We start from the raw sequence: 68,875 nt of genomic DNA, 5'->3' as shown, positions 1-68,875 counted from the left end.
GCTGGACGTGGCTTACGTGCAGTAAGGAGAAGGTGAACCTAGGCACTGCCTCTTCAATCTGGCCGCCTCTGCTCTGGTAGCAACTTTTGCAAGTCGGCAAAGGGAGCCGCGAGTATGTAGAACGGAGGGCAGCGAGACGCCGTGTGTTATGCGCCCTTTCAGGGCTGCTGCCAGGGGGCTACTTTAAGAACGCTTTTTTCTTCCTCGCGTCCTTCTCGCTTCGCTCTAGCTGCATGGAGTACAGCACAGCGAAGGAGTGAGGACGGGCACTGTCCCAGCTTTTGCCCTGGCGTGCAACGGCTGTGTGCTGCTTTTCCAAGCAGCAAGAGCACTGAGAAGTGAAAGCGATTGTGAAGGAGCTCTTTGGCTGCTCGTGTGCTCTTCGATGCACTGCGCCGCTCGCAAGCGGCTTCGTTCTTCGCCTTCTGCCGTCCGGAGAGAGCTGAACTCCGGCGGTCAGTTTCAGCTCTGCCCAACAGCGTGTTCTCAGTTCTGCGGGCAAGCACGCCCTCTTGCCTTGGCTCCGAGTGCAAAGTCCCGAGCGAGCACTCGACTCAGTGCAATGCACCCAGAAAGACGCTCTCGCTCGTCTTTCAAGGAGCGATTCCTAACAGCAGAAGCAGCAGAGGCACAAACTGCATGACGAGAAGGGACAATGTAGAACACGTCTCTGTCCTGGCACATTATCGTGTGCGATACTTCCCTACGGGTCTTCGGTCCTTGCGAAGCTCTATGTACTGCGAGCGCTGCTACTTGCAGCTGAGAAGGACCGTGGAGCTAGAGGCGAATTCGGAGAGCTCTTCGCTGCACTGCGCCGCTCGCAAGCGGCTTCGTTCTTCGCCTTCTGCCGTCCGGAGAAAGCTGAACTCCGGCGGTCAGTTTCAGCTCTGCCCAACAGCGTGTTCTCAGTTCTGCGGGCAAGCACGCCCTCTTGCCTTGGCTCCGAGTGCAAAGTCCCGAGCGAGCACTCGACTCAGTGCAATGCACCCAGAAAGACGCTCTCGCTCGTCTTTCAAGGAGCGATTCCTAACAGCAGAAGCAGCAGAGGCACAAACTGCATGACGAGAAGGGACAATGTAGAACACGTCTCTGTCCTGGCACATTATCGTGTGCGATACTTCCCTACGGGTCTTCGGGCCTTGCGAAGCTCTATGTACTGCGAGCGCTGCTACTTGCAGCTGAGAAGAACCGTGGAGCTAGAGGCGAATTCGGAGAGCTCTTCGCTGCACTGCGCCGCTCGCAAGCGGCTTCGTTCTTCGCCTTCTGCCGTCCGGAGAGAGCTGAACTCCGGCGGTCAGTTTCAGCTCTGCCCAACAGCGTGTTCTCAGTTCTGCGGGCAAGCACGCCCTCTTGCCTTGGCTCCGAGTGCAAAGTCCCGAGCGAGCACTCGACTCAGTGCAATGCACCCAGAAAGACGCTCTCGATCGTCTTTCAAGGAGCGATTCCTAACAGCAGAAGCAGCAGAGGCACAAACTGGATGACGAGAAGGGACAATGTAGAACACGTCTCTGTCCTGGCACATTTTCGTGTGCGATACTTCCCTACGGGTATTCGGTCCTTGCGAAGCTCTATGTACTGCGAGCGCTGCTACTCGCAGCTGAGAAGGACCGTGGAGCTAGCGGCGAATTCGGAGAGCTCTTCGCTGCACTGCGCCGCTCGCAAGCGGCTTTGTTCTTCGCCTTCTGCCGTCCGGAGAGAGCTGAACTCCGGCGGTCAGTTGCAGCTCTGCCCAACAGCGTGTTCTCAGTTCTGCGGGCAAGCACGCCCTCTTGCCTTGGCTCCGAGTGCAAAGTCCCGAGCGAGCACTCGACTCAGTGCAATGCACCCAGAAAGACGCTCTCGCTCGTCTTTCAAGGAGCGATTCCTACCAGCAGAAGCAGCAGAGGCACAAACTGCATGACGAGAAGGGACAATGTAGAACACGTCTCTGTCCTGGCACATTATCGTGTGCGATACTTCCCTACGGGTCTTCGGTCCTTGCGAAGCTCTATGTACTGCGAGCGCTGCTACTTGCAGCTGAGAAGGACCGTGGAGCTAGAGGCGAATTCGGAGAGCTCTTCGCTGCACTGCGCCGCTCGCAAGCGGCTTCGTTCTTCGCCTTCTGCCGTCCGGAGAGAGCTGAACTCCGGCGGCCAGTTTCAGCTCTGCCCAACAGCGTGTTCTCAGTTCTGCGGGCAAGCACGCCCTCTTGCCTTGGCTCCGAGTGCAAAGTCCCGAGCGAGCACTCGACTCAGTGCAATGCACCCAGAAAGACGCTCTCGCTCGTCTTTCAAGGAGCGATTCCTAACAGCAGAAGCAGCAGAGGCACAAACTGCATGACGAGAAGGGACAATGTAGAACACGTCTCTGTCCTGGCACATTATCGTGTGCGATACTTCCCTACGGGTCTTCGGGCCTTGCGAAGCTCTATGTACTGCGAGCGCTGCTACTTGCAGCTGAGAAGAACCGTGGAGCTAGAGGCGAATTCGGAGAGCTCTTCGCTGCACTGCGCCGCTCGCAAGCGGCTTCGTTCTTCGCCTTCTGCCGTCCGGAGAGAGCTGAACTCCGGCGGTCAGTTTCAGCTCTGCCCAACAGCGTGTTCTCAGTTCTGCGGGCAAGCACGCCCTCTTGCCTTGGCTCCGAGTGCAAAGTCCCGAGCGAGCACTCGACTCAGTGCAATGCACCCAGAAAGACGCTCTCGATCGTCTTTCAAGGAGCGATTCCTAACAGCAGAAGCAGCAGAGGCACAAACTGGATGACGAGAAGGGACAATGTAGAACACGTCTCTGTCCTGGCACATTTTCGTGTGCGATACTTCCCTACGGGTATTCGGTCCTTGCGAAGCTCTATGTACTGCGAGCGCTGCTACTCGCAGCTGAGAAGGACCGTGGAGCTAGCGGCGAATTCGGAGAGCTCTTCGCTGCACTGCGCCGCTCGCAAGCGGCTTTGTTCTTCGCCTTCTGCCGTCCGGAGAGAGCTGAACTCCGGCGGTCAGTTTCAGCTCTGCCCAACAGCGTGTTCTCAGTTCTGCGGGCAAGCACGCCCTCTTGCCTTGGCTCCGAGTGCAAAGTCCCGAGCGAGCACTCGACTCAGTGCAATGCACCCAGAAAGACGCTCTCGCTCGTCTTTCAAGGAGCGATTCCTACCAGCAGAAGCAGCAGAGGCACAAACTGCATGACGAGAAGGGACAATGTAGAACACGTCTCTGTCCTGGCACATTATCGTGTGCGATACTTCCCTACGGGTCTTCGGTCCTTGCGAAGCTCTATGTACTGCGAGCGCTGCTACTTGCAGCTGAGAAGGACCGTGGAGCTAGAGGCGAATTCGGAGAGCTCTTCGCTGCACTGCGCCGCTCGCAAGCGGCTTCGTTCTTCGCCTTCTGCCGTCCGGAGAAAGCTGAACTCCGGCGGTCAGTTTCAGCTCTGCCCAACAGCGTGTTCTCAGTTCTGCGGGCAAGCACGCCCTCTTGCCTTGGCTCCGAGTGCAAAGTCCCGAGCGAGCACTCGACTCAGTGCAATGCACCCAGAAAGACGCTCTCGCTCGTCTTTCAAGGAGCGATTCCTACCAGCAGAAGCAGCAGAGGCACAAACTGCATGACGAGAAGGGACAATGTAGAACACGTCTCTGTCCTGGCACATTATCGTGTGCGATACTTCCCTACGGGTCTTCGGTCCTTGCGAAGCTCTATGTACTGCGAGCGCTGCTACTTGCAGCTGAGAAGGACCGTGGAGCTAGAGGCGAATTCGGAGAGCGCTAAGCACGAAGTCAAGGAGCGAGACGTGTTCCTGCAATGCGGTGCTAATAGCAGCTTCCTCGCGGCGGGCGCGAGCTCCGGCCACAAAGCATTCTCGTCCTGGCAACGGATCTCTGTGACGGGCGTAGGCGAAAAGCTTTCGTTTTCCATTCGAACTGCGAGAGAGGCAGACTGTTGCACGGAGCTCTGAGAACAAGGGTGCACGCCCTAGGCGGGCTTGGGCAGAAGCAGCGTTCTCTAGCTCTTGGCTGCCGGCGCACTTGTGGTTGTGTGGCGCCCTTGCAGCGGCTTCTGGCCGCCGGCAAGTGAAAGCGACTCCACGCTTAGGCGAGGGCGGTGAACGAAGCGGCACTAGTCCCGTGCTTGTGTGCACCACGTTACAGGCTACTAGGAGAGGAAGGTGGTTGACTCTCGCTTGCCTTCCCAAGTGCCCTTAGCAGTCGGAAGGAGCAAGCTGAAGCACTGCTGCTTGTGCTGCTCCGTGCTTCCCTTGCAGCCCGCTGGGAAAGCTTTGGCGGTCGCTTCTAGGCGCCGAGTTGCACACAGCACCACGGTAAGTGCCTCGGAGAAGGGAAATCCAGAGTGCAGCGAGGAGCTGGACGTGGCTTACGTGCAGTAAGGAGAAGGTGAACCTAGGCACTGCCTCTTCAATCTGGCCGCCTCTGCTCTGGTAGCAACTTTTGCAAGTCGGCAAAGGGAGCCGCGAGTATGTAGAACGGAGGGCAGCGAGACGCCGTGTGTTATGCGCCCTTTCAGGGCTGCTGCCAGGGGGCTACTTTAAGAACGCTTTTTTCTTCCTCGCGTCCTTCTCGCTTCGCTCTAGCTGCATGGAGTACAGCACAGCGAAGGAGTGAGGACGGGCACTGTCCCAGCTTTTGCCCTGGCGTGCAACGGCTGTGTGCTGCTTTTCCAAGCAGCAAGAGCACTGAGAAGTGAAAGCGATTGTGAAGGAGCTCTTTGGCTGCTCGTGTGCTCTTCGATGCACTGCGCCGCTCGCAAGCGGCTTCGTTCTTCGCCTTCTGCCGTCCGGAGAGAGCTGAACTCCGGCGGTCAGTTTCAGCTCTGCCCAACAGCGTGTTCTCAGTTCTGCGGGCAAGCACGCCCTCTTGCCTTGGCTCCGAGTGCAAAGTCCCGAGCGAGCACTCGACTCAGTGCAATGCACCCAGAAAGACGCTCTCGCTCGTCTTTCAAGGAGCGATTCCTAACAGCAGAAGCAGCAGAGGCACAAACTGGATGACGAGAAGGGACAATGTAGAACACGTCTCTGTCCTGGCACATTTTCGTGTGCGATACTTCCCTACGGGTATTCGGTCCTTGCGAAGCTCTATGTACTGCGAGCGCTGCTACTCGCAGCTGAGAAGGACCGTGGAGCTAGCGGCGAATTCGGAGAGCTCTTCGCTGCACTGCGCCGCTCGCAAGCGGCTTTGTTCTTCGCCTTCTGCCGTCCGGAGAGAGCTGAACTCCGGCGGTCAGTTGCAGCTCTGCCCAACAGCGTGTTCTCAGTTCTGCGGGCAAGCACGCCCTCTTGCCTTGGCTCCGAGTGCAAAGTCCCGAGCGAGCACTCGACTCAGTGCAATGCACCCAGAAAGACGCTCTCGCTCGTCTTTCAAGGAGCGATTCCTAACAGCAGAAGCAGCAGAGGCACAAACTGCATGACGAGAAGGGACAATGTAGAACACGTCTCTGTCCTGGCACATTATCGTGTGCGATACTTCCCTACGGGTCTTCGGTCCTTGCGAAGCTCTATGTACTGCGAGCGCTGCTAGTTGCAGCTGAGAAGGACCGTGGAGCTAGAGGCGAATTCGGAGAGCTCTTCGCTGCACTGCGCCGCTCGCAAGCGGCTTCGTTCTTCGCCTTCTGCCGTCCGGAGAAAGCTGAACTCCGGCGGTCAGTTTCAGCTCTGCCCAACAGCGTGTTCTCAGTTCTGCGGGCAAGCACGCCCTCTTGCCTTGGCTCCGAGTGCAAAGTCCCGAGCGAGCACTCGACTCAGTGCAATGCACCCAGAAAGACGCTCTCGCTCGTCTTTCAAGGAGCGATTCCTACCAGCAGAAGCAGCAGAGGCACAAACTGCATGACGAGAAGGGACAATGTAGAACACGTCTCTGTCCTGGCACATTATCGTGTGCGATACTTCCCTACGGGTCTTCGGTCCTTGCGAAGCTCTATGTACTGCGAGCGCTGCTACTTGCAGCTGAGAAGGACCGTGGAGCTAGAGGCGAATTCGGAGAGCTCTTCGCTGCACTGCGCCGCTCGCAAGCGGCTTCGTTCTTCGCCTTCTGCCGTCCGGAGAAAGCTGAACTCCGGCGGTCAGTTTCAGCTCTGCCCAACAGCGTGTTCTCAGTTCTGCGGGCAAGCACGCCCTCTTGCCTTGGCTCCGAGTGCAAAGTCCCGAGCGAGCACTCGACTCAGTGCAATGCACCCAGAAAGACGCTCTCGCTCGTCTTTCAAGGAGCGATTCCTACCAGCAGAAGCAGCAGAGGCACAAACTGCATGACGAGAAGGGACAATGTAGAACACGTCTCTGTCCTGGCACATTATCGTGTGCGATACTTCCCTACGGGTCTTCGGTCCTTGCGAAGCTCTATGTACTGCGAGCGCTGCTACTTGCAGCTGAGAAGGACCGTGGAGCTAGAGGCGAATTCGGAGAGCGCTAAGCACGAAGTCAAGGAGCGAGACGTGTTCCTGCAATGCGGTGCTAATAGCAGCTTCCTCGCGGCGGGCGCGAGCTCCGGCCACAAAGCATTCTCGTCCTGGCAACGGATCTCTGTGACGGGCGTAGGCGAAAAGCTTTCGTTTTCCATTCGAACTGCGAGAGAGGCAGACTGTTGCACGGAGCTCTGAGAACAAGGGTGCACGCCCTAGGCGGGCTTGGGCAGAAGCAGCGTTCTCTAGCTCTTGGCTGCCGGCGCACTTGTGGTTGTGTGGCGCCCTTGCAGCGGCTTCTGGCCGCCGGCAAGTGAAAGCGACTCCACGCTTAGGCGAGGGCGGTGAACGAAGCGGCACTAGTCCCGTGCTTGTGTGCACCACGTTACAGGCTACTAGGAGAGGAAGGTGGTTGACTCTCGCTTGCCTTCCCAAGTGCCCTTAGCAGTCGGAAGGAGCAAGCTGAAGCACTGCTGCTTGTGCTGCTCCGTGCTTCCCTTGCAGCCCGCTGGGAAAGCTTTGGCGGTCGCTTCTAGGCGCCGAGTTGCACACAGCACCACGGTAAGTGCCTCGGAGAAGGGAAATCCAGAGTGCAGCGAGGAGCTGGACGTGGCTTACGTGCAGTAAGGAGAAGGTGAACCTAGGCACTGCCTCTTCAATCTGGCCGCCTCTGCTCTGGTAGCAACTTTTGCAAGTCGGCAAAGGGAGCCGCGAGTATGTAGAACGGAGGGCAGCGAGACGCCGTGTGTTATGCGCCCTTTCAGGGCTGCTGCCAGGGGGCTACTTTAAGAACGCTTTTTTCTTCCTCGCGTCCTTCTCGCTTCGCTCTAGCTGCATGGAGTACAGCACAGCGAAGGAGTGAGGACGGGCACTGTCCCAGCTTTTGCCCTGGCGTGCAACGGCTGTGTGCTGCTTTTCCAAGCAGCAAGAGCACTGAGAAGTGAAAGCGATTGTGAAGGAGCTCTTTGGCTGCTCGTGTGCTCTTCGATGCACTGCGCCGCTCGCAAGCGGCTTCGTTCTTCGCCTTCTGCCGTCCGGAGAGAGCTGAACTCCGGCGGTCAGTTTCAGCTCTGCCCAACAGCGTGTTCTCAGTTCTGCGGGCAAGCACGCCCTCTTGCCTTGGCTCCGAGTGCAAAGTCCCGAGCGAGCACTCGACTCAGTGCAATGCACCCAGAAAGACGCTCTCGCTCGTCTTTCAAGGAGCGATTCCTACCAGCAGAAGCAGCAGAGGCACAAACTGGATGACGAGAAGGGACAATGTAGAACACGTCTCTGTCCTGGCACATTTTCGTGTGCGATACTTCCCTCCGGGTCTTCGGGCCTTGCGAAGCTCTATGTACTGCGAGCTCTGCTACTCGCAGCTGAGAAGGACCGTGGAGCTAGCGGCGAATTCGGAGAGCTCTTCGCTGCACTGCGCCGCTCGCAAGCGGCTTTGTTCTTCGCCTTCTGCCGTCCGGAGAGAGCTGAACTCCGGCGGTCAGTTTCAGCTCTGCCCAACAGCGTGTTCTCAGTTCTGCGGGCAAGCACGCCCTCTTGCCTTGGCTCCGAGTGCAAAGTCCCGAGCGAGCACTCGACTCAGTGCAATGCACCCAGAAAGACGCTCTCGCTCGTCTTTCAAGGAGCGATTCCTACCAGCAGAAGCAGCAGAGGCACAAACTGCATGACGAGAAGGGACAATGTAGAACACGTCTCTGTCCTGGCACATTATCGTGTGCGATACTTCCCTACGGGTCTTCGGTCCTTGCGAAGCTCTATGTACTGCGAGCGCTGCTACTCGCAGCTGAGAAGGACCGTGGAGCTAGCGGCGAATTCGGAGAGCTCTTCGCTGCACTGCGCCGCTCGCAAGCGGCTTCGTTCTTCGCCTTCTGCCGTCCGGAGAGAGCTGAACTCCGGCGGCCAGTTTCAGCTCTGCCCAACAGCGTGTTCTCAGTTCTGCGGGCAAGCACGCCCTCTTGCCTTGGCTCCGAGTGCAAAGTCCCGAGCGAGCACTCGACTCAGTGCAATGCACCCAGAAAGACGCTCTCGCTCGTCTTTCAAGGAGCGATTCCTAACAGCAGAAGCAGCAGAGGCACAAACTGCATGACGAGAAGGGACAATGTAGAACACGTCTCTGTCCTGGCACATTTTCGTGTGCGATACTTCCCTACGGGTATTCGGTCCTTGCGAAGCTCTATGTACTGCGAGCGCTGCTACTCGCAGCTGAGAAGGACCGTGGAGCTAGCGGCGAATTCGGAGAGCTCTTCGCTGCACTGCGCCGCTCGCAAGCGGCTTCGTTCTTCGCCTTCTGCCGTCCGGAGAGAGCTGAACTCCGGCGGCCAGTTTCAGCTCTGCCCAACAGCGTGTTCTCAGTTCTGCGGGCAAGCACGCCCTCTTGCCTTGGCTCCGAGTGCAAAGTCCCGAGCGAGCACTCGACTCAGTGCAATGCACCCAGAAAGACGCTCTCGCTCGTCTTTCAAGGAGCGATTCCTAACAGCAGAAGCAGCAGAGGCACAAACTGCATGACGAGAAGGGACAATGTAGAACACGTCTCTGTCCTGGCACATTATCGTGTGCGATACTTCCCTACGGGTCTTCGGTCCTTGCGAAGCTCTATGTACTGCGAGCGCTGCTACTTGCAGCTGAGAAGGACCGTGGAGCTAGAGGCGAATTCGGAGAGCTCTTCGCTGCACTGCGCCGCTCGCAAGCGGCTTCGTTCTTCGCCTTCTGCCGTCCGGAGAAAGCTGAACTCCGGCGGTCAGTTTCAGCTCTGCCCAACAGCGTGTTCTCAGTTCTGCGGGCAAGCACGCCCTCTTGCCTTGGCTCCGAGTGCAAAGTCCCGAGCGAGCACTCGACTCAGTGCAATGCACCCAGAAAGACGCTCTCGCTCGTCTTTCAAGGAGCGATTCCTAACAGCAGAAGCAGCAGAGGCACAAACTGCATGACGAGAAGGGACAATGTAGAACACGTCTCTGTCCTGGCACATTATCGTGTGCGATACTTCCCTACGGGTCTTCGGGCCTTGCGAAGCTCTATGTACTGCGAGCGCTGCTACTTGCAGCTGAGAAGAACCGTGGAGCTAGAGGCGAATTCGGAGAGCTCTTCGCTGCACTGCGCCGCTCGCAAGCGGCTTCGTTCTTCGCCTTCTGCCGTCCGGAGAGAGCTGAACTCCGGCGGTCAGTTTCAGCTCTGCCCAACAGCGTGTTCTCAGTTCTGCGGGCAAGCACGCCCTCTTGCCTTGGCTCCGAGTGCAAAGTCCCGAGCGAGCACTCGACTCAGTGCAATGCACCCAGAAAGACGCTCTCGATCGTCTTTCAAGGAGCGATTCCTAACAGCAGAAGCAGCAGAGGCACAAACTGGATGACGAGAAGGGACAATGTAGAACACGTCTCTGTCCTGGCACATTTTCGTGTGCGATACTTCCCTACGGGTATTCGGTCCTTGCGAAGCTCTATGTACTGCGAGCGCTGCTACTCGCAGCTGAGAAGGACCGTGGAGCTAGCGGCGAATTCGGAGAGCTCTTCGCTGCACTGCGCCGCTCGCAAGCGGCTTTGTTCTTCGCCTTCTGCCGTCCGGAGAGAGCTGAACTCCGGCGGTCAGTTGCAGCTCTGCCCAACAGCGTGTTCTCAGTTCTGCGGGCAAGCACGCCCTCTTGCCTTGGCTCCGAGTGCAAAGTCCCGAGCGAGCACTCGACTCAGTGCAATGCACCCAGAAAGACGCTCTCGCTCGTCTTTCAAGGAGCGATTCCTACCAGCAGAAGCAGCAGAGGCACAAACTGCATGACGAGAAGGGACAATGTAGAACACGTCTCTGTCCTGGCACATTATCGTGTGCGATACTTCCCTACGGGTCTTCGGTCCTTGCGAAGCTCTATGTACTGCGAGCGCTGCTACTTGCAGCTGAGAAGGACCGTGGAGCTAGAGGCGAATTCGGAGAGCTCTTCGCTGCACTGCGCCGCTCGCAAGCGGCTTCGTTCTTCGCCTTCTGCCGTCCGGAGAGAGCTGAACTCCGGCGGCCAGTTTCAGCTCTGCCCAACAGCGTGTTCTCAGTTCTGCGGGCAAGCACGCCCTCTTGCCTTGGCTCCGAGTGCAAAGTCCCGAGCGAGCACTCGACTCAGTGCAATGCACCCAGAAAGACGCTCTCGCTCGTCTTTCAAGGAGCGATTCCTAACAGCAGAAGCAGCAGAGGCACAAACTGCATGACGAGAAGGGACAATGTAGAACACGTCTCTGTCCTGGCACATTATCGTGTGCGATACTTCCCTACGGGTCTTCGGGCCTTGCGAAGCTCTATGTACTGCGAGCGCTGCTACTTGCAGCTGAGAAGAACCGTGGAGCTAGAGGCGAATTCGGAGAGCTCTTCGCTGCACTGCGCCGCTCGCAAGCGGCTTCGTTCTTCGCCTTCTGCCGTCCGGAGAGAGCTGAACTCCGGCGGTCAGTTTCAGCTCTGCCCAACAGCGTGTTCTCAGTTCTGCGGGCAAGCACGCCCTCTTGCCTTGGCTCCGAGTGCAAAGTCCCGAGCGAGCACTCGACTCAGTGCAATGCACCCAGAAAGACGCTCTCGATCGTCTTTCAAGGAGCGATTCCTAACAGCAGAAGCAGCAGAGGCACAAACTGGATGACGAGAAGGGACAATGTAGAACACGTCTCTGTCCTGGCACATTTTCGTGTGCGATACTTCCCTACGGGTATTCGGTCCTTGCGAAGCTCTATGTACTGCGAGCGCTGCTACTCGCAGCTGAGAAGGACCGTGGAGCTAGCGGCGAATTCGGAGAGCTCTTCGCTGCACTGCGCCGCTCGCAAGCGGCTTTGTTCTTCGCCTTCTGCCGTCCGGAGAGAGCTGAACTCCGGCGGTCAGTTTCAGCTCTGCCCAACAGCGTGTTCTCAGTTCTGCGGGCAAGCACGCCCTCTTGCCTTGGCTCCGAGTGCAAAGTCCCGAGCGAGCACTCGACTCAGTGCAATGCACCCAGAAAGACGCTCTCGCTCGTCTTTCAAGGAGCGATTCCTACCAGCAGAAGCAGCAGAGGCACAAACTGCATGACGAGAAGGGACAATGTAGAACACGTCTCTGTCCTGGCACATTATCGTGTGCGATACTTCCCTACGGGTCTTCGGTCCTTGCGAAGCTCTATGTACTGCGAGCGCTGCTACTTGCAGCTGAGAAGGACCGTGGAGCTAGAGGCGAATTCGGAGAGCTCTTCGCTGCACTGCGCCGCTCGCAAGCGGCTTCGTTCTTCGCCTTCTGCCGTCCGGAGAAAGCTGAACTCCGGCGGTCAGTTTCAGCTCTGCCCAACAGCGTGTTCTCAGTTCTGCGGGCAAGCACGCCCTCTTGCCTTGGCTCCGAGTGCAAAGTCCCGAGCGAGCACTCGACTCAGTGCAATGCACCCAGAAAGACGCTCTCGCTCGTCTTTCAAGGAGCGATTCCTACCAGCAGAAGCAGCAGAGGCACAAACTGCATGACGAGAAGGGACAATGTAGAACACGTCTCTGTCCTGGCACATTATCGTGTGCGATACTTCCCTACGGGTCTTCGGTCCTTGCGAAGCTCTATGTACTGCGAGCGCTGCTACTTGCAGCTGAGAAGGACCGTGGAGCTAGAGGCGAATTCGGAGAGCGCTAAGCACGAAGTCAAGGAGCGAGACGTGTTCCTGCAATGCGGTGCTAATAGCAGCTTCCTCGCGGCGGGCGCGAGCTCCGGCCACAAAGCATTCTCGTCCTGGCAACGGATCTCTGTGACGGGCGTAGGCGAAAAGCTTTCGTTTTCCATTCGAACTGCGAGAGAGGCAGACTGTTGCACGGAGCTCTGAGAACAAGGGTGCACGCCCTAGGCGGGCTTGGGCAGAAGCAGCGTTCTCTAGCTCTTGGCTGCCGGCGCACTTGTGGTTGTGTGGCGCCCTTGCAGCGGCTTCTGGCCGCCGGCAAGTGAAAGCGACTCCACGCTTAGGCGAGGGCGGTGAACGAAGCGGCACTAGTCCCGTGCTTGTGTGCACCACGTTACAGGCTACTAGGAGAGGAAGGTGGTTGACTCTCGCTTGCCTTCCCAAGTGCCCTTAGCAGTCGGAAGGAGCAAGCTGAAGCACTGCTGCTTGTGCTGCTCCGTGCTTCCCTTGCAGCCCGCTGGGAAAGCTTTGGCGGTCGCTTCTAGGCGCCGAGTTGCACACAGCACCACGGTAAGTGCCTCGGAGAAGGGAAATCCAGAGTGCAGCGAGGAGCTGGACGTGGCTTACGTGCAGTAAGGAGAAGGTGAACCTAGGCACTGCCTCTTCAATCTGGCCGCCTCTGCTCTGGTAGCAACTTTTGCAAGTCGGCAAAGGGAGCCGCGAGTATGTAGAACGGAGGGCAGCGAGACGCCGTGTGTTATGCGCCCTTTCAGGGCTGCTGCCAGGGGGCTACTTTAAGAACGCTTTTTTCTTCCTCGCGTCCTTCTCGCTTCGCTCTAGCTGCATGGAGTACAGCACAGCGAAGGAGTGAGGACGGGCACTGTCCCAGCTTTTGCCCTGGCGTGCAACGGCTGTGTGCTGCTTTTCCAAGCAGCAAGAGCACTGAGAAGTGAAAGCGATTGTGAAGGAGCTCTTTGGCTGCTCGTGTGCTCTTCGATGCACTGCGCCGCTCGCAAGCGGCTTCGTTCTTCGCCTTCTGCCGTCCGGAGAGAGCTGAACTCCGGCGGTCAGTTTCAGCTCTGCCCAACAGCGTGTTCTCAGTTCTGCGGGCAAGCACGCCCTCTTGCCTTGGCTCCGAGTGCAAAGTCCCGAGCGAGCACTCGACTCAGTGCAATGCACCCAGAAAGACGCTCTCGCTCGTCTTTCAAGGAGCGATTCCTAACAGCAGAAGCAGCAGAGGCACAAACTGGATGACGAGAAGGGACAATGTAGAACACGTCTCTGTCCTGGCACATTTTCGTGTGCGATACTTCCCTACGGGTATTCGGTCCTTGCGAAGCTCTATGTACTGCGAGCGCTGCTACTCGCAGCTGAGAAGGACCGTGGAGCTAGCGGCGAATTCGGAGAGCTCTTCGCTGCACTGCGCCGCTCGCAAGCGGCTTTGTTCTTCGCCTTCTGCCGTCCGGAGAGAGCTGAACTCCGGCGGTCAGTTGCAGCTCTGCCCAACAGCGTGTTCTCAGTTCTGCGGGCAAGCACGCCCTCTTGCCTTGGCTCCGAGTGCAAAGTCCCGAGCGAGCACTCGACTCAGTGCAATGCACCCAGAAAGACGCTCTCGCTCGTCTTTCAAGGAGCGATTCCTAACAGCAGAAGCAGCAGAGGCACAAACTGCATGACGAGAAGGGACAATGTAGAACACGTCTCTGTCCTGGCACATTATCGTGTGCGATACTTCCCTACGGGTCTTCGGTCCTTGCGAAGCTCTATGTACTGCGAGCGCTGCTAGTTGCAGCTGAGAAGGACCGTGGAGCTAGAGGCGAATTCGGAGAGCTCTTCGCTGCACTGCGCCGCTCGCAAGCGGCTTCGTTCTTCGCCTTCTGCCGTCCGGAGAAAGCTGAACTCCGGCGGTCAGTTTCAGCTCTGCCCAACAGCGTGTTCTCAGTTCTGCGGGCAAGCACGCCCTCTTGCCTTGGCTCCGAGTGCAAAGTCCCGAGCGAGCACTCGACTCAGTGCAATGCACCCAGAAAGACGCTCTCGCTCGTCTTTCAAGGAGCGATTCCTACCAGCAGAAGCAGCAGAGGCACAAACTGCATGACGAGAAGGGACAATGTAGAACACGTCTCTGTCCTGGCACATTATCGTGTGCGATACTTCCCTACGGGTCTTCGGTCCTTGCGAAGCTCTATGTACTGCGAGCGCTGCTACTTGCAGCTGAGAAGGACCGTGGAGCTAGAGGCGAATTCGGAGAGCTCTTCGCTGCACTGCGCCGCTCGCAAGCGGCTTCGTTCTTCGCCTTCTGCCGTCCGGAGAAAGCTGAACTCCGGCGGTCAGTTTCAGCTCTGCCCAACAGCGTGTTCTCAGTTCTGCGGGCAAGCACGCCCTCTTGCCTTGGCTCCGAGTGCAAAGTCCCGAGCGAGCACTCGACTCAGTGCAATGCACCCAGAAAGACGCTCTCGCTCGTCTTTCAAGGAGCGATTCCTACCAGCAGAAGCAGCAGAGGCACAAACTGCATGACGAGAAGGGACAATGTAGAACACGTCTCTGTCCTGGCACATTATCGTGTGCGATACTTCCCTACGGGTCTTCGGTCCTTGCGAAGCTCTATGTACTGCGAGCGCTGCTACTTGCAGCTGAGAAGGACCGTGGAGCTAGAGGCGAATTCGGAGAGCGCTAAGCACGAAGTCAAGGAGCGAGACGTGTTCCTGCAATGCGGTGCTAATAGCAGCTTCCTCGCGGCGGGCGCGAGCTCCGGCCACAAAGCATTCTCGTCCTGGCAACGGATCTCTGTGACGGGCGTAGGCGAAAAGCTTTCGTTTTCCATTCGAACTGCGAGAGAGGCAGACTGTTGCACGGAGCTCTGAGAACAAGGGTGCACGCCCTAGGCGGGCTTGGGCAGAAGCAGCGTTCTCTAGCTCTTGGCTGCCGGCGCACTTGTGGTTGTGTGGCGCCCTTGCAGCGGCTTCTGGCCGCCGGCAAGTGAAAGCGACTCCACGCTTAGGCGAGGGCGGTGAACGAAGCGGCACTAGTCCCGTGCTTGTGTGCACCACGTTACAGGCTACTAGGAGAGGAAGGTGGTTGACTCTCGCTTGCCTTCCCAAGTGCCCTTAGCAGTCGGAAGGAGCAAGCTGAAGCACTGCTGCTTGTGCTGCTCCGTGCTTCCCTTGCAGCCCGCTGGGAAAGCTTTGGCGGTCGCTTCTAGGCGCCGAGTTGCACACAGCACCACGGTAAGTGCCTCGGAGAAGGGAAATCCAGAGTGCAGCGAGGAGCTGGACGTGGCTTACGTGCAGTAAGGAGAAGGTGAACCTAGGCACTGCCTCTTCAATCTGGCCGCCTCTGCTCTGGTAGCAACTTTTGCAAGTCGGCAAAGGGAGCCGCGAGTATGTAGAACGGAGGGCAGCGAGACGCCGTGTGTTATGCGCCCTTTCAGGGCTGCTGCCAGGGGGCTACTTTAAGAACGCTTTTTTCTTCCTCGCGTCCTTCTCGCTTCGCTCTAGCTGCATGGAGTACAGCACAGCGAAGGAGTGAGGACGGGCACTGTCCCAGCTTTTGCCCTGGCGTGCAACGGCTGTGTGCTGCTTTTCCAAGCAGCAAGAGCACTGAGAAGTGAAAGCGATTGTGAAGGAGCTCTTTGGCTGCTCGTGTGCTCTTCGCTGCACTGCGCCGCTCGCAAGCGGCTTCGTTCTTCGCCTTCTGCCGTCCGGAGAGAGCTGAACTCCGGCGGTCAGTTTCAGCTCTGCCCAACAGCGTGTTCTCAGTTCTGCGGGCAAGCACGCCCTCTTGCCTTGGCTCCGAGTGCAAAGTCCCGAGCGAGCACTCGACTCAGTGCAATGCACCCAGAAAGACGCTCTCGCTCGTCTTTCAAGGAGCGATTCCTAACAGCAGAAGCAGCAGAGGCACAAACTGCATGACGAGAAGGGACAATGTAGAACACGTCTCTGTCCTGGCACATTATCGTGTGCGATACTTCCCTACGGGTCTTCGGTCCTTGCGAAGCTCTATGTACTGCGAGCGCTGCTACTCGCAGCTGAGAAGGACCGTGGAGCTAGAGGCGAATTCGGAGAGCTCTTCGCTGCACTGCGCCGCTCGCAAGCGGCTTCGTTCTTCGCCTTCTGCCGTCCGGAGAAAGCTGAACTCCGGCGGTCAGTTTCAGCTCTGCCCAACAGCGTGTTCTCAGTTCTGCGGGCAAGCACGCCCTCTTGCCTTGGCTCCGAGTGCAAAGTCCCGAGCGAGCACTCGACTCAGTGCAATGCACCCAGAAAGACGCTCTCGCTCGTCTTTCAAGGAGCGATTCCTACCAGCAGAAGCAGCAGAGGCACAAACTGCATGACGAGAAGGGACAATGTAGAACACGTCTCTGTCCTGGCACATTATCGTGTGCGATACTTCCCTACGGGTCTTCGGGCCTTGCGAAGCTCTATGTACTGCGAGCGCTGCTACTTGCAGCTGAGAAGAACCGTGGAGCTAGAGGCGAATTCGGAGAGCTCTTCGCTGCACTGCGCCGCTCGCAAGCGGCTTCGTTCTTCGCCTTCTGCCGTCCGGAGAGAGCTGAACTCCGGCGGTCAGTTTCAGCTCTGCCCAACAGCGTGTTCTCAGTTCTGCGGGCAAGCACGCCCTCTTGCCTTGGCTCCGAGTGCAAAGTCCCGAGCGAGCACTCGACTCAGTGCAATGCACCCAGAAAGACGCTCTCGATCGTCTTTCAAGGAGCGATTCCTAACAGCAGAAGCAGCAGAGGCACAAACTGGATGACGAGAAGGGACAATGTAGAACACGTCTCTGTCCTGGCACATTTTCGTGTGCGATACTTCCCTACGGGTATTCGGTCCTTGCGAAGCTCTATGTACTGCGAGCGCTGCTACTCGCAGCTGAGAAGGACCGTGGAGCTAGCGGCGAATTCGGAGAGCTCTTCGCTGCACTGCGCCGCTCGCAAGCGGCTTTGTTCTTCGCCTTCTGCCGTCCGGAGAGAGCTGAACTCCGGCGGTCAGTTGCAGCTCTGCCCAACAGCGTGTTCTCAGTTCTGCGGGCAAGCACGCCCTCTTGCCTTGGCTCCGAGTGCAAAGTCCCGAGCGAGCACTCGACTCAGTGCAATGCACCCAGAAAGACGCTCTCGCTCGTCTTTCAAGGAGCGATTCCTACCAGCAGAAGCAGCAGAGGCACAAACTGCATGACGAGAAGGGACAATGTAGAACACGTCTCTGTCCTGGCACATTATCGTGTGCGATACTTCCCTACGGGTCTTCGGTCCTTGCGAAGCTCTATGTACTGCGAGCGCTGCTACTTGCAGCTGAGAAGGACCGTGGAGCTAGAGGCGAATTCGGAGAGCTCTTCGCTGCACTGCGCCGCTCGCAAGCGGCTTCGTTCTTCGCCTTCTGCCGTCCGGAGAGAGCTGAACTCCGGCGGCCAGTTTCAGCTCTGCCCAACAGCGTGTTCTCAGTTCTGCGGGCAAGCACGCCCTCTTGCCTTGGCTCCGAGTGCAAAGTCCCGAGCGAGCACTCGACTCAGTGCAATGCACCCAGAAAGACGCTCTCGCTCGTCTTTCAAGGAGCGATTCCTAACAGCAGAAGCAGCAGAGGCACAAACTGCATGACGAGAAGGGACAATGTAGAACACGTCTCTGTCCTGGCACATTATCGTGTGCGATACTTCCCTACGGGTCTTCGGGCCTTGCGAAGCTCTATGTACTGCGAGCGCTGCTACTTGCAGCTGAGAAGAACCGTGGAGCTAGAGGCGAATTCGGAGAGCTCTTCGCTGCACTGCGCCGCTCGCAAGCGGCTTCGTTCTTCGCCTTCTGCCGTCCGGAGAGAGCTGAACTCCGGCGGTCAGTTTCAGCTCTGCCCAACAGCGTGTTCTCAGTTCTGCGGGCAAGCACGCCCTCTTGCCTTGGCTCCGAGTGCAAAGTCCCGAGCGAGCACTCGACTCAGTGCAATGCACCCAGAAAGACGCTCTCGATCGTCTTTCAAGGAGCGATTCCTAACAGCAGAAGCAGCAGAGGCACAAACTGGATGACGAGAAGGGACAATGTAGAACACGTCTCTGTCCTGGCACATTTTCGTGTGCGATACTTCCCTACGGGTATTCGGTCCTTGCGAAGCTCTATGTACTGCGAGCGCTGCTACTCGCAGCTGAGAAGGACCGTGGAGCTAGCGGCGAATTCGGAGAGCTCTTCGCTGCACTGCGCCGCTCGCAAGCGGCTTTGTTCTTCGCCTTCTGCCGTCCGGAGAGAGCTGAACTCCGGCGGTCAGTTGCAGCTCTGCCCAACAGCGTGTTCTCAGTTCTGCGGGCAAGCACGCCCTCTTGCCTTGGCTCCGAGTGCAAAGTCCCGAGCGAGCACTCGACTCAGTGCAATGCACCCAGAAAGACGCTCTCGCTCGTCTTTCAAGGAGCGATTCCTAACAGCAGAAGCAGCAGAGGCACAAACTGCATGACGAGAAGGGACAATGTAGAACACGTCTCTGTCCTGGCACATTATCGTGTGCGATACTTCCCTACGGGTCTTCGGTCCTTGCGAAGCTCTATGTACTGCGAGCGCTGCTACTCGCAGCTGAGAAGGACCGTGGAGCTAGAGGCGAATTCGGAGAGCTCTTCGCTGCACTGCGCCGCTCGCAAGCGGCTTCGTTCTTCGCCTTCTGCCGTCCGGAGAGAGCTGAACTCCGGCGGTCAGTTTCAGCTCTGCCCAACAGCGTGTTCTCAGTTCTGCGGGCAAGCACGCCCTCTTGCCTTGGCTCCGAGTGCAAAGTCCCGAGCGAGCACTCGACTCAGTGCAATGCACCCAGAAAGACGCTCTCGCTCGTCTTTCAAGGAGCGATTCCTACCAGCAGAAGCAGCAGAGGCACAAACTGCATGACGAGAAGGGACAATGTAGAACACGTCTCTGTCCTGGCACATTATCGTGTGCGATACTTCCCTACGGGTCTTCGGTCCTTGCGAAGCTCTATGTACTGCGAGCGCTGCTACTTGCAGCTGAGAAGGACCGTGGAGCTAGAGGCGAATTCGGAGAGCGCTAAGCACGAAGTCAAGGAGCGAGACGTGTTCCTGCAATGCGGTGCTAATAGCAGCTTCCTCGCGGCGGGCGCGAGCTCCGGCCACAAAGCATTCTCGTCCTGGCAACGGATCTCTGTGACGGGCGTAGGCGAAAAGCTTTCGTTTTCCATTCGAACTGCGAGAGAGGCAGACTGTTGCACGGAGCTCTGAGAACAAGGGTGCACGCCCTAGGCGGGCTTGGGCAGAAGCAGCGTTCTCTAGCTCTTGGCTGCCGGCGCACTTGTGGTTGTGTGGCGCCCTTGCAGCGGCTTCTGGCCGCCGGCAAGTGAAAGCGACTCCACGCTTAGGCGAGGGCGGTGAACGAAGCGGCACTAGTCCCGTGCTTGTGTGCACCACGTTACAGGCTACTAGGAGAGGAAGGTGGTTGACTCTGGCTTGCCTTCCCAAGTGCCCTTAGCAGTCGGAAGGAGCAAGCTGAAGCACTGCTGCTTGTGCTGCTCCGTGCTTCCCTTGCAGCCCGCTGGGAAAGCTTTGGCGGTCGCTTCTAGGCGCCGAGTTGCACACAGCACCACGGTAAGTGCCTCGGAGAAGGGAAATCCAGAGTGCAGCGAGGAGCTGGACGTGGCTTACGTGCAGTAAGGAGAAGGTGAACCTAGGCACTGCCTCTTCAATCTGGCCGCCTCTGCTCTGGTAGCAACTTTTGCAAGTCGGCAAAGGGAGCCGCGAGTATGTAGAACGGAGGGCAGCGAGACGCCGTGTGTTATGCGCCCTTTCAGGGCTGCTGCCAGGGGGCTACTTTAAGAACGCTTTTTTCTTCCTCGCGTCCTTCTCGCTTCGCTCTAGCTGCATGGAGTACAGCACAGCGAAGGAGTGAGGACGGGCACTGTCCCAGCTTTTGCCCTGGCGTGCAACGGCTGTGTGCTGCTTTTCCAAGCAGCAAGAGCACTGAGAAGTGAAAGCGATTGTGAAGGAGCTCTTTGGCTGCTCGTGTGCTCTTCGATGCACTGCGCCGCTCGCAAGCGGCTTCGTTCTTCGCCTTCTGCCGTCCGGAGAGAGCTGAACTCCGGCGGTCAGTTTCAGCTCTGCCCAACAGCGTGTTCTCAGTTCTGCGGGCAAGCACGCCCTCTTGCCTTGGCTCCGAGTGCAAAGTCCCGAGCGAGCACTCGACTCAGTGCAATGCACCCAGAAAGACGCTCTCGATCGTCTTTCAAGGAGCGATTCCTAACAGCAGAAGCAGCAGAGGCACAAACTGGATGACGAGAAGGGACAATGTAGAACACGTCTCTGTCCTGGCACATTTTCGTGTGCGATACTTCCCTACGGGTATTCGGTCCTTGCGAAGCTCTATGTACTGCGAGCGCTGCTACTCGCAGCTGAGAAGGACCGTGGAGCTAGCGGCGAATTCGGAGAGCTCTTCGCTGCACTGCGCCGCTCGCAAGCGGCTTTGTTCTTCGCCTTCTGCCGTCCGGAGAGAGCTGAACTCCGGCGGTCAGTTGCAGCTCTGCCCAACAGCGTGTTCTCAGTTCTGCGGGCAAGCACGCCCTCTTGCCTTGGCTCCGAGTGCAAAGTCCCGAGCGAGCACTCGACTCAGTGCAATGCACCCAGAAAGACGCTCTCGCTCGTCTTTCAAGGAGCGATTCCTACCAGCAGAAGCAGCAGAGGCACAAACTGCATGACGAGAAGGGACAATGTAGAACACGTCTCTGTCCTGGCACATTATCGTGTGCGATACTTCCCTACGGGTCTTCGGTCCTTGCGAAGCTCTATGTACTGCGAGCGCTGCTACTTGCAGCTGAGAAGGACCGTGGAGCTAGAGGCGAATTCGGAGAGCTCTTCGCTGCACTGCGCCGCTCGCAAGCGGCTTCGTTCTTCGCCTTCTGCCGTCCGGAGAAAGCTGAACTCCGGCGGTCAGTTTCAGCTCTGCCCAACAGCGTGTTCTCAGTTCTGCGGGCAAGCACGCCCTCTTGCCTTGGCTCCGAGTGCAAAGTCCCGAGCGAGCACTCGACTCAGTGCAATGCACCCAGAAAGACGCTCTCGCTCGTCTTTCAAGGAGCGATTCCTAACAGCAGAAGCAGCAGAGGCACAAACTGCATGACGAGAAGGGACAATGTAGAACACGTCTCTGTCCTGGCACATTATCGTGTGCGATACTTCCCTACGGGTCTTCGGTCCTTGCGAAGCTCTATGTACTGCGAGCGCTGCTACTTGCAGCTGAGAAGGACCGTGGAGCTAGAGGCGAATTCGGAGAGCTCTTCGCTGCACTGCGCCGCTCGCAAGCGGCTTCGTTCTTCGCCTTCTGCCGTCCGGAGAGAGCTGAACTCCGGCGGTCAGTTGCAGCTCTGCCCAACAGCGTGTTCTCAGTTCTGCGGGCAAGCACGCCCTCTTGCCTTGGCTCCGAGTGCAAAGTCCCGAGCGAGCACTCGACTCAGTGCAATGCACCCAGAAAGACGCTCTCGCTCGTCTTTCAAGGAGCGATTCCTACCAGCAGAAGCAGCAGAGGCACAAACTGCATGACGAGAAGGGACAATGTAGAACACGTCTCTGTCCTGGCACATTATCGTGTGCGATACTTCCCTACGGGTCTTCGGTCCTTGCGAAGCTCTATGTACTGCGAGCGCTGCTACTTGCAGCTGAGAAGGACCGTGGAGCTAGAGGCGAATTCGGAGAGCGCTAAGCACGAAGTCAAGGAGCGAGACGTGTTCCTGCAATGCGGTGCTAATAGCAGCTTCCTCGCGGCGGGCGCGAGCTCCGGCCACAAAGCATTCTCGTCCTGGCAACGGATCTCTGTGACGGGCGTAGGCGAAAAGCTTTCGTTTTCCATTCGAACTGCGAGAGAGGCAGACTGTTGCACGGAGCTCTGAGAACAAGGGTGCACGCCCTAGGCGGGCTTGGGCAGAAGCAGCGTTCTCTAGCTCTTGGCTGCCGGCGCACTTGTGGTTGTGTGGCGCCCTTGCAGCGGCTTCTGGCCGCCGGCAAGTGAAAGCGACTCCACGCTTAGGCGAGGGCGGTGAACGAAGCGGCACTAGTCCCGTGCTTGTGTGCACCACGTTACAGGCTACTAGGAGAGGAAGGTGGTTGACTCTCGCTTGCCTTCCCAAGTGCCCTTAGCAGTCGGAAGGAGCAAGCTGAAGCACTGCTGCTTGTGCTGCTCCGTGCTTCCCTTGCAGCCCGCTGGGAAAGCTTTGGCGGTCGCTTCTAGGCGCCGAGTTGCACACAGCACCACGGTAAGTGCCTCGGAGAAGGGAAATCCAGAGTGCAGCGAGGAGCTGGACGTGGCTTACGTGCAGTAAGGAGAAGGTGAACCTAGGCACTGCCTCTTCAATCTGGCCGCCTCTGCTCTGGTAGCAACTTTTGCAAGTCGGCAAAGGGAGCCGCGAGTATGTAGAACGGAGGGCAGCGAGACGCCGTGTGTTATGCGCCCTTTCAGGGCTGCTGCCAGGGGGCTACTTTAAGAACGCTTTTTTCTTCCTCGCGTCCTTCTCGCTTCGCTCTAGCTGCATGGAGTACAGCACAGCGAAGGAGTGAGGACGGGCACTGTCCCAGCTTTTGCCCTGGCGTGCAACGGCTGTGTGCTGCTTTTCCAAGCAGCAAGAGCACTGAGAAGTGAAAGCGATTGTGAAGGAGCTCTTTGGCTGCTCGTGTGCTCTTCGATGCACTGCGCCGCTCGCAAGCGGCTTCGTTCTTCGCCTTCTGCCGTCCGGAGAGAGCTGAACTCCGGCGGTCAGTTTCAGCTCTGCCCAACAGCGTGTTCTCAGTTCTGCGGGCAAGCACGCCCTCTTGCCTTGGCTCCGAGTGCAAAGTCCCGAGCGAGCACTCGACTCAGTGCAATGCACCCAGAAAGACGCTCTCGCTCGTCTTTCAAGGAGCGATTCCTACCAGCAGAAGCAGCAGAGGCACAAACTGGATGACGAGAAGGGACAATGTAGAACACGTCTCTGTCCTGGCACATTTTCGTGTGCGATACTTCCCTCCGGGTCTTCGGTCCTTGCGAAGCTCTATGTACTGCGAGCTCTGCTACTCGCAGCTGAGAAGGACCGTGGAGCTAGCGGCGAATTCGGAGAGCTCTTCGCTGCACTGCGCCGCTCGCAAGCGGCTTTGTTCTTCGCCTTCTGCCGTCCGGAGAGAGCTGAACTCCGGCGGTCAGTTTCAGCTCTGCCCAACAGCGTGTTCTCAGTTCTGCGGGCAAGCACGCCCTCTTGCCTTGGCTCCGAGTGCAAAGTCCCGAGCGAGCACTCGACTCAGTGCAATGCACCCAGAAAGACGCTCTCGCTCGTCTTTCAAGGAGCGATTCCTAACAGCAGAAGCAGCAGAGGCACAAACTGGATGACGAGAAGGGACAATGTAGAACACGTCTCTGTCCTGGCACATTATCGTGTGCGATACTTCCCTACGGGTCTTCGGTCCTTGCGAAGCTCTATGTACTGCGAGCGCTGCTACTCGCTGCTGAGAAGGACCGTGGAGCTAGCGGCGAATTCGGAGAGCTCTTCGCTGCACTGCGCCGCTCGCAAGCGGCTTCGTTCTTCGCCTTCTGCCGTCCGGAGAGAGCTGAACTCCGGCGGCCAGTTTCAGCTCTGCCCAACAGCGTGTTCTCAGTTCTGCGGGCAAGCACGCCCTCTTGCCTTGGCTCCGAGTGCAAAGTCCCGAGCGAGCACTCGACTCAGTGCAATGCACCCAGAAAGACGCTCTCGCTCGTCTTTCAAGGAGCGATTCCTACCAGCAGAAGCAGCAGAGGCACAAACTGCATGACGAGAAGGGACAATGTAGAACACGTCTCTGTCCTGGCACATTTTCGTGTGCGATACTTCCCTACGGGTCTTCGGTCCTTGCGAAGCTCTATGTACTGCGAGCGCTGCTACTCGCAGCTGAGAAGGACCGTGGAGCTAGCGGCGAATTCGGAGAGCTCTTCGCTGCACTGCGCCGCTCGCAAGCGGCTTCGTTCTTCGCCTTCTGCCGTCCGGAGAGAGCTGAACTCCGGCGGCCAGTTTCAGCTCTGCCCAACAGCGTGTTCTCAGTTCTGCGGGCAAGCACGCCCTCTTGCCTTGGCTCCGAGTGCAAAGTCCCGAGCGAGCACTCGACTCAGTGCAATGCACCCAGAAAGACGCTCTCGCTCGTCTTTCAAGGAGCGATTCCTACCAGCAGAAGCAGCAGAGGCACAAACTGCATGACGAGAAGGGACAATGTAGAACACGTCTCTGTCCTGGCACATTATCGTGTGCGATACTTCCCTACGGGTATTCGGTCCTTGCGAAGCTCTATGTACTGCGAGCGCTGCTACTTGCAGCTGAGAAGGACCGTGGAGCTAGAGGCGAATTCGGAGAGCTCTTCGCTGCACTGCGCCGCTCGCAAGCGGCTTCGTTCTTCGCCTTCTGCCGTCCGGAGAAAGCTGAACTCCGGCGGTCAGTTTCAGCTCTGCCCAACAGCGTGTTCTCAGTTCTGCGGGCAAGCACGCCCTCTTGCCTTGGCTCCGAGTGCAAAGTCCCGAGCGAGCACTCGACTCAGTGCAATGCACCCAGAAAGACGCTCTCGCTCGTCTTTCAAGGAGCGATTCCTAACAGCAGAAGCAGCAGAGGCACAAACTGGATGACGAGAAGGGACAATGTAGAACACGTCTCTGTCCTGGCACATTTTCGTGTGCGATACTTCCCTACGGGTATTCGGTCCTTGCGAAGCTCTATGTACTGCGAGCGCTGCTACTCGCAGCTGAGAAGGACCGTGGAGCTAGCGGCGAATTCGGAGAGCTCTTCGCTGCACTGCGCCGCTCGCAAGCGGCTTTGTTCTTCGCCTTCTGCCGTCCGGCGAGAGCTGAACTCCGGCGGTCAGTTGCAGCTCTGCCCAACAGCGTGTTCTCAGTTCTGCGGGCAAGCACGCCCTCTTGCCTTGGCTCCGAGTGCAAAGTCCCGAGCGAGCACTCGACTCAGTGCAATGCACCCAGAAAGACGCTCTCGCTCGTCTTTCAAGGAGCGATTCCTACCAGCAGAAGCAGCAGAGGCACAAACTGCATGACGAGAAGGGACAATGTAGAACACGTCTCTGTCCTGGCACATTTTCGTGTGCGATACTTCCCTCCGGGTCTTCGGTCCTTGCGAAGCTCTATGTACTGCGAGCGCTGCTACTTGCAGCTGAGAAGAACCGTGGAGCTAGAGGCGAATTCGGAGAGCTCTTCGCTGCACTGCGCCGCTCGCAAGCGGCTTCGTTCTTCGCCTTCTGCCGTCCGGAGAGAGCTGAACTCCGGCGGTCAGTTTCAGCTCTGCCCAACAGCGTGTTCTCAGTTCTGCGGGCAAGCACGCCCTCTTGCCTTGGCTCCGAGTGCAAAGTCCCGAGCGAGCACTCGACTCAGTGCAATGCACCCAGAAAGACGCTCTCGCTCGTCTTTCAAGGAGCGATTCCTACCAGCAGAAGCAGCAGAGGCACAAACTGCATGACGAGAAGGGACAATGTAGAACACGTCTCTGTCCTGGCACATTATCGTGTGCGATACTTCCCTACGGGTCTTCGGTCCTTGCGAAGCTCTATGTACTGCGAGCGCTGCTACTTGCAGCTGAGAAGGACCGTGGAGCTAGAGGCGAATTCGGAGAGCTCTTCGCTGCACTGCGCCGCTCGCAAGCGGCTTCGTTCTTCGCCTTCTGCCGTCCGGAGAGAGCTGAACTCCGGCGGTCAGTTTCAGCTCTGCCCAACAGCGTGTTCTCAGTTCTGCGGGCAAGCACGCCCTCTTGCCTTGGCTCCGAGTGCAAAGTCCCGAGCGAGCACTCGACTCAGTGCAATGCACCCAGAAAGACGCTCTCGCTCGTCTTTCAAGGAGCGATTCCTACCAGCAGAAGCAGCAGAGGCACAAACTGCATGACGAGAAGGGACAATGTAGAACACGTCTCTGTCCTGGCACATTATCGTGTGCGATACTTCCCTACGGGTCTTCGGTCCTTGCGAAGCTCTATGTACTGCGAGCGCTGCTACTTGCAGCTGAGAAGGACCGTGGAGCTAGAGGCGAATTCGGAGAGCGCTAAGCACGAAGTCAAGGAGCGAGACGTGTTCCTGCAATGCGGTGCTAATAGCAGCTTCCTCGCGGCGGGCGCGAGCTCCGGCCACAAAGCATTCTCGTCCTGGCAACGGATCTCTGTGACGGGCGTAGGCGAAAAGCTTTCGTTTTCCATTCGAACTGCGAGAGAGGCAGACTGTTGCACGGAGCTCTGAGAACAAGGGTGCACGCCCTAGGCGGGCTTGGGCAGAAGCAGCGTTCTCTAGCTCTTGGCTGCCGGCGCACTTGTGGTTGTGTGGCGCCCTTGCAGCGGCTTCTGGCCGCCGGCAAGTGAAAGCGACTCCACGCTTAGGCGAGGGCGGTGAACGAAGCGGCACTAGTCCCGTGCTTGTGTGCACCACGTTACAGGCTACTAGGAGAGGAAGGTGGTTGACTCTCGCTTGCCTTCCCAAGTGCCCTTAGCAGTCGGAAGGAGCAAGCTGAAGCACTGCTGCTTGTGCTGCTCCGTGCTTCCCTTGCAGCCCGCTGGGAAAGCTTTGGCGGTCGCTTCTAGGCGCCGAGTTGCACACAGCACCACGGTAAGTGCCTCGGAGAAGGGAAATCCAGAGTGCAGCGAGGAGCTGGACGTGGCTTACGTGCAGTAAGGAGAAGGTGAACCTAGGCACTGCCTCTTCAATCTGGCCGCCTCTGCTCTGGTAGCAACTTTTGCAAGTCGGCAAAGGGAGCCGCGAGTATGTAGAACGGAGGGCAGCGAGACGCCGTGTGTTATGCGCCCTTTCAGGGCTGCTGCCAGGGGGCTACTTTAAGAACGCTCTTTTCTTCCTCGCGTCCTTCTCGCTTCGCTCTAGCTGCATGGAGTACAGCACAGCGAAGGAGTGAGGACGGGCACTGTCCCAGCTTTTGCCCTGGCGTGCAACGGCTGTGTGCTGCTTTTCCAAGCAGCAAGAGCACTGAGAAGTGAAAGCGATTGTGAAGGAGCTCTTTGGCTGCTCGTGTGCTCTTCGCTGCACTGCGCCGCTCGCAAGCGGCTTCGTTCTTCGCCTTCTGCCGTCCGGAGAGAGCTGAACTCCGGCGGTCAGTTTCAGCTCTGCCCAACAGCGTGTTCTCAGTTCTGCGGGCAAGCACGCCCTCTTGCCTTGGCTCCGAGTGCAAAGTCCCGAGCGAGCACTCGACCAAGTGCAATGCACCCAGAAAGACGCTCTCGCTCGTCTTTCAAGGAGCGATTCCTAACAGCAGAAGCAGCAGAGGCACAAACTGGATGACGAGAAGGGACAATGTAGAACACGTCTCTGTCCTGGCACATTATCGTGTGCGATACTTCCCTACGGGTCTTCGGTCCTTGCGAAGCTCTATGTACTGCGAGCGCTGCTACTTGCAGCTGAGAAGAACCGTGGAGCTAGAGGCGAATTCGGAGAGCTCTTCGCTGCACTGCGCCGCTCGCAAGCGGCTTCGTTCTTCGCCTTCTGCCGTCCGGAGAGAGCTGAACTCCGGCGGTCAGTTTCAGCTCTGCCCAACAGCGTGTTCTCAGTTCTGCGGGCAAGCACGCCCTCTTGCCTTGGCTCCGAGTGCAAAGTCCCGAGCGAGCACTCGACTCAGTGCAATGCACCCAGAAAGACGCTCTCGCTCGTCTTTCAAGGAGCGATTCCTACCAGCAGAAGCAGCAGAGGCACAAACTGCATGACGAGAAGGGACAATGTAGAACACGTCTCTGTCCTGGCACATTATCGTGTGCGATACTTCCCTACGGGTCTTCGGTCCTTGCGAAGCTCTATGTACTGCGAGCGCTGCTACTTGCAGCTGAGAAGGACCGTGGAGCTAGAGGCGAATTCGGAGAGCTCTTCGCTGCACTGCGCCGCTCGCAAGCGGCTTCGTTCTTCGCCTTCTGCCGTCCGGAGAAAGCTGAACTCCGGCGGTCAGTTTCAGCTCTGCCCAACAGCGTGTTCTCAGTTCTGCGGGCAAGCACGCCCTCTTGCCTTGGCTCCGAGTGCAAAGTCCCGAGCGAGCACTCGACTCAGTGCAATGCACCCAGAAAGACGCTCTCGCTCGTCTTTCAAGGAGCGATTCCTACCAGCAGAAGCAGCAGAGGCACAAACTGCATGACGAGAAGGGACAATGTAGAACACGTCTCTGTCCTGGCACATTATCGTGTGCGATACTTCCCTACGGGTCTTCGGTCCTTGCGAAGCTCTATGTACTGCGAGCGCTGCTACTTGCAGCTGAGAAGGACCGTGGAGCTAGAGGCGAATTCGGAGAGCGCTAAGCACGAAGTCAAGGAGCGAGACGTGTTCCTGCAATGCGGTGCTAATAGCAGCTTCCTCGCGGCGGGCGCGAGCTCCGGGCACAAAGCATTCTCGTCCTGGCAACGGATCTCTGTGACGGGCGTAGGCGAAAAGCTTTCGTTTTCCATTCGAACTGCGAGAGAGGCAGACTGTTGCACGGAGCTCTGAGAACAAAGGTGCACGCCCTAGGCGGGCTTGGGCAGAAGCAGCGTTCTCTAGCTCTTGGCTGCCGGCGCACTTGTGGTTGTGTGGCGCCCTTGCAGCGGCTTCTGGCCGCCGGCAAGTGAAAGCGACTCCACGCTTAGGCGAGGGCGGTGAACGAAGCGGCACTAGTCCCGTGCTTGTGTGCACCGCGCTAGAGGCTACTAGGAGAGGAAGGTGGTTGACTCTCGCTTGCCTTCCCAAGTGCCCTTAGCAGTCGGAAGGAGCAAGCTGAAGCACTGCTGCTTGTGCTGCTCCGTGCTTCCCTTGCAGCCCGCTGGGAAAGCTTTGGCGGTCGCTTCTAGGCGCCGAGTTGCACACAGCACCACGGTAAGTGCCTCGGAGAAGGGAAATCCAGAGTGCAGCGAGGAGCTGGACGTGGCTTACGTGCAGTAAGGAGAAGGTGAACCTAGGCACTGCCTCTTCAATCTGGCCGCCTCTGCTCCGGTAGCAACTTTTGCAACTCGGCAAAGGGAGCCGCGAGTACGTAGAACGGAGGGCAGCGAGACGCCGTGTGTTATGCGCCCTTTCAGGGCTGCTGCCAGGGGGCTACTTTAAGAACGCTTTTTTCTTCCTCGCGTCCTTCTCGCTTCGCTCTAGCTGCATGGAGTACAGCACAGCGAAGGAGTGAGGACGGGCACTGTCCCAGCTTTTGCCCTGGCGTGCAACGGCTGTGTGCTGCTTTTCCAAGCAGCAAGAGCACTGAGAAGTGAAAGCGATTGTGAAGGAGCTCTTTGGCTGCTCGTGTGCTCTTCGCTGCACTGCGCCGCTCGCAAGCGGCTTCGTTCTTCGCCTTCTGCCGTCCGGAGAGAGCTGAACTCCGGCGGTCAGTTGCAGCTCTGCCCAACAGCGTGTTCTCAGTTCTGCGGGCAAGCACGCCCTCTTGCCTTGGCTCCGAGTGCAAAGTCCCGAAGCGAGCACTCGACTCAGTGCAATGCACCCAGAAAGACGCTCTCGCTCGTCTTTCAAGGAGCGATTCCTACCAGCAGAAGCAGCAGAGGCACAAACTGGATGACGAGAAGGGACAATGTAGAACACATCTCTGTCCTGGCACATTATCGTGTGCGATACTTCCCTACGGGTCTTCGGTCCTTGCGAAGCTCTATGTACTGCGAGCGCTGCTACTTGCAGCTGAGAAGGACCGTGGAGCTAGAGGCGAATTCGGAGAGCTCTTCGCTGCACTGCGCCGCTCGCAAGCGGCTTCGTTCTTCGCCTTCTGCCGTCCGGAGAGAGCTGAACTCCGGCGGTCAGTTTCAGCTCTGCCCAACAGCGTGTTCTCAGTTCTGCGGGCAAGCACGCCCTCTTGCCTTGGCTCCGAGTGCAAAGTCCCGAGCGAGCACTCGACTCAGTGCAATGCACCCAGAAAGACGCTCTCGCTCGTCTTTCAAGGAGCGATTCCTAACAGCAGAAGCAGCAGAGGCACAAACTGCATGACGAGAAGGGACAATGTAGAACACGTCTCTGTCCTGGCACATTATCGTGTGCGATACTTCCCTACGGGTCTTCGGTCCTTGCGAAGCTCTATGTACTGCGAGCGCTGCTACTCGCAGCTGAGAAGGACCGTGGAGCTAGCGGCGAATTCGGAGAGCTCTTCGCTGCACTGCGCCGCTCGCAAGCGGCTTTGTTCTTCGCCTTCTGCCGTCCGGAGAGAGCTGAACTCCGGCGGTCAGTTGCAGCTCTGCCCAACAGCGTGTTCTCAGTTCTGCGGGCAAGCACGCCCTCTTGCCTTGGCTCCGAGTGCAAAGTCCCGAGCGAGCACTCGACTCAGTGCAATGCACCCAGAAAGACGCTCTCGCTCGTCTTTCAAGGAGCGATTCCTAACAGCAGAAGCAGCAGAGGCACAAACTGCATGACGAGAAGGGACAATGTAGAACACGTCTCTGTCCTGGCACATTATCGTGTGCGATACTTCCCTACGGGTCTTCGGTCCTTGCGAAGCTCTATGTACTGCGAGCGCTGCTACTTGCAGCTGAGAAGGACCGTGGAGCTAGAGGCGAATTCGGAGAGCTCTTCGCTGCACTGCGCCGCTCGCAAGCGGCTTCGTTCTTCGCCTTCTGCCGTCCGGAGAAAGCTGAACTCCGGCGGTCAGTTTCAGCTCTGCCCAACAGCGTGTTCTCAGTTCTGCGGGCAAGCACGCCCTCTTGCCTTGGCTCCGAGTGCAAAGTCCCGAGCGAGCACTCGACTCAGTGCAATGCACCCAGAAAGACGCTCTCGCTCGTCTTTCAAGGAGCGATTCCTACCAGCAGAAGCAGCAGAGGCACAAACTGCATGACGAGAAGGGACAATGTAGAACACGTCTCTGTCCTGGCACATTATCGTGTGCGATACTTCCCTACGGGTCTTCGGTCCTTGCGAAGCTCTATGTACTGCGAGCGCTGCTACTTGCAGCTGAGAAGGACCGTGGAGCTAGAGGCGAATTCGGAGAGCTCTTCGCTGCACTGCGCCGCTCGCAAGCGGCTTCGTTCTTCGCCTTCTGCCGTCCGGAGAAAGCTGAACTCCGGCGGTCAGTTTCAGCTCTGCCCAACAGCGTGTTCTCAGTTCTGCGGGCAAGCACGCCCTCTTGCCTTGGCTCCGAGTGCAAAGTCCCGAGCGAGCACTCGACTCAGTGCAATGCACCCAGAAAGACGCTCTCGCTCGTCTTTCAAGGAGCGATTCCTACCAGCAGAAGCAGCAGAGGCACAAACTGCATGACGAGAAGGGACAATGTAGAACACGTCTCTGTCCTGGCACATTATCGTGTGCGATACTTCCCTACGGGTCTTCGGTCCTTGCGAAGCTCTATGTACTGCGAGCGCTGCTACTTGCAGCTGAGAAGGACCGTGGAGCTAGAGGCGAATTCGGAGAGCTCTTCGCTGCACTGCGCCGCTCGCAAGCGGCTTCGTTCTTCGCCTTCTGCCGTCCGGAGAGAGCTGAACTCCGGCGGTCAGTTGCAGCTCTGCCCAACAGCGTGTTCTCAGTTCTGCGGGCAAGCACGCCCTCTTGCCTTGGCTCCGAGTGCAAAGTCCCGAGCGAGCACTCGACTCAGTGCAATGCACCCAGAAAGACGCTCTCGCTCGTCTTTCAAGGAGCGATTCCTACCAGCAGAAGCAGCAGAGGCACAAACTGCATGACGAGAAGGGACAATGTAGAACACGTCTCTGTCCTGGCACATTATCGTGTGCGATACTTCCCTACGGGTCTTCGGTCCTTGCGAAGCTCTATGTACTGCGAGCGCTGCTACTTGCAGCTGAGAAGGACCGTGGAGCTAGAGGCGAATTCGGAGAGCGCTAAGCACGAAGTCAAGGAGCGAGACGTGTTCCTGCAATGCGGTGCTAATAGCAGCTTCCTCGCGGCGGGCGCGAGCTCCGGCCACAAAGCATTCTCGTCCTGGCAACGGATCTCTGTGACGGGCGTAGGCGAAAAGCTTTCGTTTTCCATTCGAACTGCGAGAGAGGCAGACTGTTGCACGGAGCTCTGAGAACAAGGGTGCACGCCCTAGGCGGGCTTGGGCAGAAGCAGCGTTCTCTAGCTCTTGGCTGCCGGCGCACTTGTGGTTGTGTGGCGCCCTTGCAGCGGCTTCTGGCCGCCGGCAAGTGAAAGCGACTCCACGCTTAGGCGAGGGCGGTGAACGAAGCGGCACTAGTCCCGTGCTTGTGTGCACCACGTTACAGGCTACTAGGAGAGGAAGGTGGTTGACTCTCGCTTGCCTTCCCAAGTGCCCTTAGCAGTCGGAAGGAGCAAGCTGAAGCACTGCTGCTTGTGCTGCTCCGTGCTTCCCTTGCAGCCCGCTGGGAAAGCTTTGGCGGTCGCTTCTAGGCGCCGAGTTGCACACAGCACCACGGTAAGTGCCTCGGAGAAGGGAAATCCAGAGTGCAGCGAGGAGCTGGACGTGGCTTACGTGCAGTAAGGAGAAGGTGAACCTAGGCACTGCCTCTTCAATCTGGCCGCCTCTGCTCTGGTAGCAACTTTTGCAAGTCGGCAAAGGGAGCCGCGAGTATGTAGAACGGAGGGCAGCGAGACGCCGTGTGTTATGCGCCCTTTCAGGGCTGCTGCCAGGGGGCTACTTTAAGAACGCTTTTTTCTTCCTCGCGTCCTTCTCGCTTCGCTCTAGCTGCATGGAGTACAGCACAGCGAAGGAGTGAGGACGGGCACTGTCCCAGCTTTTGCCCTGGCGTGCAACGGCTGTGTGCTGCTTTTCCAAGCAGCAAGAGCACTGAGAAGTGAAAGCGATTGTGAAGGAGCTCTTTGGCTGCTCGTGTGCTCTTCGATGCACTGCGCCGCTCGCAAGCGGCTTCGTTCTTCGCCTTCTGCCGTCCGGAGAGAGCTGAACTCCGGCGGTCAGTTTCAGCTCTGCCCAACAGCGTGTTCTCAGTTCTGCGGGCAAGCACGCCCTCTTGCCTTGGCTCCGAGTGCAAAGTCCCGAGCGAGCACTCGACTCAGTGCAATGCACCCAGAAAGACGCTCTCGCTCGTCTTTCAAGGAGCGATTCCTACCAGCAGAAGCAGCAGAGGCACAAACTGCATGACGAGAAGGGACAATGTAGAACACGTCTCTGTCCTGGCACATTTTCGTGTGCGATACTTCCCTACGGGTCTTCGGTCCTTGCGAAGCTCTATGTACTGCGAGCTCTGCTACTCGCAGCTGAGAAGGACCGTGGAGCTAGCGGCGAATTCGGAGAGCTCTTCGCTGCACTGCGCCGCTCGCAAGCGGCTTTGTTCTTCGCCTTCTGCCGTCCGGAGAGAGCTGAACTCCGGCGGTCAGTTTCAGCTCTGCCCAACAGCGTGTTCTCAGTTCTGCGGGCAAGCACGCCCTCTTGCCTTGGCTCCGAGTGCAAAGTCCCGAGCGAGCACTCGACTCAGTGCAATGCACCCAGAAAGACGCTCTCGCTCGTCTTTCAAGGAGCGATTCCTAACAGCAGAAGCAGCAGAGGCACAAACTGGATGACGAGAAGGGACAATGTAGAACACGTCTCTGTCCTGGCACATTATCGTGTGCGATACTTCCCTACGGGTCTTCGGTCCTTGCGAAGCTCTATGTACTGCGAGCGCTGCTACTCGCTGCTGAGAAGGACCGTGGAGCTAGCGGCGAATTCGGAGAGCTCTTCGCTGCACTGCGCCGCTCGCAAGCGGCTTCGTTCTTCGCCTTCTGCCGTCCGGAGAGAGCTGAACTCCGGCGGCCAGTTTCAGCTCTGCCCAACAGCGTGTTCTCAGTTCTGCGGGCAAGCACGCCCTCTTGCCTTGGCTCCGAGTGCAAAGTCCCGAGCGAGCACTCGACTCAGTGCAATGCACCCAGAAAGACGCTCTCGCTCGTCTTTCAAGGAGCGATTCCTACCAGCAGAAGCAGCAGAGGCACAAACTGCATGACGAGAAGGGACAATGTAGAACACGTCTCTGTCCTGGCACATTTTCGTGTGCGATACTTCCCTACGGGTCTTCGGTCCTTGCGAAGCTCTATGTACTGCGAGCGCTGCTACTCGCAGCTGAGAAGGACCGTGGAGCTAGCGGCGAATTCGGAGAGCTCTTCGCTGCACTGCGCCGCTCGCAAGCGGCTTCGTTCTTCGCCTTCTGCCGTCCGGAGAGAGCTGAACTCCGGCGGCCAGTTTCAGCTCTGCCCAACAGCGTGTTCTCAGTTCTGCGGGCAAGCACGCCCTCTTGCCTTGGCTCCGAGTGCAAAGTCCCGAGCGAGCACTCGACTCAGTGCAATGCACCCAGAAAGACGCTCTCGCTCGTCTTTCAAGGAGCGATTCCTACCAGCAGAAGCAGCAGAGGCACAAACTGCATGACGAGAAGGGACAATGTAGAACACGTCTCTGTCCTGGCACATTATCGTGTGCGATACTTCCCTACGGGTATTCGGTCCTTGCGAAGCTCTATGTACTGCGAGCGCTGCTACTTGCAGCTGAGAAGGACCGTGGAGCTAGAGGCGAATTCGGAGAGCTCTTCGCTGCACTGCGCCGCTCGCAAGCGGCTTCGTTCTTCGCCTTCTGCCGTCCGGAGAAAGCTGAACTCCGGCGGTCAGTTTCAGCTCTGCCCAACAGCGTGTTCTCAGTTCTGCGGGCAAGCACGCCCTCTTGCCTTGGCTCCGAGTGCAAAGTCCCGAGCGAGCACTCGACTCAGTGCAATGCACCCAGAAAGACGCTCTCGCTCGTCTTTCAAGGAGCGATTCCTAACAGCAGAAGCAGCAGAGGCACAAACTGCATGACGAGAAGGGACAATGTAGAACACGTCTCTGTCCTGGCACATTATCGTGTGCGATACTTCCCTACGGGTATTCGGTCCTTGCGAAGCTCTATGTACTGCGAGCGCTGCTACTCGCAGCTGAGAAGGACCGTGGAGCTAGCGGCGAATTCGGAGAGCTCTTCGCTGCACTGCGCCGCTCGCAAGCGGCTTTGTTCTTCGCCTTCTGCCGTCCGGCGAGAGCTGAACTCCGGCGGTCAGTTGCAGCTCTGCCCAACAGCGTGTTCTCAGTTCTGCGGGCAAGCACGCCCTCTTGCCTTGGCTCCGAGTGCAAAGTCCCGAGCGAGCACTCGACTCAGTGCAATGCACCCAGAAAGACGCTCTCGCTCGTCTTTCAAGGAGCGATTCCTACCAGCAGAAGCAGCAGAGGCACAAACTGCATGACGAGAAGGGACAATGTAGAACACGTCTCTGTCCTGGCACATTATCGTGTGCGATACTTCCCTACGGGTCTTCGGTCCTTGCGAAGCTCTATGTACTGCGAGCGCTGCTACTTGCAGCTGAGAAGGACCGTGGAGCTAGAGGCGAATTCGGAGAGCTCTTCGCTGCACTGCGCCGCTCGCAAGCGGCTTCGTTCTTCGCCTTCTGCCGTCCGGAGAGAGCTGAACTCCGGCGGTCAGTTTCAGCTCTGCCCAACAGCGTGTTCTCAGTTCTGCGGGCAAGCACGCCCTCTTGCCTTGGCTCCGAGTGCAAAGTCCCGAGCGAGCACTCGACTCAGTGCAATGCACCCAGAAAGACGCTCTCGCTCGTCTTTCAAGGAGCGATTCCTACCAGCAGAAGCAGCAGAGGCACAAACTGCATGACGAGAAGGGACAATGTAGAACACGTCTCTGTCCTGGCACATTATCGTGTGCGATACTTCCCTACGGGTCTTCGGTCCTTGCGAAGCTCTATGTACTGCGAGCGCTGCTACTTGCAGCTGAGAAGGACCGTGGAGCTAGAGGCGAATTCGGAGAGCGCTAAGCACGAAGTCAAGGAGCGAGACGTGTTCCTGCAATGCGGTGCTAATAGCAGCTTCCTCGCGGCGGGCGCGAGCTCCGGGCACAAAGCATTCTCGTCCTGGCAACGGATCTCTGTGACGGGCGTAGGCGAAAAGCTTTCGTTTTCCATTCGAACTGCGAGAGAGGCAGACTGTTGCACGGAGCTCTGAGAACAAGGGTGCACGCCCTAGGCGGGCTTGGGCAGAAGCAGCGTTCTCTAGCTCTTGGCTGCCGGCGCACTTGTGGTTGTGTGGCGCCCTTGCAGCGGCTTCTGGCCGCCGGCAAGTGAAAGCGACTCCACGCTTAGGCGAGGGCGGTGAACGAAGCGGCACTAGTCCCGTGCTTGTGTGCACCACGTTACAGGCTACTAGGAGAGGAAGGTGGTTGACTCTCGCTTGCCTTCCCAAGTGCCCTTAGCAGTCGGAAGGAGCAAGCTGAAGCACTGCTGCTTGTGCTGCTCCGTGCTTCCCTTGCAGCCCGCTGGGAAAGCTTTGGCGGTCGCTTCTAGGCGCCGAGTTGCACACAGCACCACGGTAAGTGCCTCGGAGAAGGGAAATCCAGAGTGCAGCGAGGAGCTGGACGTGGCTTACGTGCAGTAAGGAGAAGGTGAACCTAGGCACTGCCTCTTCAATCTGGCCGCCTCTGCTCTGGTAGCAACTTTTGCAAGTCGGCAAAGGGAGCCGCGAGTATGTAGAACGGAGGGCAGCGAGACGCCGTGTGTTATGCGCCCTTTCAGGGCTGCTGCCAGGGGGCTACTTTAAGAACGCTCTTTTCTTCCTCGCGTCCTTCTCGCTTCGCTCTAGCTGCATGGAGTACAGCACAGCGAAGGAGTGAGGACGGGCACTGTCCCAGCTTTTGCCCTGGCGTGCAACGGCTGTGTGCTGCTTTTCCAAGCAGCAAGAGCACTGAGAAGTGAAAGCGATTGTGAAGGAGCTCTTTGGCTGCTCGTGTGCTCTTCGCTGCACTGCGCCGCTCGCAAGCGGCTTCGTTCTTCGCCTTCTGCCGTCCGGAGAGAGCTGAACTCCGGCGGTCAGTTTCAGCTCTGCCCAACAGCGTGTTCTCAGTTCTGCGGGCAAGCACGCCCTCTTGCCTTGGCTCCGAGTGCAAAGTCCCGAGCGAGCACTCGACCAAGTGCAATGCACCCAGAAAGACGCTCTCGCTCGTCTTTCAAGGAGCGATTCCTAACAGCAGAAGCAGCAGAGGCACAAACTGGATGACGAGAAGGGACAATGTAGAACACGTCTCTGTCCTGGCACATTATCGTGTGCGATACTTCCCTACGGGTCTTCGGTCCTTGCGAAGCTCTATGTACTGCGAGCGCTGCTACTTGCAGCTGAGAAGAACCGTGGAGCTAGAGGCGAATTCGGAGAGCTCTTCGCTGCACTGCGCCGCTCGCAAGCGGCTTCGTTCTTCGCCTTCTGCCGTCCGGAGAGAGCTGAACTCCGGCGGTCAGTTTCAGCTCTGCCCAACAGCGTGTTCTCAGTTCTGCGGGCAAGCACGCCCTCTTGCCTTGGCTCCGAGTGCAAAGTCCCGAGCGAGCACTCGACTCAGTGCAATGCACCCAGAAAGACGCTCTCGCTCGTCTTTCAAGGAGCGATTCCTACCAGCAGAAGCAGCAGAGGCACAAACTGCATGACGAGAAGGGACAATGTAGAACACGTCTCTGTCCTGGCACATTATCGTGTGCGATACTTCCCTACGGGTCTTCGGTCCTTGCGAAGCTCTATGTACTGCGAGCGCTGCTACTTGCAGCTGAGAAGGACCGTGGAGCTAGAGGCGAATTCGGAGAGCTCTTCGCTGCACTGCGCCGCTCGCAAGCGGCTTCGTTCTTCGCCTTCTGCCGTCCGGAGAAAGCTGAACTCCGGCGGTCAGTTTCAGCTCTGCCCAACAGCGTGTTCTCAGTTCTGCGGGCAAGCACGCCCTCTTGCCTTGGCTCCGAGTGCAAAGTCCCGAGCGAGCACTCGACTCAGTGCAATGCACCCAGAAAGACGCTCTCGCTCGTCTTTCAAGGAGCGATTCCTACCAGCAGAAGCAGCAGAGGCACAAACTGCATGACGAGAAGGGACAATGTAGAACACGTCTCTGTCCTGGCACATTATCGTGTGCGATACTTCCCTACGGGTCTTCGGTCCTTGCGAAGCTCTATGTACTGCGAGCGCTGCTACTTGCAGCTGAGAAGGACCGTGGAGCTAGAGGCGAATTCGGAGAGCGCTAAGCACGAAGTCAAGGAGCGAGACGTGTTCCTGCAATGCGGTGCTAATAGCAGCTTCCTCGCGGCGGGCGCGAGCTCCGGGCACAAAGCATTCTCGTCCTGGCAACGGATCTCTGTGACGGGCGTAGGCGAAAAGCTTTCGTTTTCCATTCGAACTGCGAGAGAGGCAGACTGTTGCACGGAGCTCTGAGAACAAAGGTGCACGCCCTAGGCGGGCTTGGGCAGAAGCAGCGTTCTCTAGCTCTTGGCTGCCGGCGCACTTGTGGTTGTGTGGCGCCCTTGCAGCGGCTTCTGGCCGCCGGCAAGTGAAAGCGACTCCACGCTTAGGCGAGGGCGGTGAACGAAGCGGCACTAGTCCCGTGCTTGTGTGCACCGCGCTAGAGGCTACTAGGAGAGGAAGGTGGTTGACTCTCGCTTGCCTTCCCAAGTGCCCTTAGCAGTCGGAAGGAGCAAGCTGAAGCACTGCTGCTTGTGCTGCTCCGTGCTTCCCTTGCAGCCCGCTGGGAAAGCTTTGGCGGTCGCTTCTAGGCGCCGAGTTGCACACAGCACCACGGTAAGTGCCTCGGAGAAGGGAAATCCAGAGTGCAGCGAGGAGCTGGACGTGGCTTACGTGCAGTAAGGAGAAGGTGAACCTAGGCACTGCCTCTTCAATCTGGCCGCCTCTGCTCCGGTAGCAACTTTTGCAACTCGGCAAAGGGAGCCGCGAGTACGTAGAACGGAGGGCAGCGAGACGCCGTGTGTTATGCGCCCTTTCAGGGCTGCTGCCAGGGGGCTACTTTAAGAACGCTTTTTTCTTCCTCGCGTCCTTCTCGCTTCGCTCTAGCTGCATGGAGTACAGCACAGCGAAGGAGTGAGGACGGGCACTGTCCCAGCTTTTGCCCTGGCGTGCAACGGCTGTGTGCTGCTTTTCCAAGCAGCAAGAGCACTGAGAAGTGAAAGCGATTGTGAAGGAGCTCTTTGGCTGCTCGTGTGCTCTTCGCTGCACTGCGCCGCTCGCAAGCGGCTTCGTTCTTCGCCTTCTGCCGTCCGGAGAGAGCTGAACTCCGGCGGTCAGTTGCAGCTCTGCCCAACAGCGTGTTCTCAGTTCTGCGGGCAAGCACGCCCTCTTGCCTTGGCTCCGAGTGCAAAGTCCCGAAGCGAGCACTCGACTCAGTGCAATGCACCCAGAAAGACGCTCTCGCTCGTCTTTCAAGGAGCGATTCCTACCAGCAGAAGCAGCAGAGGCACAAACTGGATGACGAGAAGGGACAATGTAGAACACGTCTCTGTCCTGGCACATTATCGTGTGCGATACTTCCCTACGGGTCTTCGGTCCTTGCGAAGCTCTATGTACTGCGAGCGCTGCTACTTGCAGCTGAGAAGGACCGTGGAGCTAGAGGCGAATTCGGAGAGCTCTTCGCTGCACTGCGCCGCTCGCAAGCGGCTTCGTTCTTCGCCTTCTGCCGTCCGGAGAGAGCTGAACTCCGGCGGTCAGTTTCAGCTCTGCCCAACAGCGTGTTCTCAGTTCTGCGGGCAAGCACGCCCTCTTGCCTTGGCTCCGAGTGCAAAGTCCCGAGCGAGCACTCGACTCAGTGCAATGCACCCAGAAAGACGCTCTCGCTCGTCTTTCAAGGAGCGATTCCTAACAGCAGAAGCAGCAGAGGCACAAACTGCATGACGAGAAGGGACAATGTAGAACACGTCTCTGTCCTGGCACATTATCGTGTGCGATACTTCCCTACGGGTCTTCGGTCCTTGCGAAGCTCTATGTACTGCGAGCGCTGCTACTCGCAGCTGAGAAGGACCGTGGAGCTAGCGGCGAATTCGGAGAGCTCTTCGCTGCACTGCGCCGCTCGCAAGCGGCTTTGTTCTTCGCCTTCTGCCGTCCGGAGAGAGCTGAACTCCGGCGGTCAGTTGCAGCTCTGCCCAACAGCGTGTTCTCAGTTCTGCGGGCAAGCACGCCCTCTTGCCTTGGCTCCGAGTGCAAAGTCCCGAGCGAGCACTCGACTCAGTGCAATGCACCCAGAAAGACGCTCTCGCTCGTCTTTCAAGGAGCGATTCCTAACAGCAGAAGCAGCAGAGGCACAAACTGCATGACGAGAAGGGACAATGTAGAACACGTCTCTGTCCTGGCACATTATCGTGTGCGATACTTCCCTACGGGTCTTCGGTCCTTGCGAAGCTCTATGTACTGCGAGCGCTGCTACTTGCAGCTGAGAAGGACCGTGGAGCTAGAGGCGAATTCGGAGAGCTCTTCGCTGCACTGCGCCGCTCGCAAGCGGCTTCGTTCTTCGCCTTCTGCCGTCCGGAGAAAGCTGAACTCCGGCGGTCAGTTGCAGCTCTGCCCAACAGCGTGTTCTCAGTTCTGCGGGCAAGCACGCCCTCTTGCCTTGGCTCCGAGTGCAAAGTCCCGAGCGAGCACTCGACTCAGTGCAATGCACCCAGAAAGACGCTCTCGCTCGTCTTTCAAGGAGCGATTCCTACCAGCAGAAGCAGCAGAGGCACAAACTGCATGACGAGAAGGGACAATGTAGAACACGTCTCTGTCCTGGCACATTATCGTGTGCGATACTTCCCTACGGGTCTTCGGTCCTTGCGAAGCTCTATGTACTGCGAGCGCTGCTACTTGCAGCTGAGAAGGACCGTGGAGCTAGAGGCGAATTCGGAGAGCTCTTCGCTGCACTGCGCCGCTCGCAAGCGGCTTCGTTCTTCGCCTTCTGCCGTCCGGAGAAAGCTGAACTCCGGCGGTCAGTTTCAGCTCTGCCCAACAGCGTGTTCTCAGTTCTGCGGGCAAGCACGCCCTCTTGCCTTGGCTCCGAGTGCAAAGTCCCGAGCGAGCACTCGACTCAGTGCAATGCACCCAGAAAGACGCTCTCGCTCGTCTTTCAAGGAGCGATTCCTAACAGCAGAAGCAGCAGAGGCACAAACTGCATGACGAGAAGGGACAATGTAGAACACGTCTCTGTCCTGGCACATTATCGTGTGCGATACTTCCCTACGGGTCTTCGGTCCTTGCGAAGCTCTATGTACTGCGAGCGCTGCTACTTGCAGCTGAGAAGGACCGTGGAGCTAGAGGCGAATTCGGAGAGCTCTTCGCTGCACTGCGCCGCTCGCAAGCGGCTTCGTTCTTCGCCTTCTGCCGTCCGGAGAGAGCTGAACTCCGGCGGTCAGTTGCAGCTCTGCCCAACAGCGTGTTCTCAGTTCTGCGGGCAAGCACGCCCTCTTGCCTTGGCTCCGAGTGCAAAGTCCCGAGCGAGCACTCGACTCAGTGCAATGCACCCAGAAAGACGCTCTCGCTCGTCTTTCAAGGAGCGATTCCTACCAGCAGAAGCAGCAGAGGCACAAACTGCATGACGAGAAGGGACAATGTAGAACACGTCTCTGTCCTGGCACATTATCGTGTGCGATACTTCCCTACGGGTCTTCGGTCCTTGCGAAGCTCTATGTACTGCGAGCGCTGCTACTTGCAGCTGAGAAGGACCGTGGAGCTAGAGGCGAATTCGGAGAGCGCTAAGCACGAAGTCAAGGAGCGAGACGTGTTCCTGCAATGCGGTGCTAATAGCAGCTTCCTCGCGGCGGGCGCGAGCTCCGGCCACAAAGCATTCTCGTCCTGGCAACGGATCTCTGTGACGGGCGTAGGCGAAAAGCTTTCGTTTTCCATTCGAACTGCGAGAGAGGCAGACTGTTGCACGGAGCTCTGAGAACAAGGGTGCACGCCCTAGGCGGGCTTGGGCAGAAGCAGCGTTCTCTAGCTCTTGGCTGCCGGCGCACTTGTGGTTGTGTGGCGCCCTTGCAGCGGCTTCTGGCCGCCGGCAAGTGAAAGCGACTCCACGCTTAGGCGAGGGCGGTGAACGAAGCGGCACTAGTCCCGTGCTTGTGTGCACCACGTTACAGGCTACTAGGAGAGGAAGGTGGTTGACTCTCGCTTGCCTTCCCAAGTGCCCTTAGCAGTCGGAAGGAGCAAGCTGAAGCACTGCTGCTTGTGCTGCTCCGTGCTTCCCTTGCAGCCCGCTGGGAAAGCTTTGGCGGTCGCTTCTAGGCGCCGAGTTGCACACAGCACCACGGTAAGTGCCTCGGAGAAGGGAAATCCAGAGTGCAGCGAGGAGCTGGACGTGGCTTACGTGCAGTAAGGAGAAGGTGAACCTAGGCACTGCCTCTTCAATCTGGCCGCCTCTGCTCTGGTAGCAACTTTTGCAAGTCGGCAAAGGGAGCCGCGAGTATGTAGAACGGAGGGCAGCGAGACGCCGTGTGTTATGCGCCCTTTCAGGGCTGCTGCCAGGGGGCTACTTTAAGAACGCTTTTTTCTTCCTCGCGTCCTTCTCGCTTCGCTCTAGCTGCATGGAGTACAGCACAGCGAAGGAGTGAGGACGGGCACTGTCCCAGCTTTTGCCCTGGCGTGCAACGGCTGTGTGCTGCTTTTCCAAGCAGCAAGAGCACTGAGAAGTGAAAGCGATTGTGAAGGAGCTCTTTGGCTGCTCGTGTGCTCTTCGATGCACTGCGCCGCTCGCAAGCGGCTTCGTTCTTCGCCTTCTGCCGTCCGGAGAGAGCTGAACTCCGGCGGTCAGTTTCAGCTCTGCCCAACAGCGTGTTCTCAGTTCTGCGGGCAAGCACGCCCTCTTGCCTTGGCTCCGAGTGCAAAGTCCCGAGCGAGCACTCGACTCAGTGCAATGCACCCAGAAAGACGCTCTCGATCGTCTTTCAAGGAGCGATTCCTAACAGCAGAAGCAGCAGAGGCACAAACTGGATGACGAGAAGGGACAATGTAGAACACGTCTCTGTCCTGGCACATTTTCGTGTGCGATACTTCCCTACGGGTATTCGGTCCTTGCGAAGCTCTATGTACTGCGAGCGCTGCTACTCGCAGCTGAGAAGGACCGTGGAGCTAGCGGCGAATTCGGAGAGCTCTTCGCTGCACTGCGCCGCTCGCAAGCGGCTTTGTTCTTCGCCTTCTGCCGTCCGGAGAGAGCTGAACTCCGGCGGTCAGTTGCAGCTCTGCCCAACAGCGTGTTCTCAGTTCTGCGGGCAAGCACGCCCTCTTGCCTTGGCTCCGAGTGCAAAGTCCCGAGCGAGCACTCGACTCAGTGCAATGCACCCAGAAAGACGCTCTCGCTCGTCTTTCAAGGAGCGATTCCTACCAGCAGAAGCAGCAGAGGCACAAACTGCATGACGAGAAGGGACAATGTAGAACACGTCTCTGTCCTGGCACATTATCGTGTGCGATACTTCCCTACGGGTCTTCGGTCCTTGCGAAGCTCTATGTACTGCGAGCGCTGCTACTTGCAGCTGAGAAGGACCGTGGAGCTAGAGGCGAATTCGGAGAGCTCTTCGCTGCACTGCGCCGCTCGCAAGCGGCTTCGTTCTTCGCCTTCTGCCGTCCGGAGAAAGCTGAACTCCGGCGGTCAGTTTCAGCTCTGCCCAACAGCGTGTTCTCAGTTCTGCGGGCAAGCACGCCCTCTTGCCTTGGCTCCGAGTGCAAAGTCCCGAGCGAGCACTCGACTCAGTGCAATGCACCCAGAAAGACGCTCTCGCTCGTCTTTCAAGGAGCGATTCCTAACAGCAGAAGCAGCAGAGGCACAAACTGCATGACGAGAAGGGACAATGTAGAACACGTCTCTGTCCTGGCACATTATCGTGTGCGATACTTCCCTACGGGTCTTCGGTCCTTGCGAAGCTCTATGTACTGCGAGCGCTGCTACTTGCAGCTGAGAAGGACCGTGGAGCTAGAGGCGAATTCGGAGAGCTCTTCGCTGCACTGCGCCGCTCGCAAGCGGCTTCGTTCTTCGCCTTCTGCCGTCCGGAGAGAGCTGAACTCCGGCGGTCAGTTGCAGCTCTGCCCAACAGCGTGTTCTCAGTTCTGCGGGCAAGCACGCCCTCTTGCCTTGGCTCCGAGTGCAAAGTCCCGAGCGAGCACTCGACTCAGTGCAATGCACCCAGAAAGACGCTCTCGCTCGTCTTTCAAGGAGCGATTCCTACCAGCAGAAGCAGCAGAGGCACAAACTGCATGACGAGAAGGGACAATGTAGAACACGTCTCTGTCCTGGCACATTATCGTGTGCGATACTTCCCTACGGGTCTTCGGTCCTTGCGAAGCTCTATGTACTGCGAGCGCTGCTACTTGCAGCTGAGAAGGACCGTGGAGCTAGAGGCGAATTCGGAGAGCGCTAAGCACGAAGTCAAGGAGCGAGACGTGTTCCTGCAATGCGGTGCTAATAGCAGCTTCCTCGCGGCGGGCGCGAGCTCCGGCCACAAAGCATTCTCGTCCTGGCAACGGATCTCTGTGACGGGCGTAGGCGAAAAGCTTTCGTTTTCCATTCGAACTGCGAGAGAGGCAGACTGTTGCACGGAGCTCTGAGAACAAGGGTGCACGCCCTAGGCGGGCTTGGGCAGAAGCAGCGTTCTCTAGCTCTTGGCTGCCGGCGCACTTGTGGTTGTGTGGCGCCCTTGCAGCGGCTTCTGGCCGCCGGCAAGTGAAAGCGACTCCACGCTTAGGCGAGGGCGGTGAACGAAGCGGCACTAGTCCCGTGCTTGTGTGCACCACGTTACAGGCTACTAGGAGAGGAAGGTGGTTGACTCTCGCTTGCCTTCCCAAGTGCCCTTAGCAGTCGGAAGGAGCAAGCTGAAGCACTGCTGCTTGTGCTGCTCCGTGCTTCCCTTGCAGCCCGCTGGGAAAGCTTTGGCGGTCGCTTCTAGGCGCCGAGTTGCACACAGCACCACGGTAAGTGCCTCGGAGAAGGGAAATCCAGAGTGCAGCGAGGAGCTGGACGTGGCTTACGTGCAGTAAGGAGAAGGTGAACCTAGGCACTGCCTCTTCAATCTGGCCGCCTCTGCTCTGGTAGCAACTTTTGCAAGTCGGCAAAGGGAGCCGCGAGTATGTAGAACGGAGGGCAGCGAGACGCCGTGTGTTATGCGCCCTTTCAGGGCTGCTGCCAGGGGGCTACTTTAAGAACGCTTTTTTCTTCCTCGCGTCCTTCTCGCTTCGCTCTAGCTGCATGGAGTACAGCACAGCGAAGGAGTGAGGACGGGCACTGTCCCAGCTTTTGCCCTGGCGTGCAACGGCTGTGTGCTGCTTTTCCAAGCAGCAAGAGCACTGAGAAGTGAAAGCGATTGTGAAGGAGCTCTTTGGCTGCTCGTGTGCTCTTCGATGCACTGCGCCGCTCGCAAGCGGCTTCGTTCTTCGCCTTCTGCCGTCCGGAGAGAGCTGAACTCCGGCGGTCAGTTTCAGCTCTGCCCAACAGCGTGTTCTCAGTTCTGCGGGCAAGCACGCCCTCTTGCCTTGGCTCCGAGTGCAAAGTCCCGAGCGAGCACTCGACTCAGTGCAATGCACCCAGAAAGACGCTCTCGCTCGTCTTTCAAGGAGCGATTCCTACCAGCAGAAGCAGCAGAGGCACAAACTGGATGACGAGAAGGGACAATGTAGAACACGTCTCTGTCCTGGCACATTTTCGTGTGCGATACTTCCCTCCGGGTCTTCGGTCCTTGCGAAGCTCTATGTACTGCGAGCTCTGCTACTCGCAGCTGAGAAGGACCGTGGAGCTAGCGGCGAATTCGGAGAGCTCTTCGCTGCACTGCGCCGCTCGCAAGCGGCTTTGTTCTTCGCCTTCTGCCGTCCGGAGAGAGCTGAACTCCGGCGGTCAGTTTCAGCTCTGCCCAACAGCGTGTTCTCAGTTCTGCGGGCAAGCACGCCCTCTTGCCTTGGCTCCGAGTGCAAAGTCCCGAGCGAGCACTCGACTCAGTGCAATGCACCCAGAAAGACGCTCTCGCTCGTCTTTCAAGGAGCGATTCCTAACAGCAGAAGCAGCAGAGGCACAAACTGCATGACGAGAAGGGACAATGTAGAACACGTCTCTGTCCTGGCACATTATCGTGTGCGATACTTCCCTACGGGTCTTCGGTCCTTGCGAAGCTCTATGTACTGCGAGCGCTGCTACTCGCTGCTGAGAAGGACCGTGGAGCTAGCGGCGAATTCGGAGAGCTCTTCGCTGCACTGCGCCGCTCGCAAGCGGCTTCGTTCTTCGCCTTCTGCCGTCCGGAGAGAGCTGAACTCCGGCGGCCAGTTTCAGCTCTGCCCAACAGCGTGTTCTCAGTTCTGCGGGCAAGCACGCCCTCTTGCCTTGGCTCCGAGTGCAAAGTCCCGAGCGAGCACTCGACTCAGTGCAATGCACCCAGAAAGACGCTCTCGCTCGTCTTTCAAGGAGCGATTCCTACCAGCAGAAGCAGCAGAGGCACAAACTGCATGACGAGAAGGGACAATGTAGAACACGTCTCTGTCCTGGCACATTTTCGTGTGCGATACTTCCCTACGGGTCTTCGGTCCTTGCGAAGCTCTATGTACTGCGAGCGCTGCTACTCGCAGCTGAGAAGGACCGTGGAGCTAGCGGCGAATTCGGAGAGCTCTTCGCTGCACTGCGCCGCTCGCAAGCGGCTTCGTTCTTCGCCTTCTGCCGTCCGGAGAGAGCTGAACTCCGGCGGCCAGTTTCAGCTCTGCCCAACAGCGTGTTCTCAGTTCTGCGGGCAAGCACGCCCTCTTGCCTTGGCTCCGAGTGCAAAGTCCCGAGCGAGCACTCGACTCAGTGCAATGCACCCAGAAAGACGCTCTCGCTCGTCTTTCAAGGAGCGATTCCTACCAGCAGAAGCAGCAGAGGCACAAACTGCATGACGAGAAGGGACAATGTAGAACACGTCTCTGTCCTGGCACATTATCGTGTGCGATACTTCCCTACGGGTATTCGGTCCTTGCGAAGCTCTATGTACTGCGAGCGCTGCTACTTGCAGCTGAGAAGGACCGTGGAGCTAGAGGCGAATTCGGAGAGCTCTTCGCTGCACTGCGCCGCTCGCAAGCGGCTTCGTTCTTCGCCTTCTGCCGTCCGGAGAAAGCTGAACTCCGGCGGTCAGTTTCAGCTCTGCCCAACAGCGTGTTCTCAGTTCTGCGGGCAAGCACGCCCTCTTGCCTTGGCTCCGAGTGCAAAGTCCCGAGCGAGCACTCGACTCAGTGCAATGCACCCAGAAAGACGCTCTCGCTCGTCTTTCAAGGAGCGATTCCTAACAGCAGAAGCAGCAGAGGCACAAACTGGATGACGAGAAGGGACAATGTAGAACACGTCTCTGTCCTGGCACATTTTCGTGTGCGATACTTCCCTACGGGTATTCGGTCCTTGCGAAGCTCTATGTACTGCGAGCGCTGCTACTCGCAGCTGAGAAGGACCGTGGAGCTAGCGGCGAATTCGGAGAGCTCTTCGCTGCACTGCGCCGCTCGCAAGCGGCTTTGTTCTTCGCCTTCTGCCGTCCGGCGAGAGCTGAACTCCGGCGGTCAGTTGCAGCTCTGCCCAACAGCGTGTTCTCAGTTCTGCGGGCAAGCACGCCCTCTTGCCTTGGCTCCGAGTGCAAAGTCCCGAGCGAGCACTCGACTCAGTGCAATGCACCCAGAAAGACGCTCTCGCTCGTCTTTCAAGGAGCGATTCCTACCAGCAGAAGCAGCAGAGGCACAAACTGCATGACGAGAAGGGACAATGTAGAACACGTCTCTGTCCTGGCACATTTTCGTGTGCGATACTTCCCTCCGGGTCTTCGGTCCTTGCGAAGCTCTATGTACTGCGAGCGCTGCTACTTGCAGCTGAGAAGAACCGTGGAGCTAGAGGCGAATTCGGAGAGCTCTTCGCTGCACTGCGCCGCTCGCAAGCGGCTTCGTTCTTCGCCTTCTGCCGTCCGGAGAGAGCTGAACTCCGGCGGTCAGTTTCAGCTCTGCCCAACAACGTGTTCTCAGTTCTGCGGGCAAGCACGCCCTCTTGCCTTGGCTCCGAGTGCAAAGTCCCGAGCGAGCACTCGACTCAGTGCAATGCACCCAGAAAGACGCTCTCGCTCGTCTTTCAAGGAGCGATTCCTAACAGCAGAAGCAGCAGAGGCACAAACTGCATGACGAGAAGGGACAATGTAGAACACGTCTCTGTCCTGGCACATTATCGTGTGCGATACTTCCCTACGGGTCTTCGGTCCTTGCGAAGCTCTATGTACTGCGAGCGCTGCTACTTGCAGCTGAGAAGGACCGTGGAGCTAGAGGCGAATTCGGAGAGCTCTTCGCTGCACTGCGCCGCTCGCAAGCGGCTTCGTTCTTCGCCTTCTGCCGTCCGGAGAGAGCTGAACTCCGGCGGTCAGTTTCAGCTCTGCCCAACAGCGTGTTCTCAGTTCTGCGGGCAAGCACGCCCTCTTGCCTTGGCTCCGAGTGCAAAGTCCCGAGCGAGCACTCGACTCAGTGCAATGCACCCAGAAAGACGCTCTCGCTCGTCTTTCAAGGAGCGATTCCTACCAGCAGAAGCAGCAGAGGCACAAACTGCATGACGAGAAGGGACAATGTAGAACACGTCTCTGTCCTGGCACATTATCGTGTGCGATACTTCCCTACGGGTCTTCGGTCCTTGCGAAGCTCTATGTACTGCGAGCGCTGCTACTTGCAGCTGAGAAGGACCGTGGAGCTAGAGGCGAATTCGGAGAGCGCTAAGCACGAAGTCAAGGAGCGAGACGTGTTCCTGCAATGCGGTGCTAATAGCAGCTTCCTCGCGGCGGGCGCGAGCTCCGGCCACAAAGCATTCTCGTCCTGGCAACGGATCTCTGTGACGGGCGTAGGCGAAAAGCTTTCGTTTTCCATTCGAACTGCGAGAGAGGCAGACTGTTGCACGGAGCTCTGAGAACAAGGGTGCACGCCCTAGGCGGGCTTGGGCAGAAGCAGCGTTCTCTAGCTCTTGGCTGCCGGCGCACTTGTGGTTGTGTGGCGCCCTTGCAGCGGCTTCTGGCCGCCGGCAAGTGAAAGCGACTCCACGCTTAGGCGAGGGCGGTGAACGAAGCGGCACTAGTCCCGTGCTTGTGTGCACCACGTTACAGGCTACTAGGAGAGGAAGGTGGTTGACTCTCGCTTGCCTTCCCAAGTGCCCTTAGCAGTCGGAAGGAGCAAGCTGAAGCACTGCTGCTTGTGCTGCTCCGTGCTTCCCTTGCAGCCCGCTGGGAAAGCTTTGGCGGTCGCTTCTAGGCGCCGAGTTGCACACAGCACCACGGTAAGTGCCTCGGAGAAGGGAAATCCAGAGTGCAGCGAGGAGCTGGACGTGGCTTACGTGCAGTAAGGAGAAGGTGAACCTAGGCACTGCCTCTTCAATCTGGCCGCCTCTGCTCTGGTAGCAACTTTTGCAAGTCGGCAAAGGGAGCCGCGAGTATGTAGAACGGAGGGCAGCGAGACGCCGTGTGTTATGCGCCCTTTCAGGGCTGCTGCCAGGGGGCTACTTTAAGAACGCTCTTTTCTTCCTCGCGTCCTTCTCGCTTCGCTCTAGCTGCATGGAGTACAGCACAGCGAAGGAGTGAGGACGGGCACTGTCCCAGCTTTTGCCCTGGCGTGCAACGGCTGTGTGCTGCTTTTCCAAGCAGCAAGAGCACTGAGAAGTGAAAGCGATTGTGAAGGAGCTCTTTGGCTGCTCGTGTGCTCTTCGCTGCACTGCGCCGCTCGCAAGCGGCTTCGTTCTTCGCCTTCTGCCGTCCGGAGAGAGCTGAACTCCGGCGGTCAGTTTCAGCTCTGCCCAACAGCGTGTTCTCAGTTCTGCGGGCAAGCACGCCCTCTTGCCTTGGCTCCGAGTGCAAAGTCCCGAGCGAGCACTCGACCAAGTGCAATGCACCCAGAAAGACGCTCTCGCTCGTCTTTCAAGGAGCGATTCCTAACAGCAGAAGCAGCAGAGGCACAAACTGGATGACGAGAAGGGACAATGTAGAACACGTCTCTGTCCTGGCACATTATCGTGTGCGATACTTCCCTACGGGTCTTCGGTCCTTGCGAAGCTCTATGTACTGCGAGCGCTGCTACTTGCAGCTGAGAAGAACCGTGGAGCTAGAGGCGAATTCGGAGAGCTCTTCGCTGCACTGCGCCGCTCGCAAGCGGCTTCGTTCTTCGCCTTCTGCCGTCCGGAGAGAGCTGAACTCCGGCGGTCAGTTTCAGCTCTGCCCAACAGCGTGTTCTCAGTTCTGCGGGCAAGCACGCCCTCTTGCCTTGGCTCCGAGTGCAAAGTCCCGAGCGAGCACTCGACTCAGTGCAATGCACCCAGAAAGACGCTCTCGCTCGTCTTTCAAGGAGCGATTCCTACCAGCAGAAGCAGCAGAGGCACAAACTGCATGACGAGAAGGGACAATGTAGAACACGTCTCTGTCCTGGCACATTATCGTGTGCGATACTTCCCTACGGGTCTTCGGTCCTTGCGAAGCTCTATGTACTGCGAGCGCTGCTACTTGCAGCTGAGAAGGACCGTGGAGCTAGAGGCGAATTCGGAGAGCTCTTCGCTGCACTGCGCCGCTCGCAAGCGGCTTCGTTCTTCGCCTTCTGCCGTCCGGAGAAAGCTGAACTCCGGCGGTCAGTTTCAGCTCTGCCCAACAGCGTGTTCTCAGTTCTGCGGGCAAGCACGCCCTCTTGCCTTGGCTCCGAGTGCAAAGTCCCGAGCGAGCACTCGACTCAGTGCAATGCACCCAGAAAGACGCTCTCGCTCGTCTTTCAAGGAGCGATTCCTACCAGCAGAAGCAGCAGAGGCACAAACTGCATGACGAGAAGGGACAATGTAGAACACGTCTCTGTCCTGGCACATTATCGTGTGCGATACTTCCCTACGGGTCTTCGGTCCTTGCGAAGCTCTATGTACTGCGAGCGCTGCTACTTGCAGCTGAGAAGGACCGTGGAGCTAGAGGCGAATTCGGAGAGCGCTAAGCACGAAGTCAAGGAGCGAGACGTGTTCCTGCAATGCGGTGCTAATAGCAGCTTCCTCGCGGCGGGCGCGAGCTCCGGGCACAAAGCATTCTCGTCCTGGCAACGGATCTCTGTGACGGGCGTAGGCGAAAAGCTTTCGTTTTCCATTCGAACTGCGAGAGAGGCAGACTGTTGCACGGAGCTCTGAGAACAAAGGTGCACGCCCTAGGCGGGCTTGGGCAGAAGCAGCGTTCTCTAGCTCTTGGCTGCCGGCGCACTTGTGGTTGTGTGGCGCCCTTGCAGCGGCTTCTGGCCGCCGGCAAGTGAAAGCGACTCCACGCTTAGGCGAGGGCGGTGAACGAAGCGGCACTAGTCCCGTGCTTGTGTGCACCGCGCTAGAGGCTACTAGGAGAGGAAGGTGGTTGACTCTCGCTTGCCTTCCCAAGTGCCCTTAGCAGTCGGAAGGAGCAAGCTGAAGCACTGCTGCTTGTGCTGCTCCGTGCTTCCCTTGCAGCCCGCTGGGAAAGCTTTGGCGGTCGCTTCTAGGCGCCGAGTTGCACACAGCACCACGGTAAGTGCCTCGGAGAAGGGAAATCCAGAGTGCAGCGAGGAGCTGGACGTGGCTTACGTGCAGTAAGGAGAAGGTGAACCTAGGCACTGCCTCTTCAATCTGGCCGCCTCTGCTCCGGTAGCAACTTTTGCAACTCGGCAAAGGGAGCCGCGAGTACGTAGAACGGAGGGCAGCGAGACGCCGTGTGTTATGCGCCCTTTCAGGGCTGCTGCCAGGGGGCTACTTTAAGAACGCTTTTTTCTTCCTCGCGTCCTTCTCGCTTCGCTCTAGCTGCATGGAGTACAGCACAGCGAAGGAGTGAGGACGGGCACTGTCCCAGCTTTTGCCCTGGCGTGCAACGGCTGTGTGCTGCTTTTCCAAGCAGCAAGAGCACTGAGAAGTGAAAGCGATTGTGAAGGAGCTCTTTGGCTGCTCGTGTGCTCTTCGCTGCACTGCGCCGCTCGCAAGCGGCTTCGTTCTTCGCCTTCTGCCGTCCGGAGAGAGCTGAACTCCGGCGGTCAGTTGCAGCTCTGCCCAACAGCGTGTTCTCAGTTCTGCGGGCAAGCACGCCCTCTTGCCTTGGCTCCGAGTGCAAAGTCCCGAAGCGAGCACTCGACTCAGTGCAATGCACCCAGAAAGACGCTCTCGCTCGTCTTTCAAGGAGCGATTCCTACCAGCAGAAGCAGCAGAGGCACAAACTGGATGACGAGAAGGGACAATGTAGAACACATCTCTGTCCTGGCACATTATCGTGTGCGATACTTCCCTACGGGTCTTCGGTCCTTGCGAAGCTCTATGTACTGCGAGCGCTGCTACTTGCAGCTGAGAAGGACCGTGGAGCTAGAGGCGAATTCGGAGAGCTCTTCGCTGCACTGCGCCGCTCGCAAGCGGCTTCGTTCTTCGCCTTCTGCCGTCCGGAGAGAGCTGAACTCCGGCGGTCAGTTTCAGCTCTGCCCAACAGCGTGTTCTCAGTTCTGCGGGCAAGCACGCCCTCTTGCCTTGGCTCCGAGTGCAAAGTCCCGAGCGAGCACTCGACTCAGTGCAATGCACCCAGAAAGACGCTCTCGCTCGTCTTTCAAGGAGCGATTCCTAACAGCAGAAGCAGCAGAGGCACAAACTGCATGACGAGAAGGGACAATGTAGAACACGTCTCTGTCCTGGCACATTATCGTGTGCGATACTTCCCTACGGGTCTTCGGTCCTTGCGAAGCTCTATGTACTGCGAGCGCTGCTACTCGCAGCTGAGAAGGACCGTGGAGCTAGCGGCGAATTCGGAGAGCTCTTCGCTGCACTGCGCCGCTCGCAAGCGGCTTTGTTCTTCGCCTTCTGCCGTCCGGAGAGAGCTGAACTCCGGCGGTCAGTTGCAGCTCTGCCCAACAGCGTGTTCTCAGTTCTGCGGGCAAGCACGCCCTCTTGCCTTGGCTCCGAGTGCAAAGTCCCGAGCGAGCACTCGACTCAGTGCAATGCACCCAGAAAGACGCTCTCGCTCGTCTTTCAAGGAGCGATTCCTAACAGCAGAAGCAGCAGAGGCACAAACTGCATGACGAGAAGGGACAATGTAGAACACGTCTCTGTCCTGGCACATTATCGTGTGCGATACTTCCCTACGGGTCTTCGGTCCTTGCGAAGCTCTATGTACTGCGAGCGCTGCTACTTGCAGCTGAGAAGGACCGTGGAGCTAGAGGCGAATTCGGAGAGCTCTTCGCTGCACTGCGCCGCTCGCAAGCGGCTTCGTTCTTCGCCTTCTGCCGTCCGGAGAAAGCTGAACTCCGGCGGTCAGTTTCAGCTCTGCCCAACAGCGTGTTCTCAGTTCTGCGGGCAAGCACGCCCTCTTGCCTTGGCTCCGAGTGCAAAGTCCCGAGCGAGCACTCGACTCAGTGCAATGCACCCAGAAAGACGCTCTCGCTCGTCTTTCAAGGAGCGATTCCTACCAGCAGAAGCAGCAGAGGCACAAACTGCATGACGAGAAGGGACAATGTAGAACACGTCTCTGTCCTGGCACATTATCGTGTGCGATACTTCCCTACGGGTCTTCGGTCCTTGCGAAGCTCTATGTACTGCGAGCGCTGCTACTTGCAGCTGAGAAGGACCGTGGAGCTAGAGGCGAATTCGGAGAGCTCTTCGCTGCACTGCGCCGCTCGCAAGCGGCTTCGTTCTTCGCCTTCTGCCGTCCGGAGAAAGCTGAACTCCGGCGGTCAGTTTCAGCTCTGCCCAACAGCGTGTTCTCAGTTCTGCGGGCAAGCACGCCCTCTTGCCTTGGCTCCGAGTGCAAAGTCCCGAGCGAGCACTCGACTCAGTGCAATGCACCCAGAAAGACGCTCTCGCTCGTCTTTCAAGGAGCGATTCCTACCAGCAGAAGCAGCAGAGGCACAAACTGCATGACGAGAAGGGACAATGTAGAACACGTCTCTGTCCTGGCACATTATCGTGTGCGATACTTCCCTACGGGTCTTCGGTCCTTGCGAAGCTCTATGTACTGCGAGCGCTGCTACTTGCAGCTGAGAAGGACCGTGGAGCTAGAGGCGAATTCGGAGAGCTCTTCGCTGCACTGCGCCGCTCGCAAGCGGCTTCGTTCTTCGCCTTCTGCCGTCCGGAGAGAGCTGAACTCCGGCGGTCAGTTGCAGCTCTGCCCAACAGCGTGTTCTCAGTTCTGCGGGCAAGCACGCCCTCTTGCCTTGGCTCCGAGTGCAAAGTCCCGAGCGAGCACTCGACTCAGTGCAATGCACCCAGAAAGACGCTCTCGCTCGTCTTTCAAGGAGCGATTCCTACCAGCAGAAGCAGCAGAGGCACAAACTGCATGACGAGAAGGGACAATGTAGAACACGTCTCTGTCCTGGCACATTATCGTGTGCGATACTTCCCTACGGGTCTTCGGTCCTTGCGAAGCTCTATGTACTGCGAGCGCTGCTACTTGCAGCTGAGAAGGACCGTGGAGCTAGAGGCGAATTCGGAGAGCGCTAAGCACGAAGTCAAGGAGCGAGACGTGTTCCTGCAATGCGGTGCTAATAGCAGCTTCCTCGCGGCGGGCGCGAGCTCCGGCCACAAAGCATTCTCGTCCTGGCAACGGATCTCTGTGACGGGCGTAGGCGAAAAGCTTTCGTTTTCCATTCGAACTGCGAGAGAGGCAGACTGTTGCACGGAGCTCTGAGAACAAGGGTGCACGCCCTAGGCGGGCTTGGGCAGAAGCAGCGTTCTCTAGCTCTTGGCTGCCGGCGCACTTGTGGTTGTGTGGCGCCCTTGCAGCGGCTTCTGGCCGCCGGCAAGTGAAAGCGACTCCACGCTTAGGCGAGGGCGGTGAACGAAGCGGCACTAGTCCCGTGCTTGTGTGCACCACGTTACAGGCTACTAGGAGAGGAAGGTGGTTGACTCTCGCTTGCCTTCCCAAGTGCCCTTAGCAGTCGGAAGGAGCAAGCTGAAGCACTGCTGCTTGTGCTGCTCCGTGCTTCCCTTGCAGCCCGCTGGGAAAGCTTTGGCGGTCGCTTCTAGGCGCCGAGTTGCACACAGCACCACGGTAAGTGCCTCGGAGAAGGGAAATCCAGAGTGCAGCGAGGAGCTGGACGTGGCTTACGTGCAGTAAGGAGAAGGTGAACCTAGGCACTGCCTCTTCAATCTGGCCGCCTCTGCTCTGGTAGCAACTTTTGCAAGTCGGCAAAGGGAGCCGCGAGTATGTAGAACGGAGGGCAGCGAGACGCCGTGTGTTATGCGCCCTTTCAGGGCTGCTGCCAGGGGGCTACTTTAAGAACGCTTTTTTCTTCCTCGCGTCCTTCTCGCTTCGCTCTAGCTGCATGGAGTACAGCACAGCGAAGGAGTGAGGACGGGCACTGTCCCAGCTTTTGCCCTGGCGTGCAACGGCTGTGTGCTGCTTTTCCAAGCAGCAAGAGCACTGAGAAGTGAAAGCGATTGTGAAGGAGCTCTTTGGCTGCTCGTGTGCTCTTCGCTGCACTGCGCCGCTCGCAAGCGGCTTCGTTCTTCGCCTTCTGCCGTCCGGAGAGAGCTGAACTCCGGCGGTCAGTTTCAGCTCTGCCCAACAGCGTGTTCTCAGTTCTGCGGGCAAGCACGCCCTCTTGCCTTGGCTCCGAGTGCAAAGTCCCGAGCGAGCACTCGACCAAGTGCAATGCACCCAGAAAGACGCTCTCGCTCGTCTTTCAAGGAGCGATTCCTAACAGCAGAAGCAGCAGAGGCACAAACTGGATGACGAGAAGGGACAATGTAGAACACGTCTCTGTCCTGGCACATTATCGTGTGCGATACTTCCCTACGGGTCTTCGGTCCTTGCGAAGCTCTATGTACTGCGAGCGCTGCTACTTGCAGCTGAGAAGAACCGTGGAGCTAGAGGCGAATTCGGAGAGCTCTTCGCTGCACTGCGCCGCTCGCAAGCGGCTTCGTTCTTCGCCTTCTGCCGTCCGGAGAGAGCTGAACTCCGGCGGTCAGTTTCAGCTCTGCCCAACAGCGTGTTCTCAGTTCTGCGGGCAAGCACGCCCTCTTGCCTTGGCTCCGAGTGCAAAGTCCCGAGCGAGCACTCGACTCAGTGCAATGCACCCAGAAAGACGCTCTCGCTCGTCTTTCAAGGAGCGATTCCTACCAGCAGAAGCAGCAGAGGCACAAACTGCATGACGAGAAGGGACAATGTAGAACACGTCTCTGTCCTGGCACATTATCGTGTGCGATACTTCCCTACGGGTCTTCGGTCCTTGCGAAGCTCTATGTACTGCGAGCGCTGCTACTTGCAGCTGAGAAGGACCGTGGAGCTAGAGGCGAATTCGGAGAGCTCTTCGCTGCACTGCGCCGCTCGCAAGCGGCTTCGTTCTTCGCCTTCTGCCGTCCGGAGAAAGCTGAACTCCGGCGGTCAGTTTCAGCTCTGCCCAACAGCGTGTTCTCAGTTCTGCGGGCAAGCACGCCCTCTTGCCTTGGCTCCGAGTGCAAAGTCCCGAGCGAGCACTCGACTCAGTGCAATGCACCCAGAAAGACGCTCTCGCTCGTCTTTCAAGGAGCGATTCCTACCAGCAGAAGCAGCAGAGGCACAAACTGCATGACGAGAAGGGACAATGTAGAACACGTCTCTGTCCTGGCACATTATCGTGTGCGATACTTCCCTACGGGTCTTCGGTCCTTGCGAAGCTCTATGTACTGCGAGCGCTGCTACTTGCAGCTGAGAAGGACCGTGGAGCTAGAGGCGAATTCGGAGAGCGCTAAGCACGAAGTCAAGGAGCGAGACGTGTTCCTGCAATGCGGTGCTAATAGCAGCTTCCTCGCGGCGGGCGCGAGCTCCGGGCACAAAGCATTCTCGTCCTGGCAACGGATCTCTGTGACGGGCGTAGGCGAAAAGCTTTCGTTTTCCATTCGAACTGCGAGAGAGGCAGACTGTTGCACGGAGCTCTGAGAACAAAGGTGCACGCCCTAGGCGGGCTTGGGCAGAAGCAGCGTTCTCTAGCTCTTGGCTGCCGGCGCACTTGTGGTTGTGTGGCGCCCTTGCAGCGGCTTCTGGCCGCCGGCAAGTGAAAGCGACTCCACGCTTAGGCGAGGGCGGTGAACGAAGCGGCACTAGTCCCGTGCTTGTGTGCACCGCGCTAGAGGCTACTAGGAGAGGAAGGTGGTTGACTCTCGCTTGCCTTCCCAAGTGCCCTTAGCAGTCGGAAGGAGCAAGCTGAAGCACTGCTGCTTGTGCTGCTCCGTGCTTCCCTTGCAGCCCGCTGGGAAAGCTTTGGCGGTCGCTTCTAGGCGCCGAGTTGCACACAGCACCACGGTAAGTGCCTCGGAGAAGGGAAATCCAGAGTGCAGCGAGGAGCTGGACGTGGCTTACGTGCAGTAAGGAGAAGGTGAACCTAGGCACTGCCTCTTCAATCTGGCCGCCTCTGCTCCGGTAGCAACTTTTGCAACTCGGCAAAGGGAGCCGCGAGTACGTAGAACGGAGGGCAGCGAGACGCCGTGTGTTATGCGCCCTTTCAGGGCTGCTGCCAGGGGGCTACTTTAAGAACGCTTTTTTCTTCCTCGCGTCCTTCTCGCTTCGCTCTAGCTGCATGGAGTACAGCACAGCGAAGGAGTGAGGACGGGCACTGTCCCAGCTTTTGCCCTGGCGTGCAACGGCTGTGTGCTGCTTTTCCAAGCAGCAAGAGCACTGAGAAGTGAAAGCGATTGTGAAGGAGCTCTTTGGCTGCTCGTGTGCTCTTCGCTGCACTGCGCCGCTCGCAAGCGGCTTCGTTCTTCGCCTTCTGCCGTCCGGAGAGAGCTGAACTCCGGCGGTCAGTTGCAGCTCTGCCCAACAGCGTGTTCTCAGTTCTGCGGGCAAGCACGCCCTCTTGCCTTGGCTCCGAGTGCAAAGTCCCGAAGCGAGCACTCGACTCAGTGCAATGCACCCAGAAAGACGCTCTCGCTCGTCTTTCAAGGAGCGATTCCTACCAGCAGAAGCAGCAGAGGCACAAACTGGATGACGAGAAGGGACAATGTAGAACACATCTCTGTCCTGGCACATTATCGTGTGCGATACTTCCCTACGGGTCTTCGGTCCTTGCGAAGCTCTATGTACTGCGAGCGCTGCTACTTGCAGCTGAGAAGGACCGTGGAGCTAGAGGCGAATTCGGAGAGCTCTTCGCTGCACTGCGCCGCTCGCAAGCGGCTTCGTTCTTCGCCTTCTGCCGTCCGGAGAGAGCTGAACTCCGGCGGTCAGTTTCAGCTCTGCCCAACAGCGTGTTCTCAGTTCTGCGGGCAAGCACGCCCTCTTGCCTTGGCTCCGAGTGCAAAGTCCCGAGCGAGCACTCGACTCAGTGCAATGCACCCAGAAAGACGCTCTCGCTCGTCTTTCAAGGAGCGATTCCTAACAGCAGAAGCAGCAGAGGCACAAACTGCATGACGAGAAGGGACAATGTAGAACACGTCTCTGTCCTGGCACATTATCGTGTGCGATACTTCCCTACGGGTCTTCGGTCCTTGCGAAGCTCTATGTACTGCGAGCGCTGCTACTCGCAGCTGAGAAGGACCGTGGAGCTAGCGGCGAATTCGGAGAGCTCTTCGCTGCACTGCGCCGCTCGCAAGCGGCTTTGTTCTTCGCCTTCTGCCGTCCGGAGAGAGCTGAACTCCGGCGGTCAGTTGCAGCTCTGCCCAACAGCGTGTTCTCAGTTCTGCGGGCAAGCACGCCCTCTTGCCTTGGCTCCGAGTGCAAAGTCCCGAGCGAGCACTCGACTCAGTGCAATGCACCCAGAAAGACGCTCTCGCTCGTCTTTCAAGGAGCGATTCCTAACAGCAGAAGCAGCAGAGGCACAAACTGCATGACGAGAAGGGACAATGTAGAACACGTCTCTGTCCTGGCACATTATCGTGTGCGATACTTCCCTACGGGTCTTCGGTCCTTGCGAAGCTCTATGTACTGCGAGCGCTGCTACTTGCAGCTGAGAAGGACCGTGGAGCTAGAGGCGAATTCGGAGAGCTCTTCGCTGCACTGCGCCGCTCGCAAGCGGCTTCGTTCTTCGCCTTCTGCCGTCCGGAGAAAGCTGAACTCCGGCGGTCAGTTTCAGCTCTGCCCAACAGCGTGTTCTCAGTTCTGCGGGCAAGCACGCCCTCTTGCCTTGGCTCCGAGTGCAAAGTCCCGAGCGAGCACTCGACTCAGTGCAATGCACCCAGAAAGACGCTCTCGCTCGTCTTTCAAGGAGCGATTCCTACCAGCAGAAGCAGCAGAGGCACAAACTGCATGACGAGAAGGGACAATGTAGAACACGTCTCTGTCCTGGCACATTATCGTGTGCGATACTTCCCTACGGGTCTTCGGTCCTTGCGAAGCTCTATGTACTGCGAGCGCTGCTACTTGCAGCTGAGAAGGACCGTGGAGCTAGAGGCGAATTCGGAGAGCTCTTCGCTGCACTGCGCCGCTCGCAAGCGGCTTCGTTCTTCGCCTTCTGCCGTCCGGAGAAAGCTGAACTCCGGCGGTCAGTTTCAGCTCTGCCCAACAGCGTGTTCTCAGTTCTGCGGGCAAGCACGCCCTCTTGCCTTGGCTCCGAGTGCAAAGTCCCGAGCGAGCACTCGACTCAGTGCAATGCACCCAGAAAGACGCTCTCGCTCGTCTTTCAAGGAGCGATTCCTACCAGCAGAAGCAGCAGAGGCACAAACTGCATGACGAGAAGGGACAATGTAGAACACGTCTCTGTCCTGGCACATTATCGTGTGCGATACTTCCCTACGGGTCTTCGGTCCTTGCGAAGCTCTATGTACTGCGAGCGCTGCTACTTGCAGCTGAGAAGGACCGTGGAGCTAGAGGCGAATTCGGAGAGCTCTTCGCTGCACTGCGCCGCTCGCAAGCGGCTTCGTTCTTCGCCTTCTGCCGTCCGGAGAGAGCTGAACTCCGGCGGTCAGTTGCAGCTCTGCCCAACAGCGTGTTCTCAGTTCTGCGGGCAAGCACGCCCTCTTGCCTTGGCTCCGAGTGCAAAGTCCCGAGCGAGCACTCGACTCAGTGCAATGCACCCAGAAAGACGCTCTCGCTCGTCTTTCAAGGAGCGATTCCTACCAGCAGAAGCAGCAGAGGCACAAACTGCATGACGAGAAGGGACAATGTAGAACACGTCTCTGTCCTGGCACATTATCGTGTGCGATACTTCCCTACGGGTCTTCGGTCCTTGCGAAGCTCTATGTACTGCGAGCGCTGCTACTTGCAGCTGAGAAGGACCGTGGAGCTAGAGGCGAATTCGGAGAGCGCTAAGCACGAAGTCAAGGAGCGAGACGTGTTCCTGCAATGCGGTGCTAATAGCAGCTTCCTCGCGGCGGGCGCGAGCTCCGGCCACAAAGCATTCTCGTCCTGGCAACGGATCTCTGTGACGGGCGTAGGCGAAAAGCTTTCGTTTTCCATTCGAACTGCGAGAGAGGCAGACTGTTGCACGGAGCTCTGAGAACAAGGGTGCACGCCCTAGGCGGGCTTGGGCAGAAGCAGCGTTCTCTAGCTCTTGGCTGCCGGCGCACTTGTGGTTGTGTGGCGCCCTTGCAGCGGCTTCTGGCCGCCGGCAAGTGAAAGCGACTCCACGCTTAGGCGAGGGCGGTGAACGAAGCGGCACTAGTCCCGTGCTTGTGTGCACCACGTTACAGGCTACTAGGAGAGGAAGGTGGTTGACTCTCGCTTGCCTTCCCAAGTGCCCTTAGCAGTCGGAAGGAGCAAGCTGAAGCACTGCTGCTTGTGCTGCTCCGTGCTTCCCTTGCAGCCCGCTGGGAAAGCTTTGGCGGTCGCTTCTAGGCGCCGAGTTGCACACAGCACCACGGTAAGTGCCTCGGAGAAGGGAAATCCAGAGTGCAGCGAGGAGCTGGACGTGGCTTACGTGCAGTAAGGAGAAGGTGAACCTAGGCACTGCCTCTTCAATCTGGCCGCCTCTGCTCTGGTAGCAACTTTTGCAAGTCGGCAAAGGGAGCCGCGAGTATGTAGAACGGAGGGCAGCGAGACGCCGTGTGTTATGCGCCCTTTCAGGGCTGCTGCCAGGGGGCTACTTTAAGAACGCTTTTTTCTTCCTCGCGTCCTTCTCGCTTCGCTCTAGCTGCATGGAGTACAGCACAGCGAAGGAGTGAGGACGGGCACTGTCCCAGCTTTTGCCCTGGCGTGCAACGGCTGTGTGCTGCTTTTCCAAGCAGCAAGAGCACTGAGAAGTGAAAGCGATTGTGAAGGAGCTCTTTGGCTGCTCGTGTGCTCTTCGATGCACTGCGCCGCTCGCAAGCGGCTTCGTTCTTCGCCTTCTGCCGTCCGGAGAGAGCTGAACTCCGGCGGTCAGTTTCAGCTCTGCCCAACAGCGTGTTCTCAGTTCTGCGGGCAAGCACGCCCTCTTGCCTTGGCTCCGAGTGCAAAGTCCCGAGCGAGCACTCGACTCAGTGCAATGCACCCAGAAAGACGCTCTCGCTCGTCTTTCAAGGAGCGATTCCTACCAGCAGAAGCAGCAGAGGCACAAACTGGATGACGAGAAGGGACAATGTAGAACACGTCTCTGTCCTGGCACATTTTCGTGTGCGATACTTCCCTACGGGTCTTCGGTCCTTGCGAAGCTCTATGTACTGCGAGCTCTGCTACTCGCAGCTGAGAAGGACCGTGGAGCTAGCGGCGAATTCGGAGAGCTCTTCGCTGCACTGCGCCGCTCGCAAGCGGCTTTGTTCTTCGCCTTCTGCCGTCCGGAGAGAGCTGAACTCCGGCGGTCAGTTTCAGCTCTGCCCAACAGCGTGTTCTCAGTTCTGCGGGCAAGCACGCCCTCTTGCCTCCGAGTGCAAAGTCCCGAGCGAGCACTCGACTCAGTGCAATGCACCCAGAAAGACGCTCTCGCTCGTCTTTCAAGGAGCGATTCCTAACAGCAGAAGCAGCAGAGGCACAAACTGGATGACGAGAAGGGACAATGTAGAACACGTCTCTGTCCTGGCACATTATCGTGTGCGATACTTCCCTACGGGTCTTCGGTCCTTGCGAAGCTCTATGTACTGCGAGCGCTGCTACTCGCTGCTGAGAAGGACCGTGGAGCTAGCGGCGAATTCGGAGAGCTCTTCGCTGCACTGCGCCGCTCGCAAGCGGCTTCGTTCTTCGCCTTCTGCCGTCCGGAGAGAGCTGAACTCCGGCGGCCAGTTTCAGCTCTGCCCAACAGCGTGTTCTCAGTTCTGCGGGCAAGCACGCCCTCTTGCCTTGGCTCCGAGTGCAAAGTCCCGAGCGAGCACTCGACTCAGTGCAATGCACCCAGAAAGACGCTCTCGCTCGTCTTTCAAGGAGCGATTCCTACCAGCAGAAGCAGCAGAGGCACAAACTGCATGACGAGAAGGGACAATGTAGAACACGTCTCTGTCCTGGCACATTTTCGTGTGCGATACTTCCCTACGGGTCTTCGGTCCTTGCGAAGCTCTATGTACTGCGAGCGCTGCTACTCGCAGCTGAGAAGGACCGTGGAGCTAGCGGCGAATTCGGAGAGCTCTTCGCTGCACTGCGCCGCTCGCAAGCGGCTTCGTTCTTCGCCTTCTGCCGTCCGGAGAGAGCTGAACTCCGGCGGCCAGTTTCAGCTCTGCCCAACAGCGTGTTCTCAGTTCTGCGGGCAAGCACGCCCTCTTGCCTTGGCTCCGAGTGCAAAGTCCCGAGCGAGCACTCGACTCAGTGCAATGCACCCAGAAAGACGCTCTCGCTCGTCTTTCAAGGAGCGATTCCTACCAGCAGAAGCAGCAGAGGCACAAACTGCATGACGAGAAGGGACAATGTAGAACACGTCTCTGTCCTGGCACATTATCGTGTGCGATACTTCCCTACGGGTATTCGGTCCTTGCGAAGCTCTATGTACTGCGAGCGCTGCTACTTGCAGCTGAGAAGGACCGTGGAGCTAGAGGCGAATTCGGAGAGCTCTTCGCTGCACTGCGCCGCTCGCAAGCGGCTTCGTTCTTCGCCTTCTGCCGTCCGGAGAAAGCTGAACTCCGGCGGTCAGTTTCAGCTCTGCCCAACAGCGTGTTCTCAGTTCTGCGGGCAAGCACGCCCTCTTGCCTTGGCTCCGAGTGCAAAGTCCCGAGCGAGCACTCGACTCAGTGCAATGCACCCAGAAAGACGCTCTCGCTCGTCTTTCAAGGAGCGATTCCTAACAGCAGAAGCAGCAGAGGCACAAACTGCATGACGAGAAGGGACAATGTAGAACACGTCTCTGTCCTGGCACATTATCGTGTGCGATACTTCCCTACGGGTATTCGGTCCTTGCGAAGCTCTATGTACTGCGAGCGCTGCTACTCGCAGCTGAGAAGGACCGTGGAGCTAGCGGCGAATTCGGAGAGCTCTTCGCTGCACTGCGCCGCTCGCAAGCGGCTTTGTTCTTCGCCTTCTGCCGTCCGGCGAGAGCTGAACTCCGGCGGTCAGTTGCAGCTCTGCCCAACAGCGTGTTCTCAGTTCTGCGGGCAAGCACGCCCTCTTGCCTTGGCTCCGAGTGCAAAGTCCCGAGCGAGCACTCGACTCAGTGCAATGCACCCAGAAAGACGCTCTCGCTCGTCTTTCAAGGAGCGATTCCTACCAGCAGAAGCAGCAGAGGCACAAACTGCATGACGAGAAGGGACAATGTAGAACACGTCTCTGTCCTGGCACATTTTCGTGTGCGATACTTCCCTCCGGGTCTTCGGTCCTTGCGAAGCTCTATGTACTGCGAGCGCTGCTACTTGCAGCTGAGAAGAACCGTGGAGCTAGAGGCGAATTCGGAGAGCTCTTCGCTGCACTGCGCCGCTCGCAAGCGGCTTCGTTCTTCGCCTTCTGCCGTCCGGAGAGAGCTGAACTCCGGCGGTCAGTTTCAGCTCTGCCCAACAGCGTGTTCTCAGTTCTGCGGGCAAGCACGCCCTCTTGCCTTGGCTCCGAGTGCAAAGTCCCGAGCGAGCACTCGACTCAGTGCAATGCACCCAGAAAGACGCTCTCGCTCGTCTTTCAAGGAGCGATTCCTAACAGCAGAAGCAGCAGAGGCACAAACTGCATGACGAGAAGGGACAATGTAGAACACGTCTCTGTCCTGGCACATTATCGTGTGCGATACTTCCCTACGGGTCTTCGGTCCTTGCGAAGCTCTATGTACTGCGAGCGCTGCTACTTGCAGCTGAGAAGGACCGTGGAGCTAGAGGCGAATTCGGAGAGCTCTTCGCTGCACTGCGCCGCTCGCAAGCGGCTTCGTTCTTCGCCTTCTGCCGTCCGGAGAGAGCTGAACTCCGGCGGTCAGTTTCAGCTCTGCCCAACAGCGTGTTCTCAGTTCTGCGGGCAAGCACGCCCTCTTGCCTTGGCTCCGAGTGCAAAGTCCCGAGCGAGCACTCGACTCAGTGCAATGCACCCAGAAAGACGCTCTCGCTCGTCTTTCAAGGAGCGATTCCTACCAGCAGAAGCAGCAGAGGCACAAACTGCATGACGAGAAGGGACAATGTAGAACACGTCTCTGTCCTGGCACATTATCGTGTGCGATACTTCCCTACGGGTCTTCGGTCCTTGCGAAGCTCTATGTACTGCGAGCGCTGCTACTTGCAGCTGAGAAGGACCGTGGAGCTAGAGGCGAATTCGGAGAGCGCTAAGCACGAAGTCAAGGAGCGAGACGTGTTCCTGCAATGCGGTGCTAATAGCAGCTTCCTCGCGGCGGGCGCGAGCTCCGGGCACAAAGCATTCTCGTCCTGGCAACGGATCTCTGTGACGGGCGTAGGCGAAAAGCTTTCGTTTTCCATTCGAACTGCGAGAGAGGCAGACTGTTGCACGGAGCTCTGAGAACAAGGGTGCACGCCCTAGGCGGGCTTGGGCAGAAGCAGCGTTCTCTAGCTCTTGGCTGCCGGCGCACTTGTGGTTGTGTGGCGCCCTTGCAGCGGCTTCTGGCCGCCGGCAAGTGAAAGCGACTCCACGCTTAGGCGAGGGCGGTGAACGAAGCGGCACTAGTCCCGTGCTTGTGTGCACCACGTTACAGGCTACTAGGAGAGGAAGGTGGTTGACTCTCGCTTGCCTTCCCAAGTGCCCTTAGCAGTCGGAAGGAGCAAGCTGAAGCACTGCTGCTTGTGCTGCTCCGTGCTTCCCTTGCAGCCCGCTGGGAAAGCTTTGGCGGTCGCTTCTAGGCGCCGAGTTGCACACAGCACCACGGTAAGTGCCTCGGAGAAGGGAAATCCAGAGTGCAGCGAGGAGCTGGACGTGGCTTACGTGCAGTAAGGAGAAGGTGAACCTAGGCACTGCCTCTTCAATCTGGCCGCCTCTGCTCTGGTAGCAACTTTTGCAAGTCGGCAAAGGGAGCCGCGAGTATGTAGAACGGAGGGCAGCGAGACGCCGTGTGTTATGCGCCCTTTCAGGGCTGCTGCCAGGGGGCTACTTTAAGAACGCTCTTTTCTTCCTCGCGTCCTTCTCGCTTCGCTCTAGCTGCATGGAGTACAGCACAGCGAAGGAGTGAGGACGGGCACTGTCCCAGCTTTTGCCCTGGCGTGCAACGGCTGTGTGCTGCTTTTCCAAGCAGCAAGAGCACTGAGAAGTGAAAGCGATTGTGAAGGAGCTCTTTGGCTGCTCGTGTGCTCTTCGCTGCACTGCGCCGCTCGCAAGCGGCTTCGTTCTTCGCCTTCTGCCGTCCGGAGAGAGCTGAACTCCGGCGGTCAGTTTCAGCTCTGCCCAACAGCGTGTTCTCAGTTCTGCGGGCAAGCACGCCCTCTTGCCTTGGCTCCGAGTGCAAAGTCCCGAGCGAGCACTCGACCAAGTGCAATGCACCCAGAAAGACGCTCTCGCTCGTCTTTCAAGGAGCGATTCCTAACAGCAGAAGCAGCAGAGGCACAAACTGGATGACGAGAAGGGACAATGTAGAACACGTCTCTGTCCTGGCACATTATCGTGTGCGATACTTCCCTACGGGTCTTCGGTCCTTGCGAAGCTCTATGTACTGCGAGCGCTGCTACTTGCAGCTGAGAAGAACCGTGGAGCTAGAGGCGAATTCGGAGAGCTCTTCGCTGCACTGCGCCGCTCGCAAGCGGCTTCGTTCTTCGCCTTCTGCCGTCCGGAGAGAGCTGAACTCCGGCGGTCAGTTTCAGCTCTGCCCAACAGCGTGTTCTCAGTTCTGCGGGCAAGCACGCCCTCTTGCCTTGGCTCCGAGTGCAAAGTCCCGAGCGAGCACTCGACTCAGTGCAATGCACCCAGAAAGACGCTCTCGCTCGTCTTTCAAGGAGCGATTCCTACCAGCAGAAGCAGCAGAGGCACAAACTGCATGACGAGAAGGGACAATGTAGAACACGTCTCTGTCCTGGCACATTATCGTGTGCGATACTTCCCTCCGGGTCTTCGGTCCTTGCGAAGCTCTATGTACTGCGAGCGCTGCTACTTGCAGCTGAGAAGGACCGTGGAGCTAGAGGCGAATTCGGAGAGCTCTTCGCTGCACTGCGCCGCTCGCAAGCGGCTTCGTTCTTCGCCTTCTGCCGTCCGGAGAAAGCTGAACTCCGGCGGTCAGTTTCAGCTCTGCCCAACAGCGTGTTCTCAGTTCTGCGGGCAAGCACGCCCTCTTGCCTTGGCTCCGAGTGCAAAGTCCCGAGCGAGCACTCGACTCAGTGCAATGCACCCAGAAAGACGCTCTCGCTCGTCTTTCAAGGAGCGATTCCTACCAGCAGAAGCAGCAGAGGCACAAACTGCATGACGAGAAGGGACAATGTAGAACACGTCTCTGTCCTGGCACATTATCGTGTGCGATACTTCCCTACGGGTCTTCGGTCCTTGCGAAGCTCTATGTACTGCGAGCGCTGCTACTTGCAGCTGAGAAGGACCGTGGAGCTAGAGGCGAATTCGGAGAGCGCTAAGCACGAAGTCAAGGAGCGAGACGTGTTCCTGCAATGCGGTGCTAATAGCAGCTTCCTCGCGGCGGGCGCGAGCTCCGGGCACAAAGCATTCTCGTCCTGGCAACGGATCTCTGTGACGGGCGTAGGCGAAAAGCTTTCGTTTTCCATTCGAACTGCGAGAGAGGCAGACTGTTGCACGGAGCTCTGAGAACAAAGGTGCACGCCCTAGGCGGGCTTGGGCAGAAGCAGCGTTCTCTAGCTCTTGGCTGCCGGCGCACTTGTGGTTGTGTGGCGCCCTTGCAGCGGCTTCTGGCCGCCGGCAAGTGAAAGCGACTCCACGCTTAGGCGAGGGCGGTGAACGAAGCGGCACTAGTCCCGTGCTTGTGTGCACCGCGCTAGAGGCTACTAGGAGAGGAAGGTGGTTGACTCTCGCTTGCCTTCCCAAGTGCCCTTAGCAGTCGGAAGGAGCAAGCTGAAGCACTGCTGCTTGTGCTGCTCCGTGCTTCCCTTGCAGCCCGCTGGGAAAGCTTTGGCGGTCGCTTCTAGGCGCCGAGTTGCACACAGCACCACGGTAAGTGCCTCGGAGAAGGGAAATCCAGAGTGCAGCGAGGAGCTGGACGTGGCTTACGTGCAGTAAGGAGAAGGTGAACCTAGGCACTGCCTCTTCAATCTGGCCGCCTCTGCTCCGGTAGCAACTTTTGCAACTCGGCAAAGGGAGCCGCGAGTACGTAGAACGGAGGGCAGCGAGACGCCGTGTGTTATGCGCCCTTTCAGGGCTGCTGCCAGGGGGCTACTTTAAGAACGCTTTTTTCTTCCTCGCGTCCTTCTCGCTTCGCTCTAGCTGCATGGAGTACAGCACAGCGAAGGAGTGAGGACGGGCACTGTCCCAGCTTTTGCCCTGGCGTGCAACGGCTGTGTGCTGCTTTTCCAAGCAGCAAGAGCACTGAGAAGTGAAAGCGATTGTGAAGGAGCTCTTTGGCTGCTCGTGTGCTCTTCGCTGCACTGCGCCGCTCGCAAGCGGCTTCGTTCTTCGCCTTCTGCCGTCCGGAGAGAGCTGAACTCCGGCGGTCAGTTGCAGCTCTGCCCAACAGCGTGTTCTCAGTTCTGCGGGCAAGCACGCCCTCTTGCCTTGGCTCCGAGTGCAAAGTCCCGAAGCGAGCACTCGACTCAGTGCAATGCACCCAGAAAGACGCTCTCGCTCGTCTTTCAAGGAGCGATTCCTACCAGCAGAAGCAGCAGAGGCACAAACTGGATGACGAGAAGGGACAATGTAGAACACGTCTCTGTCCTGGCACATTATCGTGTGCGATACTTCCCTACGGGTCTTCGGTCCTTGCGAAGCTCTATGTACTGCGAGCGCTGCTACTTGCAGCTGAGAAGGACCGTGGAGCTAGAGGCGAATTCGGAGAGCTCTTCGCTGCACTGCGCCGCTCGCAAGCGGCTTCGTTCTTCGCCTTCTGCCGTCCGGAGAGAGCTGAACTCCGGCGGTCAGTTTCAGCTCTGCCCAACAGCGTGTTCTCAGTTCTGCGGGCAAGCACGCCCTCTTGCCTTGGCTCCGAGTGCAAAGTCCCGAGCGAGCACTCGACTCAGTGCAATGCACCCAGAAAGACGCTCTCGCTCGTCTTTCAAGGAGCGATTCCTAACAGCAGAAGCAGCAGAGGCACAAACTGCATGACGAGAAGGGACAATGTAGAACACGTCTCTGTCCTGGCACATTATCGTGTGCGATACTTCCCTACGGGTCTTCGGTCCTTGCGAAGCTCTATGTACTGCGAGCGCTGCTACTCGCAGCTGAGAAGGACCGTGGAGCTAGCGGCGAATTCGGAGAGCTCTTCGCTGCACTGCGCCGCTCGCAAGCGGCTTTGTTCTTCGCCTTCTGCCGTCCGGAGAGAGCTGAACTCCGGCGGTCAGTTGCAGCTCTGCCCAACAGCGTGTTCTCAGTTCTGCGGGCAAGCACGCCCTCTTGCCTTGGCTCCGAGTGCAAAGTCCCGAGCGAGCACTCGACTCAGTGCAATGCACCCAGAAAGACGCTCTCGCTCGTCTTTCAAGGAGCGATTCCTAACAGCAGAAGCAGCAGAGGCACAAACTGCATGACGAGAAGGGACAATGTAGAACACGTCTCTGTCCTGGCACATTATCGTGTGCGATACTTCCCTACGGGTCTTCGGTCCTTGCGAAGCTCTATGTACTGCGAGCGCTGCTACTTGCAGCTGAGAAGGACCGTGGAGCTAGAGGCGAATTCGGAGAGCTCTTCGCTGCACTGCGCCGCTCGCAAGCGGCTTCGTTCTTCGCCTTCTGCCGTCCGGAGAAAGCTGAACTCCGGCGGTCAGTTGCAGCTCTGCCCAACAGCGTGTTCTCAGTTCTGCGGGCAAGCACGCCCTCTTGCCTTGGCTCCGAGTGCAAAGTCCCGAGCGAGCACTCGACTCAGTGCAATGCACCCAGAAAGACGCTCTCGCTCGTCTTTCAAGGAGCGATTCCTACCAGCAGAAGCAGCAGAGGCACAAACTGCATGACGAGAAGGGACAATGTAGAACACGTCTCTGTCCTGGCACATTATCGTGTGCGATACTTCCCTACGGGTCTTCGGTCCTTGCGAAGCTCTATGTACTGCGAGCGCTGCTACTTGCAGCTGAGAAGGACC

Source organism: Sturnus vulgaris, unplaced genomic scaffold (genome assembly GCF_052056855.1).
Source record: "Sturnus vulgaris isolate bStuVul1 unplaced genomic scaffold, bStuVul1.hap1 Scaffold_378, whole genome shotgun sequence".
Taxonomy (NCBI): Eukaryota; Metazoa; Chordata; class Aves; order Passeriformes; family Sturnidae; genus Sturnus; species Sturnus vulgaris.
The sequence above is the reverse complement of the archived record's forward strand: the minus strand, read 5'-3'. Positions refer to the sequence as shown.